The sequence below is a fragment of the Equus caballus genome, chromosome 21 (genome assembly GCF_041296265.1).
Source record: "Equus caballus isolate H_3958 breed thoroughbred chromosome 21, TB-T2T, whole genome shotgun sequence".
In the NCBI taxonomy this organism is placed as follows: Eukaryota; Metazoa; Chordata; class Mammalia; order Perissodactyla; family Equidae; genus Equus; species Equus caballus.
The window spans coordinates 50,665,945-50,738,033 of NC_091704.1; positions in this window are offsets into that span (position 1 = coordinate 50,665,945).

A 72,089-nucleotide genomic window follows, 5' to 3' on the forward strand; every position below is an offset into this window, starting at 1 on the left:
GAAAACCCACTATGGATGTCCTGTGAGTAAGAAAGAAAGAAACTCCTATTGCATTAAACCAGTGGATCAGGGGGTTAATTTATAAAAACAGTGAGCACTTTCCTTATTAATATAAATGATACATTGTCATCCTATAGTTTTCACCTTCATAGAAGTACGTGCACTTTCAAACTTCCCCTTGTTACTTGGAACTCAGCAAACATGAGATAGAGATAAGCTAATCTAATCGGGACTCATTCGACAAGGACTCTAATAGGAAACCTAAGAAAAAACAAATCTAAAATAAATTTAAAATGCAATACTTAAAGTGAGGCTATTTTATAAAGCTTTAAAATATAAGATATTTATAGTCTAGCCCCAGACTCCTTAGCTGGTATGATTTACCAGCCATGTGGATAACTTTATGTAACATGGATGGATAAGTCTACAAAACAATGTCACGCAATCATTCTTTATTTTTTTTGAGGAAGATTATCCCTGAGCTAACTGTTGTCAATCCTCCTCTTTTTGCTGAGGAAGATTGGCCCTGAGCTAACATCCATGCCCTTCTTCCTCTACTTTATATGTGGGATGCCTACAGCATGGCGTGCCAAGCAGTGCCATGTCCACACCCGGAATCTGAACCCGTGAACCACCAAAGTGGAACGTGCACACTTAACCACTGCACCACCGGGCCAGTCCCCAATGCAATCATTCTTAAATTAAAGTAGGCATATTTTTTTATTTAGTAGAATTATTAGTTCTCCAAAAACGTAGTTTCTTGTCTCCTCTTTGACCATGGGGACTTTACTAATTTCTTCTCTGGCTCATGACTGAGCTGTGTTTCTGCTCAACCACTGACATTTATTATTCATTATTTTCTGACCTTCTTCACAATTGATTCTGACTATGGTCATACTATATTCTTAAATGGCCTTGAGATTCTTCCCTGATATTTTTAAATGTGGCCTGGACATTATAATTGAAGTAATTACAGTATTTTTATAAAAGGCAGAAACCTTATATGCACAATGCAATTGCTCTGATAGGCACATTGTTTGTGATGGATAATTTTACATGTCAATTTGACTAGGCCACAGAGTGGCCAGATATTTGACCTAACATTATTCTAGGTGTTTCACTAAGGGTATTTTGGATGAGATTAACATTTGAATTGGTACAGCAAGAAGATTGGTCTCCATAATGCAGATGGGCCTCATCTAATCAGTTGAAGGCCAGAATAGGAAAAGAAATGCTGACCTTCCCCCTAGTAAAGGATAATTCTTCTTGCCTGTTAACCTTCAAACTGGGTCATTGGCTTTTTTCCTGACTTCAGATTTGAATTGAAACATTGACTTTCTGTGTTTCAAGTCTACTGGACTTTGGACCGGAACTGTATCATTGGCATTCCTAGTTCTCAGGCCTTCAGGCTTGAACTGGAACTAAACCATCAGCTTTTCTGGATTTGCAGCTTGCTAATTCACTTTACAGATCTCAGGACTTGGCAGCCTCCATACTCGTATGAGTCAATTTCTTATAATAAACCTCTTTATATATATACACACACATACACATACTTACATCCTATTGGCTCTTTTTCTCTGTAGAATCTTGACTAATACACTGTTATATAATGACATTCCTTGGAAGAATAACTAGAAAACATAAAATGAAATCAGCGAATAATTTTTTGTAAAGGTAGCTATTTATAGAATCAGAATTAGCATAGTAAGGAAGATAATAAAGTTCTCTTACCACTAAAATATTAAAACTGTTGTGAAGATTAAGGAGTTTTAGGCTAGTAGAGAAAAATCGGGTCCTTCACTAATTAGCTTCCATAAACAATGAAAACTATTAGCAGAAAAGAGAAACCCAAAGGAAATATAACATTTTTTTAAAACATCCTTGATTGTAATATACTGATTAATTTTTTATTTCAAAATGTCATCAAGTAAGACATGACACTCACCTGAGAATCCATCATTGCAAAAAATAAATCTGTTTTATTTTTATTCAACCATTTGACAAGTATTGAGTTGGTATCTACTAAATACTAGGTAATAAGATTGTAACAGTGTATAAGACACAGGACCTGGTTTCAAAGGCATTTAAAATTTGGTGAAGCAAAGTCGTATTAAAAAACATAATAGCAAAAGTAAAGGAAAAGTGTCTAGAAGGTATAATTTTAAAATATCATAGTGACATGAAAATAAAGAGGTAAACTCTACTAGTCTTGGAAAAGAGATCTAAGAGAGGTTAAGGAGGCAACGTTACTTGAGTGGGGTCTATTTGGTTAAATCAGCAGTGGTTTAGTAGCCCAAGTCTCAGAAAAACTAGCATAAGAAAATACAGAGACTTGAAACAGCACGTTACAGTTGGGAGATCGGAAGTGTAGACGTGAGAGAGATGTTAGCTGTGGGCGACAAGGTTGAAATGTAGGCATAAGTAAGTTTTTTGTATGCTACATGGAGGAAATACTTTTACTGTTTTCTACCTATCCATCCACTGTGTCCTTTTCTTTTTCCTGAACACAATATCATTCAGTCAACAAATTGTGAAATCATAGACTCCAGGAATGTCTGGTTTCCTCCTTATGTTTAAGAATGGATTCCATTTCCACTGGTTTAGGCATTGGCATGGATTATAACATTGGCCAGTCATGTTTGAAGATAAGTTAACTGAAGAAGTTCTAAGGGGTTTTCTTGCTCTTAACAAAAAGAAACTAAAATGATTAGCTAACCCAATATTGCCTGAATTTCTGGACTCTTTATTCCCTTTCAATTTTGCTTGAAATGAACCAATAATTTTTCTTAGTTCTTCTTTTTTGTGTTGTCTTAATAAAAGTTTACAGTGAAACTTGCTACTATGTTTGGTTTTCCAACCTATTCACTTAGAATCTAAAGTTTTCTTTTGTTTTGCTTTTTAAGAAAAGTCATCCATTCTGTTGTACTGTTTTGTCACTGTATAACAAGTAATGCCGTTTTTTCATTCTCTGAGATCAGTGTCCTCATTTTTGAAACTCACTTTCCAAGCCATCGACCCACATTTAGATATTTTGTAACAATAACACCCAGTTCCAGATACCAATATTCTGAGTGAGTAAGTGTAGACTAAATTATGCAGCAGCACAACATTCTCATTGAACTTATATAACAAAAGTTTATTTTTTTTATTCACACATCATGTCACAGGAAGATGGGCAGGGGACTCTGGCAAGTCCATCATTCTGGGACACTGGATGATGGGCAGTTTACTAGCTTTTATCCACCTCTTCCATCATAGAGGTGGAGAAATAATGGATTGGTTAATGATAAATAAAGATTTCCCTGACTCTTCTAGGAGTTGAAAAACATTATTTCTGCCTATATGTCATTAGCCAGAAACTTTATATGGCTCAATCTAACTGCAAAGGGCTAGGAAATTCAGAGCAGGAGAGTATATATTTCTGCTTTAACAGGAATCTTGTATATTTTATTGCTATTGAAATGATTTTATTGGTTTTTTTATATTTTAAAGATTAGCGGCTGAGCTAACATCTGTTGCCAATCATTTTTTTTCCTTCTTCTTCTCCCCAAAGCCCCCCAGTACATAGTTGTATATTCTAATTGTGAGTTCTTCTGGTTGTGCTATGTGGGACGCCACCTCAGCGTGGCCTGATGAGCGGTGTCATGTCTGCGCCTGGGATCTGAACTAGCGAAACCCTGGGCCGCAAAAGTGGAGTGTGCCAACTTCACCACTTGGCCATGGGGCTGGCCCCTGGTTTTATATATTTTGCTACTGAATTTAAATATCCTCATTTCTGCATGTCTAGGATTTTTTTTATTGATTCAATGTATTTTTTATAGTTCTTGCGGTGTGCTAAATGCATATTTCAGTATCTCCTAACTATAAATTTGTGTTTCCTTTCAAATTATTTTATGTTTTATTTTCTTTTTTTACAATTTAAGAGTACTCGTTAGGATTTAGAGAACAATAGTTGTAGTGGGAGTTCCTGCTTCCTTTTTGAAATTCCTTTTTGAAATTATGCGTTATTATACTATTCTATCCTCTGAACGTGTTGCCTTTTGGCTGCGTGTATCCACACAAAGTTATCTGATCCACCCTCCCACCTTGCTGCTTCCAGATTGTTGATTATTGTATCCCCAATTCATGCCTAATTAAAATTCAGGAATATAGACCACAGGGATCCAGCAAAGACAGGGATCAGCACAGAACCCAGGGGAAATGACACTTTCAATGCTACTTATATCTCTGGATATTTTCTTTATGGTACTTTCTGGCATTATAGGGTAGCCTTGTTTATTTTAATATTATTTCTTATTACTGGTGTTTACTTTTTAAAAAAATCTGAATATAATCCATAGACAGGAATCAATTTTCAAATATGCTGTCCCATTCTACCACTCTTTTCATTTTCTTACTAGTATTTTTTGAAGCACAAACTATTTTAACACTGATGAAGTCTAATTTGTTATGATTTTTTAAAATTGTGTTTTCATTGTCAGATCTAAATATTTTCAACTAACCTCAAGGCACAAATGTTTTGTCCCGTATTTGGTCTAGAAAATTTATGGTTTTAGGTTTTACATTTAGAACAATGATCTATTTTTAGTTAACTTTTTGTATAAATTATGTGTATGTGTGTTTGCATTTGAATATTCAGAATATTCCAGCACCATTTGTTGAAAAACTGTATTTTTTTCTACAGAATTGAATTCCATTGAATGTCAATCAATTGACAAATATGTGCAGTACTACTTCGGGGCCCTGTGTTCTCTTTTATTGATCTATATGTCTATACTTTCTCCAACTTTAAGGAAACTTTACTGTAGATCTGAGTGTCAGATAATTACAATGTGAAACTTCCAACTCTGTTCTTTCTAAATATTGCTTTGACTATAGTAATTCATTATCAATTCCAGAAATTTTAGCTTATTGTTCTGGAGGAGAGATAGGGAGAAGAATCGGGGTGGGTTCATTCTTTTACCACAGGGGTCCCTGCTCACCCTGCCCCCCAAGGTCTGCACTAAGAGTGATGCTTTCTCAGGATTCTCACAAGCCTTCTGTGAATTGATACTGTCCTTGGAGAAAAGCCTGAGAGAGGTTGGAAATTTCTCCAGTGTGTACGGCATCCAAGGGTCCTATAATATTCCCTAGCCACTCTTACTGGTTAGCATTTTTCCAGAATTCTTCTTACTGGTGTCCAACAACCTATGTTCCAGATGAGCTAGAACTTACATCACTTCTCTATTTGAAGATGTCTGTCTTTTCTTGGGTTTCTAATTAGCCGATCATTCTGTGACCTTAGTTCTTTGATAGATACAAGAAAATTTGAATTTTCAGATTGTCCAGTGTTTTTGTGTGTTGCTTTGCTTTTGTTTCTAAAAGAGTGGGATTGATGCTATTTCAAGCTTTTTGTGTCCTACATGGAAGCCAAAAGTCACACACACAGGTCTTTAACCTTATTTTGGAGATTTTAAGGATAGCAGGCACATGTTTCCAAAATTCAGCTCTTCTCTTCTTCTTCTGTTTTAGCTGAATGGTATAAGTCTCCACTCAACACATATCTTCTTCTTATTTGAGCTGCTTTTTTCCCCAAGACTCTTTATAAGACCAATAACAGCAATGCCTTTGAGAGGCATAGGACTAGAGGTAAATTAAGTTTGAAATGAGCCCAGATAAGAAAAAGTTCATAATCTTAATGAAGAGTGTGGTAATATGGATGGAAAATAAATGGTGGGTTCGAGAAGCAGAAGGGAATTAATGATTTATTTATTTCTGAGATATTTAAGAGGTAGACAATAAGAAAGATATATTTTTTAGTTTGTGTGACTGTGAAAGTCTTTGTAAAGCAAGTTATACATTTGTGAAAATAAGTTTTGGAAAAAAAACAATTAATAGACGCTATTTGAGCTATTTCTTGTGTGTATGCACCAAGCTATTGTCTATCAACTATGTTATTTTATTTAATCTTCACAATTACCTTTTAAGATATATATTATTTTGATCACACTTTCACAGATGAGAAAACAGTCTTAATGAATTAAGTAGCATGGGTACTATGTGGCAGGGCAGAGAACATACGATAACCCAGGGTTTCTAAATCTTGACACTAATGAGATTGTAGGGCCAGATAATTCTCATGGGGAGCTGTCCCATGCATTTTAGGATCTCTGGCCTCTACTCACTGGATCAAGGAGCAACTACCCCTCCTGCTCAGTTGTGAGAACCAATAGTATCTCTAGATATTGCCAAAAGTCTCCCAGGGAAGGAGAGATTTGCCCCATTTTGAGAACTATCGATCTCGTCTTCCTTTCTTCAAATCTTGTGCTATTAACTAGTATTATATGTTGCCTCCTGGAGTTCAATATGTATATGATTTTGACCTTACTAGATATGAGTATTATAACTGCTCCAACTCTAGATAGAGGCAATGGTGTAAAATAGCTTATAAGTATTCAGAAATTTGGGGAAATAAGTGAAATTTTCTTGGTCTGATGGTAATTTTAATATCCCTAACATATGCCTAATTAGTGATACTAAAGAATTTCACCTAACCCATTTTGTTTCATATTAGATTTTATTAGCACAATTAAGCTGCTCTTTAAAATCCATAAAAGTCCATCTGTCTCTAGTCTTGAGGCAGGCACGTCTTTTTCAAGGTCATTTAATGAATTGATAATTAACCTTCTAAAGATAAGTATTTCATACTAAAGGTCTTTCGTCATCTCTAATTAAAGCAAAACAGTTACGTTTATATCTCCCACAAGATATGTGACTTACATTTATATTAAAATTACGATTAAAATGATGTTTTCTTGGTTTTCCTCAAAATAAAATGGCAGATGGAAACACAACATCTGTTAAGATGCCAGCAGTATCCCTTGTATCTATATTTTTAATAAGCTTTTATTCAGCACCTGCTCTTAGTCTGAATCAGAGATCTGTAGGTTCAAAAAGAAATCACACAGAAAAGGATAAAATTGGGAAAGTAAAGTGAAACAAATGCTAAAAATTCAAACATGAGAGGAAAGTCCTGAGCCTATTGTTGTATGGAATCCCAACTGGTTTAAGATTGAGAAATTAGGACACAAATTAAATACTGTTGAGGAAAAAGCCAAACAGGCACATTTTAAAAGAATAATTGGGATGCCTACAAAAGTGAAGAAACTGAGCAACAGTGAAGTAGATTACCATAAATTACCATGCAAGGATTAAAACCAAAATATTAAATAATAAATGTATTTTTGTTTCGCTATTATGTAACAAAGCAAGGGTCTAGTTACTGGAGAATTGAAGGAATATAGTTAAAATATCATGGGGCACAATGTAAAGAATACACTTTAGGGGCCGGCCCCGTGGCCCAGTGGTTGAGTTTGCGCGCTCCGCTTCGGCAGCCCGGGGTTTCGCTGGTTTGGATCCTGGGCGTGGACATGGTACCGCTCTCAGGCCACATTGAGGCAGCATCCCACATGCCACAACCAGAAGAACCCACAACTGAAATACACAACTATGTACTGGGGGGATTCGGGGAGAAAAAGCAGAAAAAAAAAGAAGATTGGCAACAGTTGTTAGCTCAGGTGCCAATCTTTAAAAAAAAAAAATACACTTTATTCTTTTGAAGTTTTGAAGTTGAACTGCCTTTGTAGTCAAGTGTTTGTATATTCTAATTCAAGATCCAATACAAACTGATAACTGTAGGACCTTGAGGGGGCTCTAAACTACAGTTCTCTCATTGATAAATGGAGATGTCCATATCTACCTTGCAAGATTTCTATGAGGGTTAAGGATTTATCGTCTTTGCTTAAAACCAATTTTGGCCTTAGGTTTGGTGGGGGTGGAGAGTCGGGAAGAACAATAAGTAATGCATTATATTTTATCAACTACATCTTGGGGGTAGGATGGGTAAATATAAAGTATTAAGTATATGTTGACAAAGTAATTTATTTTATTTTATTTTATTTCTTTTTGCTGAGGAAGATTCACCCTGAGCTAACATGTGTGACAATCTTTCTCTATTTTGTATGTGGTTTGCTCCCACAGCATGGCTGCCGACAAGTGGGATAGGTCAATGCTTGGGAACCGAACCCTGGCAGCCAAAGCAGAGTGTGCTGAACTCAACCACCAGGCCATGGGGCTGACCCGTGTTGACAATGTAACTTATATGCCAAACTGGGAAATATTTCTAATTCTGTTTTTAAGAAAGAAATTTTAAGTAAATATGAGTAGAAAAGATATTGCAATCCACCATCAACAATTATTAGTGCATGTCCAGTCTTTTTTCATCTGTATCCCTACCCAATTCTCCTCCCCCACCATCAATTAATGTGAGTCATATACAAGTTATGGAATCAGTGTATTTTAAACATGCCAGTATATAGATATATATTTAGTTACTACTTTAAAAAAGATAAAATGTGGCCTCAATTAAATTTTCATATCAAAAAAATAAACACCTCTTCAATATTAGCAAATATAGAGTCATTGTTCATGTTACGTTGATTGTATTATAAATCTGTTTTTAATTTCTTTTTTTTTCTGAACAGTTTGAAGACAAATATAAGTGAGACCTGTGTGTATAATTGGATGATGGGACTCTTAAGTCTCTCTTTTTTTGGACATTTTCTTTTACTTTTTATTTTTTTTAATTTGAAGTATAATTTGCATGTAGTGAATTTCACAAGTCTTATGTGTACATTTGATCACAAGTCTTTATGTGTACATTAGATAGTTTTAAGTGGATTTTATTTTGCTTTTTGTTTGCTTGTTTATTTTTTTTAATTCAGATATAATTGACATGGAACAGTGTGCAAGTTTAGGGCATATGATTCGATGATTTGATGCACTTATATATCGCAATATGATTACCATCAAATCATAAACTAAAAAAACATTTCTTTATGAACCTTTCAGGGCAATTTTCTTCCAGAAGCAACCACAAACCTCATTTCTGATTTCTCTAAGCATGGAATAGTTTCACCACCCCAAAATTCTTTTACACGTTGCTTGTTCTTCCCTCCACTTGCTCAAACCCTGGCAGTCAGTGATACAGATGTCCCCAACTTACGATGGTTTGACTTCATGATTTTTCTCTGACTTTACAATGGATTTAAAAGCGATAGGCATTCAGCAGAAACCGTACTTTGAATTTTGCATTTTGATCTTTTCTGGGGCCAGCAATATGTGGTACATATGACACTCTCCTGATGCTGGGCAGTGGTGGTGAGCCACAGCTCCCAGTCAGCCATGTGATCACAAGAGTAAACAACTGATACACTTACAACCATCAAGTACCCAGACAGCCATTCTGTTTTTCGCTTTCAGTACAGCATTCAATAAATTACATGAGACATTCAACACTTTACTATCAATTAGGTTTTGTGTTAGATGATTTTGCCCAACCATGGGCTAATGTTCTGGGCTAATGTAAGTGTTCTGGGCACATTTAAGGTAGGCTAGGCTAAGCTATGGTGTTTGGTAGGTTAGGTGTAATAAATGCATTTTTGACATATTTTCAACTTATGATGGCTATATCAGGACGTAACCCCGTTGTAAGTCAAGGAAGATCTGTATTTTTGTCATCCTCATAGTTTTGCCTTTTCCGGAATGTTACATAGTTGAAATCACAGTGTGTAGCCTTTTTAGACTGGCATCTTTCACTAAGCATAATACACTCAAGGTACCTCCATGTCTTCTCATGGCTTGATAGTTCATCTCTTTTTATTGCTGAATAATATCCCATTGTATGGCTATGACAGTATTTTGTTTATCCATTCATCAATTGAGAGACATATTGGCTGCTTCCATTTTGGCAATGCATAAAACTGCTGTCAATATTCATATGCAGATTTTTGTATGAACGTTAGTTTTCAATTCATGTGAGTAAACACTGTGAAGCCTGATAGCTAGATCATATGGCAAGACTATGTTGAGCTTTGTAGCAAACTATTAAGCTTGTGTAAAATGGCTGTCCATTTTGCATTCCCACAAACAAAGAATAAGAGTTCCTGTCACTCCACATTCTTGCCAGAATTTGGTATTGTCAGGTTTTTTTATTTTAATAGGTGTGCAGTTGTATCTCATTATTGTTTAATTTCCAGTTTCTCTCAAGATTATCTTTTATCTTTGATCTCAGTTTGAATATGATATGCTTAGGTGTAGTTTTACTTTGGCCTTTTTCCTGCCCAGTGTTCTTGAGCTTCCTACGTCTATGGTTTAGTATCTGATATTAATTGGCAGAAATTTTCAGTCATTATTGCTTCAAATCTTGTTTCTATTCCTTTCTCTCTTTTTCCTTCTGGTGTCCCCATTCCATGTGTGTTACACCTTCTGTAGCCCCTCATTTGTTAGATATTCTGTTGCATTTCTTTCCGTCTCTCTCCTCTTGGTTCCCGTTAGGAGGTTTCTATGGAGATGTCTTCAAGGGCAGAGATTCTTTCCTCAGCTCCATTCAGTCTGCTAGTCAGCCCATCAAAGACATTTTCCATTTCTGTTCAGTGTTTTTGATCTCGAGAATTTCCTTTTGATTCTTAGAATTGCCATCTCTCTGTTTACATTATCCATTTGTTCTTGCTTGTTATCTACTTTTTTCCATTATAACCATTAGCATATTAATCATAATTTTAAATTCATAGCCTGATAATTCTAACATCCCAGCTATCTCTGAGTCTGGTCCTGATTCTTGCGTTGTCTCTTCAAACTGTGCTTTTCCCTTTTATCGGGCTTTGTAATATTTTGTTGAAAGCCAGACAAGTTGAGCTGGATAAAAGGAACTCGAGTAGTTAGGCTTTTAGTGATGTGGTGGTAAAGCGTAGGCAGTGGGGAAGCATTCTGCAGTCCTCTGGTTCAGTCCTAGTCTTTTTGTTAGCCTGTGCCCCTGGGCTGTGAACTTCACAAGCCTCTCAGTTTCCTCTCCCCATCCTCACCTTAGGTGAGACAGGACAGCTCAAGGGGACTGAAGTTGGTTATTTCCCTTGCTCCATTAGAAGGCTAAAGGGGGAGGGATTTGGCTATTTCCCTTCCCCTACATTAGTTAGGCTCTGCTAAAACTCCAACAGGCTCTGGTGAAATAGTTCTTCTTGAAGGTAGGCCTTGTTAAGAAGAATAGAATACTCCAGCATGTTTCAAAATATTTACTTTTCCCCCTTCCCTGCAGGAAGCCAAAGGGGATTTTTCTCCAATATTCACCTTGTGAAACTGGTATGGCTCCAGGAGAAAAAACTCTCTAAAGTGTAGGGCTCCCCCAAGAAGCTCTAAACTCACAGAGCCATGCTGATCCTCCAGCCGTTTGTCAATTACAGTTCAGATTTTCTTGTCCCAGTACCGGCTTCCATGCAGTGCTCTGCTCCTGGGTTTCTCGTCTGTATCCACCTATCTGCGTCTCCAGTGTTTAGGAAAGCAGTCTGCCCTGCAACCTCTGTAATGTTTAGGGAAGCAGTCTGCCCTGCGACCTCTGTAATGTTTAGGGAAGCAGTCTGCCCTGTGACTTCTATAGTATTAGCCCTGAGAGTTGGTTTTTCTTTTCTGGTGATGCAAGTACCTGACTTAAACTTTGATTGCCAAGAAATTTGCTTCAAAGAGACATCCAATTCAAAGATAGCTGTCTGGAATGATCACATTGCCAGCCAGGCCAACCCCTCCCCCTACCCACTGAGGTACTTTTGTGTTAGAGATCTTGGTTGATTTCGATAACTGACCATTTGGACCACTTATTGTTTCTCTTCCTATGCTTTAAATTCCCACTGTTATGTTTTATTATCTTTTATTTTTCTTTTTATTGAGGTTTATTTACACTGATTTATAACATTGTATAATCACCATACACAAAAATTAACTCAAAATCGATTAAAGACTTGAGCATAAGACCAGAAACCATAAAACTTCTAGAAGAAAACGCAGGCGTTACATTCTTTGACATCCGTCTTTGCAGTATCTTTTTGAATATATCTTCTCAAGCAAAGAAAACAAAAGTGAAATAAACAAATAGGATTAAGTCAAACTAAAAAGCTTTTGCACGGCACAGGAAACCATTAAGAAAATGAAAAGTCAACCTACCAATTGGGAGAAGATATTGTCAAATCATACATCCAATAAGGAGTTAATATCCAAAATATATAAAAAACTCACAACCTGCTGTTATGTTTTAAATTCACCAATAAAGAGTGAACCTTCAAAACTTTAGGCCCCCACCCATGACCCCAATAAAAGCAGAACCCCAAGCCTACACCCTCTTTCTCTATTTCGCCATCTGCAACCTCACTGTGTGGCCTCTGAGGTGCCATGTGCTTTCCGGAACCTGTGAGTAATAAACTGTTTTCCAACATTTCCTGATGTTTACTGCTGAGGTTGTCTTGCAATTATAATAAGAACCACAAGGGCCAGTCCAGCCACAAGATCGGTAATTTGAGATGGGCGCAAACACCTTAGTTATCTGATAGATCTAAGAAGAGCCAATTTTTCAGTTTGTTCAGCTTTTTACTAGTTATTAGGGCGAAGTGGAGACTTCCAAGCTCCTAACAGGCAGCACTGGGAACTGGAGGTCCCAATTTGCAGTTCCTTAATGACGTATGATGTTGACCACAACTTCATAAGCTTATTCGGCATCTATATGTCTTCTCTGGTGAGTTATCTGTTCAGATATTTTGCCCATTTCAAGTGGACTGTTTAGTTTCTTATTGTTTAGTTCTTAGTGTAAGTGTGGTTGGAAATGTTACATTTAAAATAATTACTTTCCCCTGAGAATTTTGAAAATAGTTACTTTTCCCCTTTCCCTGACTGAACCACTGGGGAGTAGGGGATGGAGAGTGGGGATGTTTTTCCAGTCTTTGCAATGAGAACATGGTGGTATTGCTGAAGGTAACATGAGTGAAACTATAGGTGCTGCCCTGAGATTGGGTCCATAGGAATTTAACTGTCCATCCAGTCCACACTCAGCCTACAGCAATTCACAGCAATTGTTTCAGGTTCCTACTCGTTACTGGCTCCGGAGCCTTCTGCTCCTGGTAAACTGTGATTCTCTGCATTTGCCTGGCTCCCAAGTTTTCTGAGAGACAGTTTCCCTTGTGACCTCAATTCTCTGAAACATCTAAGTAGAGTTGCTGATTTTCAGTTTTTTCAGATTTTTTTTTCTTGTTACAGGGGCAGAAGAGATGACTTCCAGGCTCTTTACATGTCAGGGCTAAAACCACTGTCATGCCACTTTAAATTATATTTAAACCATTGTATGTCACAATGGACTGGTGTAAAATATTGTCCTTTCTTGGATTTTCTATTCTGTTTTGTTGGATTGCATTTCTAAACATGTGACAATACTAAATTATTTAAATTATGGAGGCTTGCTAGTATATTTTATGTCTTAGAGAGTAATTCTCCCTCATTGTTCTTCTGTTGGCATGCTTGTTGTTCCAAATGAATTTTATAATTGATTTTAATAACTAGAGAAAAAGGAGAAATGATGGCACTTTATTTGGAATTGCATTACATTTATAAATTAACTTATAAAAATATATTTATCATGTTAATTATTCCTATCTAAACAGACTGTGCATTTTCCTCATTTTTTGATGTCTATTTTCTTGTGATTCAAGAGTTTTATAGATGTTTACATTTACTTTAAATTGATTTCTTTTTAGTTTTACTCCTAGTCATCTTTTTAAATTGCTGTTTTTTATTGTAAATGAGGACTTTCTGTATAATTTTATCTTTTAATAGGCTTTTGTTCACATTTACATAAACTAGTGGTTTTATTACATACATTTCATTACTGTTACTTTACTAGCTTTTCTATTTTTTATGGTAGGTTTTCATTGATTTATTGAGGCTATCATGATTTATACTTTTTTTCTCAATTCCTATGGTTTAATTTCTTTCTGTTGTCTAATTGCATTGACAAATGTCTCCCACATTATTCTAAATAGCAGTGAAAACAGGTGGCATTATATATTTGACTTCAGCAGAAAAGATCTTTACGTTTCTCCATTAAATTGATGGAGACCTTTAGAGGAAAATGTATCATTCTATCAATTATTATTTTAATTAATACTTTTTAATTTTAGTACCATAAATGGATATTTTTTCATTTTTATAATTTATGAACATTATCGTGTCATTCTTCTTATATTCTTATGTTTGGTTCCATTAAAACAGTTAAAGCTATTGAAACCCTTGGATTTCTTGGCGGTGGAAACTCCATTTAGTCATGATTTTTCATTTTCTTACCCTTTCGATATGCTATTAATTCTGTTTGCTATTTTATTTAATATGTCTGAATTTATATTCATAAATGAGCATAGTATATGGCTTTCTTTTCTGGAGTTGTTTTTGATAGCTTAGGGAAACTTTTATCATCTCATTATAAAACTAATTTAGAAGTGTCCCTTCTTTTTCTATGCTCTGGAATAGATATAGTAGCATTTGAATTAACTACTTTTTAAAAGTTTTGTAATATTGTAGAGAGCAAATTTGGGTACATTAATAATTATGCCAGTTCTGTAAAACAATAAGTAAGACATGATAAAGTTGATGATGTGAAAATATAAAATCTTATGATTCAATTTGTAATGAACTAATGTATATTTATATACATCCTTAAGTGTGATTTTCTTCAAAATGACCACTTTGGAAATATACAACTGTTGTTTCATAATTGCTTGTTAAAATATTATTTAAATCATGTTGGAATTGTGTGCAAAATAAGTTTGCATGTTAAGAATATGTTCATCTATTTATATGCATAATACCTTTGTTAACAGATTTCTCTAAGTTGGTTATTTATAATTAATTCCTTATTTCATTCATTTATTCATGGATGCATACGTTAATTATAGGCACTCTACTGGTGCTATGTTATGGTCATGTGATAAGCATAGTTAGTGTATTAAAACGAAACTTAAATTTCCCTTTTCTCACTTTGGAGAAACTAATGGTAGTATGATACAAACCCACAGCCAACTCTATAGCTCTTAACAGCGGGTGAGAAAGATAATGATATTATATTTCAAGAATCATATATTAGTGAAGTGCTCCTCAGAAATGTTAATAATTTAAGCAAGTTAGTCTTATGGGATGTTCTGCTGACGTCAAGTTCAAGACTTGGAGAAATCATAATGCTATATCTTTTAGATTTTTAGCATGAAATTGAATATGTATGAAACCTTACCTTATTGTTTTCAATAACGTATTGGAAGAATACTCTCAAGGTATTTAAATGTGATTGCAAACTCAGGAATGATATTACATGATGATGAATATCGTGATTTTTAAATTCAGTTGGCTTGGATTATAATAAAAGCTCCATCAATCTTAATTACTCTAAAGACTTTGGACAAAGTATTGAACCTCTCCAAACTTTTGATTTCCAATCAAGAAAAAGGTGACCCTGGTAAAAACTAGCTTACAGAGCTGATGTAAGGACTAAATATTCTTGTCCTTTAATAAACAGTCAAGTGTTTGCTATATTTTTTATTAAATAAAAAAAAGTCAAGAGGTCGACCCAGTGGCATAATAGTTAAGTTCACGTGGCGGCATCCCTCGTACAAAGTAGGAGAAGATTGGCAGAGATATTAGCTCAGGGACAATCTTCCCCACCAAAAAATAATAGGCAAATGACATAAAATTTAAGCTCCTGATTCTAAGACCTATCAAAACCCAAAGATTTCCTTTTTATCACGTTGCTCTTCAAATTCAATTGATGTTTACCAAATCGTCAACAACAAATTTGGTTACATTGGGCATATTTCCTAGTTCAGATGCCTCAGATGTCCCATTAGGAAGACTTCTCCTCTGAGGCAGATATCGCACTAGAAGATCTAGGAACACACGTTTCGAAAGTGAACAGCCCTAGTTAGATGTACTAAGTTTGTGGCTAATATCTGGAGTGGATACAAACCATATTTCTTTCTCTCCTTTCCTGATACTTCAGGTCCCTGAGGTGGGAATACTCCAGTTCCTGCCTCCTCACTCTCACCAGGGTGCTCCTCATTTATCTGCCCAGCATGGGGGCTTATTCTCCAGCTGTCCATCAGTATAAGAGATGGAGGAGAGAATAAGGATCATTTGAATTCACTATGGAGTCTTTTGTTTAATATGATTTTCATCTTTACATAAGAAACAAGTTCTCCTATCCAGCTATAGCAGAAATAAGATGACATTTTTATTCCCATTCGAAGAATATGTCTATTAAATGAAATTCTAATTAATTAGAATTCATTAGGGAAGTGTAATAATTAATTAGGTTCCCCTGGACCTCCTACAATGTAGAAATTAATTAAATAACAAATTAAAAAATGATTTTTCACATTTTCAAAGTGATATTGCCTCTTTGTAATTTTTCAGTAAATTACTTTCTAGGCTGTTGGTTCTCTACCATTGTACCTGTGGTAGATCTGAACACCTTAACACCCAATTTCCAAATACTTCTTAACTTAACCTTCATTACATACAAAAACACTTTTCTCCCAAAAAACTATGTATTACCTTTCCTCTCAAATTTATATCTTGGATATTTTTAATGATTTCTCTAACTTTCTTAAATCATCTATGTTTTTATTTTTTCCCATTTTAGAAGCTAATATTGAAAAGGTATGTCTTTAACTATTTTGCAAAGTAGCTAACAAAGGGCTATTATATAGTACACATATGGCTTTAACCGATGATGTATAATTATAGTGAGAGACTCATCATGTTTAAGAAAGAGAATATGAGCTAAGGAGTCAGAACGCACATTTCGATTCTGCTCTGTCACTGACTACACATATGCACAGACCAATCACCAAGTCGTTATACACCAACTTATACTTAGGTTACCTAGGGTTAATTATCAGTCTTAATGGTCTGCTGGCACCATGTGTATCTGTCTTGAAATAACATTGTATCCTGTCATATAATTCCAATATTGAAACTGTCAAAACTGCATATCTGCTTCTTTTAGATAGCAGAAATGAAAATCTATCATGCGAACACTTTCTAGTGGTATAATTGGGGACCATTTTACATCAACATGGTCAGCATTTTGTCTGTATGGCAATTAGTTTGTAATTGAATTTGAAAGAACCATTATTTTTCTCTACATAAATTACCTAAAGATACAAAATCTATAAATTATAGGAAAATAATATATTCAGGACAATATCTTCTCATAAGCTGGCACTTGCCATATGGAGGACCAGATTACAAGCGGAATTACTAGACAAAGCTTCTTGAAAGGAAACTAAACAGCCCTTCATTTTCCTCTGGCAGCTCATCCTTATCAAGAAATTATCTATCTACGGCTTCATTTAGTTTCTGAGAATATTTCTCAAGAACAAGATTACTTTCACGGTAAGTATGAAGTGATAAACTCACATACACACACAGGAATACATAGAAAGATTTAGTGATTGTGATTAGCTTCTGAGAAAACACGGAATTTTATATGTTTTGAGATATATTAGCCATTTATTGATATTCAAATTCATGTCATTTCCAAGTCTTGGCTGTTGTGAATAATGCTGCAATGAATATAGGGGTGCAAATATCTTTTTGAATTAGTGTTTTCATGTTCTTGGGATAAATAATCTCAGTGCCCATCAATAGATAAATGGATAAAGATGTGGTACACACACACACACACACACACACACACACACACACACAGTGGAATATTATTAACCCATGAAAAAGATGAAAACTTGTTATTTGCAACAAGATGGATAGACCTTGAGAGCATTAGGCTAAGTGAAATAAGTCAGACAGAGTAAGCCAAATACTGTATGATTCCATTCATATGTGGGACATAAAAACCACCACCACCAATAAACAAATGCATAGACACAGAGAATAGATTGGTGTTTACCACAGGGGAATTAGGGAGGGGAGAGAGTGAAAGGGGTAAACGGGCACATGTGTAAGGTGACAGATGTGTAAGGACTTTGGGTGGTGAACGCAAAGTGGTCTACACAGAAATCAAAATATAATGATTTACACCTGAAATTTACATAATGTAGAAATGGGAACCTCAGGCATTATTGGTAACGTATTGTAACACATCGATGCACATAAAGTTTCATATGTACGTGAGTAAATAAATCTTTGCACAGAAAAAAAGTCATATCATACATATTGGTTGCATAAAAATACAGACAAAAATAAAATTAGAAATCATAATAAACTGATTATACCAAGAAAAAATACACTGACATACCAAACGTAATACCATATGCACAAATGGTAATGTAATGAAAACTACTTTTTTTTAAATTGAGACATAATTGACATATATCATATTAGTTTCAGGTGTACAACATGATTCCATATTTGTATACATTGCAGAAAGATCTCCATAAATAAGTCTAGTTACCATTCATCACCATATGTAGTTACAAAACAATTTTCTTTTTCCCGTGATGAAGACTTTTAAGATCTACTCTCTTAGCAACTTTCAAATATGCAGTACAGTATGATTAACTATAGTCACCATGCTGTACTTTACATCTCTATGATTTATTTTATAACTAGAAATTTGTACCTTCACCCATTTTGCCCACCCCTGAACCCTACCCAACCTCTAGCAAATACATATCTGTTCTTTGTATATTTGAGCTTGTTTTTATTTGTTTGTTTGTTTCACTTTTTAGATTTCACGTGTAAGTGAGATCATATGATATTTGTCTTTCTCTGTCTGACGTATCTTACTTAGCATAATGCCCTCAAGGTCCATCCATGTTGGCATAAGTGGCAATATTTCACTTTTTTTGTGTGGCTGAATAGTATTCTTTTGTATATATATTCCACATTTTCTTTATCCATTCATTCATCAATGGACACTTGGTTCATTTCAATATCTTGGCTATTATAAATAATGCTGCAATGAACATGGGGATGCATATAACTTTCCGAATTAGTGTTTTCATTTTCTTTGGGTAAATAGTCAGACATGGAATTGCTAGATCATCTGGTAGCTTTGTTTTTAATTTTTTTGAGGAGCCTTCATACTGTTTTCCATAGTGGCTGGACCAAGTTACATTCCCAGCAACACTGCACAAGGCTTTCCTCTTCTCCACATGGTATCCAACACTTCTTATTTCCTGTCTTGTTGATAATAGCCATTCTAAGAGTTGTGAGGTGATATCTCATTGTGGTTTTGATTTGCATTTCCCTGAGAATTAGTGATGTTGAGCATCTTTTCATGAGTCTGTTGGCCATCTCTATGTCTTCTTTGGAGAAATGTCTACTCAGGTCCTTGCCCATTTTTCAACTGTATTGGTTTTTTTTGCTATTGAGTTGTATATGTTTTTTATATTTTTTTGGATATTAACCTCTTATCAGATATATGATTTGCAAACATCTCCATTCAGTAGGTTGGCTTTTCATTTTGTTGATGATTTGCTTTGCTCTGAAGAAGCTTTTGAGTTTGATGTAATTATTTTTGCTTTTGCTTTTGTTGCCTTTGCTTTTAGAGCCAAGTCCAAAAAATTATTGCCAAGACCAATGTCAAGGAGACTGATGTCAAGGAAATGGATGTCAAGACCAGTCAGGACCAATGCCTCAAGATAATGACCTTGAAGATATAATTATTAGATACCTGATGTTCTTTAAAAAATAATAAAATGAAAGTCATTGAAAAGCAAGACCTGTTCTTGAAAAATTGACCTTCAAAAAGAAGAAAAACTGAGGAAGAATCTCATGTTTTTAAGGGAGTAAGGCGACAGCAGGAATAAGGAAAGCTGTTTAAGAAGACTAATGCCTGTTATTATGAAGCGTATGAAGTGGGAAAATAGTGGCTTGTTTAAACAGCATTATAACAGCACACGGTGTGTTTGGAAGGGCTGGTGTGTTACATGGGAGTGGCAAGGTACATCTTTGGTTGAGATTATGCAATACTCTACATTATAATTATCAATGTATTATTTGCATAGTTGGGTACTTCAGACACTTTTAGGAGTAGTATGTGGAAGTATTCTAACGTTCAGAATTTAATTTAGGCTTTGCTAAGAGCCTACTCACTGGTGATACCGAGAAAGAAAGGAGGAAAATGCTCACCAGCTAGAAACTAAGTGACTCCCACACTTTATGTCCTAAATACAACAATTCAAAATGCAGGTTTCTTTTATACATTGATAAAAACAAAATTTATTTTTAAAATTGTCTTATGGTCTAGCAAGGAATTAGGGCTTCATGATACTCAAGTATGAGACAGCAGACGTTATATTCCGCAGGAGAGGGGAAGATGGACCTTCAAATCTTGATTATCAAATTCCAAAATGCCATTTGAAAGTCTTGCTAAAAACATATCAGTTATTCAAAATTATCAATTTGTCTACTAAACTATTAAGTATATATTCTATTTAGACTTGTATTTTTGTTTTTAATAAATAGAGGCATGCAGCATTGGAGGGGCTGAATTCTTGATTAGTAAACATTTACCATCTCTCTAGAGCGAGAATGTTATTCCAGATAAGCAAATTAAGCCATTATTTTGATTAATCAGTACAAACATGGATATAGTGGGCAATAAAATTCAAAATGTGCTTGAATTTCTAAAACCAATCAAGTAACTTCAAAGAATCTGAGTTTATGAAGCATTTATTTATGCTCCTTGGGAGTACAATTTCACTCTGCTCTGCCATTATCTGGAAATTAATATCTTAATTAATTCAATAAATATATACTGGGTGCATATAATTTGACACAATGAACATGATCTTGACTGTAGAACAGTAAACAAAAGATATGCTTTTGGTGCTCATGGTCCTTGCATTTTAGTGGAGACCAAGAATAATTCATCTATTATGCACATAAATATTTAAAAATAGTAAGCTTTAGGAAGGAAATGAACTTAGAGACTGTGATAGAAAATAAGGAGCGGGAGTGTAGTATTCTATGCAGATAAAATGAGTAGGTGAGATTTTATAGACTTCTTGATCAATCTTTACAATGTTGAGTCCTGTTCTTTTACAACTTCTCTTGCACATTGTTTTAGTTCCTTTTCGTATTTTACTTTCCTTGTCTGGAAAATCACTTTAGATGATTATCTTTTCCAGACACGTTTATGGCTCTAATGCTATCTGAACCTTTTCACATGCAAGAATGTCTTTCTATCCTCATTATAAGAACAACAAAGAACAGCTACTATAACAAAAACAATATTTACTGATTTCCTGGGAATAAAATTATTGAGTGATAACATTTTCCAAATAAAACATAGTGAAAACTCTTCTCATTCTTGTAGTATTTATTATTGTTTAGGAGTCTGAGGCAGACAAAGTTTGAATTGACAGAAGAAAATCTCCTCTTCAATGAAGACTTACAGGATATATTTGTCATTCTTACAGTTCAACCATTTTCCCTGATTATGTCCAAGACTGTATTAGACTACTTTTGGATACCAAAGGTATTAATTTACCACTTAAATCCTCTCAGGCCCATCAACCAATGTTGAATTGACTGGTTCAGATCAAATTTCACCTATTTCATAGGTTTACCCTGCCAGAGTCTGGCCTTAGTACCTCTTGCTTCCAGTCTTAGGGATTTTCCATGTGGCAAAACTGCCATTCACACATTAACCCTGTAAATGCCTTGCTTGACCAGTGAAGGATGCTGGGCAATGCACAAGGGTTCCTTTTTAAGAGCCCCACCCGTGTGCCCAGTTCTGAGATTCGTTTTGGAAGCCTCCACAGAATATCTCGCAGGATTAAACATCAGTTCTCAAATTGGAGACCAACTTCGTAAACCATCCTCCATAACGTATTGTTGAATTTATCTTTTTATTTTTGATCTCTCACTTCGGTATTCCTCATTTCTGCTCCCTAATACCACTTTGGAAATAAGCTAATCATGTGCAAGCCTTTTATTCAGGTTCTACCTGGGAGAAGGAGGGGCAGTCTTTGGCCAAAACAAGGTCTCACTTTAGAAAATTCCTTTCAATCCCAAAATACCAAAATTTTTCCACTCAGAAATATTTTGATCACTTATGTTTTATGATTGTTTCTTTTCAATTGTTTTGGAGACTCCTCTACCACCATCATTGATTTGTTTGCTTCATCTCAATAAATTTTACTCATTATTACATAAGTCAACATCCATATGGACCAATGATTAACCACAAACAAAACAATTACACTTTATTCTACTGGCTTGCTGGTTGAATAGTCTTTCCAATCTAAATGGGAGCACAAATTAATGTTTTTACTGGACAAATGTGAGTCCTCTTCCTGGTGAATTAATCAAACTATACCAAAGTAGTTGTCACACAAAGTAGAAATTTTATTTGCAACATGCAGCAAAGAAGATGGAGACCATAGAGAATAGTTTCACAAAGCTATGGCTCCCTGAGCATGGGGAGGTAGGTACCTTTATTTGGGATAGGGAATTAATATTCAAAGGGGATATTTCATCATCGCGTGAAGGGGTGAGCATAAGCTTGCACATGAGTTGTTTTAAATCATACTTTTACATGCATCACATGATCTAAAAATGGCTACTTCACCCCTCCTAGAGGAGGAGAATTTAGGATGTTAATGAAGTCTGGTTACCTTAGTACAACTCTCTGTCTGTTTGCACAGGTGTTATTCTTGTGCTTGTGGTCTGGGCTAGTCTTGTCCAGTTCAGAGCAGTTGGGTCCAGGGTGGTTATCACTTAGAGCTTCTTCCTGGAACATAGCTGAAACTGCATAATCTCGAGATCCCAAAGTTTTTAGAGGAAGGAATATCTGCACTTTTCAAGAAGACAAGAGAATTCGGTCAAACACAAAAGGTTAGAGTTTAGACAAGACAAGAGAAGCAGACTAGAGTCCACGGCTGGTGACAGTATGGACATCCTCTTCTTATTTCTCCTTTCTGGTAGTTCTTCTCCTTTGAAATTGTTCTGTCTTTAAGGTAATCCAACATTCCAGCCTTGTTACATTTCTCTGATACTCTGAACATTTTGGCTTATGAGAAGCCACAGTTTAGCTGATGTATTTAGCCATCTTTTTTTTGTTTCTAATAAGCTTAAAACTGCAAGATTTGTTCATGGAAAGTACACCTCCCATATTCTATTGTGCCTTTACTATCACTCTTCCTATTTTTACACCCAGCTATTTTTTTTGCATATCGAATTTCTCTGAGGTTGTTGAACGAGGTTGTGCTCACTTGGATCAAAGTATTATCAGAGAAAAAGGAATACAGACGTTCCTCTCTAATATCAATTTTAAAATGTTGACAATTTGCTCAAATTTTAAATAATTTAGACCAGTTCCCCATTTTAAAATTTCCATCTAAATGATACTGGATGCCTATAAATTCCTTCATACTTAATCCCAGCTGTTCCCTTATGTAGCTGTAGCATGTAGAATATTTCGTAGTACTAACTTTTTCCCCTCTTTCCCTCCTGCTTGTCTAAAAGCTCAGTGAGGTCAAGGAGATATTTAGACAGATAGAGATATACTCACAGCTTTAGATTCAGTGCATCGTCAACAGCCTAGAACAGTAGGTCCTAGATATATGACTCTTAAACCACAAGTAAAATACAAAAAATTGTATTCTAGCCCATTAATCCTAAATACTGTGTAAACTGATTATATAGAAAATGTTGGTAGAAGGGCTTGAGATGTAGTAAACCAAATGTTTTTTATGTGATAATTCTACCAAATATATTTTTTTCCACACAAAATGCAATAGTTCTACTAATATTCACAGCTGTCAAGGTGTAATTTACTATCATCTTTAGGCTAAGCAGTATAAAAGAATACAAAAGCTACTCACCTCCTTTCCCTCACCTTTAGATGAATGGATCATTTTTAATCTAGCTTAATTCTTTTGACCTAATTTTTGCAAGTGTTAAATTTATAGGTTCAATTACAACCCTGTTCTACATTACTGAAATATGGTATATATTGGGGAAAATCCAAAGGATCAGTAAAACAAAATTGTGAATTAAAAAAAAAAGCTGTTTTCTCATGATGTAAATTGCCTCTTCTACACACACCTAAGTATTTCCTCCTAACCAGATTCCAGCTTCTTGGTTTTCTTCGGTCAAACAGATATTTCGTTAGCTGCTATTGTGAAGAAGAAAATTCACTGTTTTATATGTGAAGTGTCATTGTATCTCCACTTCTATCTAAGGAATTGTTTATATCTTCAGCTTTATTCAGTAAAGGATTCTTTCTGGGGAAACATGTTGAGAATCTCTTTCTTTGCCCTCATACTATAGAGCACATAATGGTAGAGTTAAAGAAGTAGGCTCAGCCCAGATACAGGAAAACTTGTGAAATGAGTAAACAAACAACAGTAGGCACTTTTCAGAGCATATAGAAAAGAGGTCCACCTACCTCTATAGAAACCACTGGTAGGATTTTACAGGGATAATTTTGAGTAGTGACTTAGGATGATCTGATAACAATAATATATTTCCTGACTCAAGGGCATAACTGTCCCTGTACAAAATACACTGGAGTCAAGAATGTTCTATGACATCAAAATAGATGGTCAAATTTATTTGAGAGAAATCAGTGGAAGTCATCATGGGCTAAAATAGAAACTGCTTAGCCACATTGCTTAATTGTTTATTGTTTTCTTTATAGAAAATACAGATATTTACAAGTAAATTTCACCATATAATACCTATAATTATGTTATTTGTAGATAAATGTATAAAAATCATAAATATTTCTTATATCACTGAATAATTTCAAACATCTTCCGCATATTTTCTCTAAACTAGCAAGATACAGAATTCCAGTCCCAAGTAGACCTTAACTGATTGTTACCGTAAACAAGCTAGTCAAAAACTGAAAAATCAGGGGCTGGCCAGTGGCGTAGTGGTTAAGTTTCTGTTCTCTGCTTTCATGGTCCAAGGTTTGCAGGTTCGGATTCTGGGCAAAGACCTACATACCACTCATCAAGCCATACTGTGATGGTGTCCCATATACAAAATAGAGGAAGATTCATGCAGATGTTAGCTCAGGGACAATCTTCCTCAAGCAGAAAGAGGAGGACTGGCAACAGATGTTAGCTCGGGGCAGAATCTTCCTCAACAACAACAAAAAATAAAAATCATCAACTTTACAAAAATTTTCATTCATGAAGCTAATATACATTTATATAAGCTACATTCCACTAATTCATATAATTGGTGAATAAAGTGCTTTCTCTGCTTTCCAATGTCATTCTCTACCATTGAACACCTGGAGAAATCTGTAGTGCATATTTTTAAATAGTCATCAAAATATATACTATAAGCCATTATCTGTGCGTATAGAGATTCCCTCTTTTAAAAATATTTCAAGAAATTGGTCCTGTTCTGTTAAAACCAAGAGCTAGTTCACAACTCCTTCTCAAATGGAAAAAGTAAAATCATTCCATAGTTTAGAAAAGAAAAACATATTATTACATAAAATCATCCAGGGGATTTACCATGGGCAGCAACTCCTGTAATTACTTTTATGATTTTTGGATAGAAAACCATAGTTACCTTTGCTATTATTACAACTGTTTCCAGGCTATTTTTATAAAGTTCAAGACTTCTGGATTATATTTTATTGGAAAGGCAATATAGTTTCAAGAGCAATAACTGCTATTAATAATAATACTTTCTCTAGAGGTTGATATAGAAACATAATAGCAAAAGCAATACAACATATTTTGATGTATTTTTCCCATTAGAGTTTCTTGCACTAACTGTAAAAAGCTGATATGTAAGAATTTGGATTTATTTGCTTATTTTTGTATTCTATAATGAAACCACTTTCTTTGAATGCAATAGTTGCTCATTTATCCATTAAGATAAGAACAGATCTCTAGCAATGATAGATCTCTATCTTGACATAGCAGTGAATAAGCTGTCTTATTAGCATTATAAGGTTGGAATGTTTTCAAAGTCTGCTTTTTGTGTTTCAGAATTGAACATATTAAATTCTCTTTTAAGGCAGTTAGAAAAATATAACTGTGGTATTAAAATAACGTGGAACTATTTAAGGCAACAGTTTTAACATGCTTTACGTTAAAAAATTAATTGTATAGGGGAGAAATAGGGCCAATGAATTTCACCTCAACGTATTTATTCAAGTTACATGTTAGCTTCACCTCAATGCAAAAATCTGCTTCTTCAAACTTGATCATCTGAATATGACCTGTCCTCCTACTACAACATGCTTCCCATTTGAGAAATGCTGTTTTAGACAAGCCCACAGGATTTTTCAAATGGATATCGAGTAAAGAGTAAGATACATGTGTGATATTATCATCTCTTTTGTTCTACAATATTTAATTATTCCAGTTCATGCAAATTGACAAAATGGAAGCATTTTAAATGTTTTGAAGTCGATGGGAATATAACGAAGAATTTAATTAAATACATTGCAAATAACAATCATCAATCTAATAATTTCATTCAACCAGTGGAGTGTCATGTAGTCATTTCAAAACTTCAGTCTTCTGTAATCTTTGATAAGATTTGTCAACTTTGTCTCACTCTAAGAAGTGACCTTAACTTGCACTTTTCAGAGAAAATAAGACACTAGATAAGAGTGGAACTATTTTCTTTCCACCAGGCTTATACATTTTCCTGAAGCCCTGCTGTCTCTCCTAGATCCTAAACCTAACCCATCCATCTGGATTATGATTCTCAAATATTCCTGCCTTCTCAGGTGTGGGATGTCCCTTTTTTCATGATAACTTTCTTCTATGACTCTTTCCTAATTAGATCCGTCCCATAAAGAGTTAATAATACATGAGTCTTTTTATCTTCAAAAGATACTTTGTAGATAAAATCTCCTCTCTCTACTACTGTTTTTTTCTTTTCCCCTTTATCGGTAGACCTATTGAAAAAAAGTCTTTATCCTATTGTTTCCTAATCCCATTCAGCCTTAAACTCTGCATTTTTAGCGTCTGCCCCTAGATTGAAATAAAACTGTCTTGCGAATCACCTTCGTGAAGAATTTAATGAACTCTATCTAAATGGGCACTCTGCATTATTTGAATCTCTTGGCCACATCCTCCTACTTCAAGCATTCTCTCTCTTGCATTTCATGATATCAAACTCCCTGAGTTTTATCCAAACTACTCTCCTTTGCAGTCTCTACTTTTTCTTTGTTTTACATTTAAATGTCTTAGGAATCTTATTTTCTTTCTCCCCTATACTCTCTCTAAGTGAGCTCAGTCAACAGCAAGTTTCCAGTTATCAGCCATAAGAGAAGATGACTGACGTCACTAAATCTCCAATTTAGATTGCTCTCCTGAGCTTCATTTCCTCATATATTCCTGTTATCTGTACATTTTCATTTATATGTCCAAGAAAAAACTAAAATTGTGCTGTTCACATTTTTCTATTAAAATTTGCTTGTTTTTTGTGTTTATTTTCTCATAAAAAATGACACAACTTATCTTGTTTTCCAAGGCAGAAAATTAGGTATCTTCCATAACTCTCTTATTTATGCCTCACTGAAGTCCCATTAATTACATGTCTATAATACCTCCTCAAACCATGTATTTTACCATCATGCTCCATTTTCCTAGACTTTGCCATCATTATCTTCTCCTCGCTAAATGGGATTTCTTTGTCTCCTCTTTACTTTTTTGGTTTTCAAGCCAACATTCTCCAATTTATTTACATAAGACAGCCAGCTAAGATTACATCTCTCCATTTTTTATTTGGCTTTCCTGTAGTCATTCATTTCAACAAATATTTATTGAGTACCTACTATGAGCCAGTCATAATCCTATGTGCTGATCATCTAGTGATGATCAAAATAAGTAAGGTAAATTACACCAGGCTTCCAGGTAAGACCTTATTGAAAGTAAAATATTGAAGCTGAGAATGAAAGGATTAAGAGGTGTCAATGAAAAGAAGAGGATATAAGAGAGGAGTTGGGATAGAGGAAAAGTAAATTTGAAGTCACATAAAAAAGAGCTAACATGTTGATTTGAGAAATTGAAAGATGACTGTGGCTGAAATACAATAAGTAAAGCAGTGAAAAGAGATGAAGTTTGCATGGGAGACAGGGTCTAAACAGCCTTTTGTATCGATAAAAATGTAAGGTATTGGATGGCTTTAAGAAGCTAACTATCAGCGTATCATATATTTTATATTTTTTTTAAAAGCTCATACCTTCTGCTGTGTAGGGGAAAGCACAGAAGTCAGGAACCCAGGTAGGAAGCTCCTGCAGCAGACCAGAGAAGAGATTATGTGTCATGGACTACAATAGTGGAAGATTTATTTTACATGTATTTTTAATAAGACAGCCTGATCTCTTGCCATCTATCTCCTCACTCTCTCCCTAGCCAAACAATTTATCCTGCAGTCATTTAATACTTTGTTCGAGTCCTAAAAAGTGCTCTTCTTCACTTTTCACGTTCCCTCTCTATGTGGACACTTAAAGCTGTCCACTTAGATCATACTTCTGGGAAGTGCCCTCTGTATCTGTAATGTCTCGTACTTACTATAAGATAGAGCTAGTCGCACTTCATTGAAATTGCCTGTAGACCCCTCCACTTTATAGCAAGCTCTATATAGATGGACCAGTGGCCATGCTTAACTTTTAATATATCTCTAGCATTTAATATCTCTAACATTCAATAGATTTCTTAGCATGTGGTAGATATTCAATAAGTATTTGTTAAGTGGTATTAAAAGATAATGGTCTCCTTTACTCTTCTACCTTTAGTAAACATGTCAACTTACCTGTTTGATTTAATAGAATTTAATTTTCGTCATTTAAAGTCAAAATATTGTCTGGAATTGAAGATCATTTTTTTCTCCTTTTAGTAATACTTTCAAGACTTAAAGTGCAACAGATATTTTAATGGTAGAAGCTTTCTTCAATCTGGCTCCTGAGGTAGATGGAATTAATTTACACCAAAGGTAAATTAGAGATAATGATTTGCCTTTAAAAAGAAGTATTTTTAAATGGATCAATCAAGTAATAAATGCCCGCTATGTATCAAAACTTTGCTATTTACTATGAAAAAATGAAGAAGAATACATCACAACCTTTGCTCTCAATTAGTTTGAAATCTAGTTGGAGAATCAAAATTAAGGACAGAATTGTAAAGAAGAGATAAGTATTAAGCAGACCTTGTATTAAATACTACCCTAGTGAAAAATATGTAACCACCGGAATACATATAACGCTGGAAGAACTTTTCACAGTAGACAGAGAAAGCCTTATTTAAGTTTAGGTCTTGACCATGGCATTCAATATTGGAACAGAAGAGGAATGGAAGGTGGAACAGAGGTAAATTGTAGCTTGGGGACAAAAAAGAGTAATTAAATGAACATGATATCTGAAGCATTGTTTAAAAGCAATATTGACTGGAGTTAAATGACATTTTGAAATGAACCAAAATATGTTTTGACAAATGCGAAAGAGCAACATGATAGTGAGTCTTGCTGATGAAGAAGAGCACTTTAGATTCTATACTGGAGGCAATGAAGTGCCATTCAGTTTTATTAGGGACTTTTATTTTTTTCTCTATTGAAAGATGCTTAGATATTGGTTAGAGTAGGAAAGAAACGGTAAATACCCATCCCAGATTGTAGAAATGGAGAAGCAAAATAATAAAAGAAGATAATTTGTGATGAAATTATACAAAGCATTTAATCAAATTTAATGTATCTAAGTACATAGATTGAAATTATATTGAACATTTTGCTCTTACAGCCAAAGTTCCAGGAATTTAGCATATTTTTATCAGTAATTATTTTGAGAGGAGAGACAAAAACCCAAGTTGAGAAGTGATGAACAATGAACAAAAAAAGCAATATTTAAATATATGTTATTGTTATTGTTTTCTTGAGCATTGTTTTATTTTCATTGATGGTTATTGGTCTATTTTCAATGCTACCTATTGGGATAACTTATTTATGTTTTTCTAATGTTTACATAGTTTATTTTCTTAAATTACCTATACTTATCAGGGAGTTTTTTTTTTCTTTTTTTGAGGAAGATTAGCCCTGAGCTAACTACTGCCAGTCCTCCTCTTTTTTGCTGAGGAAGCCTAGCCCTGAGCTAACATCTGTGCCCATCTTCCTCTACTTTATATGTGGGACACCTACCACAGCATGGCGTGCCAAGTGGTGCCATGTCCACAGCTGGGATCCCAACTGGCGGACCCCAGGCCGCCCAAGTGGAATGTGCAAACTTAACTGCTGTACCACAGGGCTGGCCCCTATCAGGGAGATTTTAAACAATATGGCAAAGCATAAAGAAGAAGAAAAAGCACAAACAAACAAAAAATGTGAAAATAATATCTAAACTCATACTGTCCATATATAACTCATAAAATTAGATAACATTTTTCTAGACTTCTCTTGATGCGCATATACAGAGGAGTGGATGGATGGATAGACAGATGGATGGATGGATGCAAACAATCTTATTGAAAAAGGATTATGATATCCGTGTCATTACTTTAATCAATTGTTTTTATTTTTTTAATTGTGGTAAAATACATATAACCTAAAATGTATCCCTTAATCCTTTTAAGTGTACAGTTCAGTGGTATTAAGTGTATTCACATTGTTGTGCAACCATTACCACCATCCATCTCAGAAGTCTTTTCATCTTGCAAAACTGAAACTCATACACATTAAACAATAGCTCCCCATTTTCCCCTCTTCCCAGTTGCTGGCAGCCACTTTCTGTTTCTATGAATTTGACTACTGTAGGTATCTCATATAAATGGAATCATACATCATCTGTCCTTTTGTGACTAGTTTATTTGACTTAATATAATATCTTTAAGTTTCATCCATGTTGGAGCATGTATCGGAATTTCTTTCTTTCCTTTTTAAAGTTAAGTAATATTCCATTATGTGTGTATATATATATATATATATATATATATATACACCACATTTTGTTTATCTGTTCATCTCTAAATGAACACTTGGGTTGCTTTTGGCTATTGTGAATAATACTGTTATAAACCTGAGTGTACAAACAGCTTTTCAAGACCCTACTGTCAATTCTTTTGGGTATATACACAGAAGTGGAATGGTTGGATCATATGGTGGTTCTATTTTGATTTGGGGGAGAACCAACATTGTTTCTCACAGCAGCTGAACCATTTTAAATTGCCACCAGCAGTGCAGTAGGGTTCTGATTTCTTCACATCCTTGCCAACACTTTTTTTAAAATAATAATAGCCCTCTGTATGGGTGTGAAGTCATATTTCCTTTCTTTTATATCTCTCAGTTCTCTTGAGATTTTCAAATGTTTTCCATACAGATGAGCAATGAGAAAGAAGTTTGAACAACAGATATCGACATTGAAATTATAAGAACATGCTCACTTTGACTTTTGCAAATCTCATAGGCTATTTTCTTCATTAGATTTCCTCTAAGTGTTTTTGTGGTTATCTACGCTAGTTTTTATTTTGATAATTTCTTCTGTATTTCCTATTTTATTAATTTCTGCTTTTTATTTTTTTATTGTGGTAATCTATGCATAGCATAAAACTTTACCGTTTTAATCATTTTATATGCATACTTCAGTAGCGCTAAGTACATTCGCATTGCTCTGCAAGTGTTATTTTTAATATTATAAAAATGCCATGAGTACTTAAAAAGAAATAATGTAATTATGAAACGAGAAGGAACCATCCTACCACTTCTACTACTCCTTTCCCCTCACAATTCTTATCCCTACTCCCCATTTTCCACCGTATTTAAGAGTTTGTATTTTAATATCTTCTAGTGGTAGTTAACATTATATATATAAGCAAAACACTATATACACAAATTTCTATTACTTCTTTATTAAAATACAGAATTATAAGTAAACATGAAAATCTAACCAATTTCAGTTTTTCCCTAAAGGAAATTACTTTTAATGTTTCGAGACTTTCTTTGCTCCATTTATGTTTTGTTTGTATTTTTCATATGTATGGTATCCTACTCTTTTGTGTTGCCGGAACCAATTCCAGTGTGCGTATGTTTGGTGGGAGGAGGAGACCTGCACCAACAGGCAATTCTTGGACACCAGAAGGATGCTCACAAATGTAACTCAATTCTGACACTATCTACCCAGTGATAGAATCAGATTTCAAAGTTTAAGAGTTTGGGCCCACAAAAATGCCCCCTGCACCACTTCAGATGCCAGTCACAAGCCCAGGTTATTACTTGTACTTTTGACCAAGTAAGATACTTCTGGCTTTAAATAAGAGCTTCCCATGACCCCCTCCTCAGGTTTTGTTAATTTGCTAGGGTGCCTCAATTAACTCAGAGAAACATTTTACTTACTTGATTACCATTTTATTGTGAAAAGACATGACTCATGAACAGCCAGAGGGGACAGATGCATAGGGCAAGTGACCTGGGAAGGGGCACAGAGCTTCCATGCCTTCTCCAGTCAGGCCATTGTCCCTGCATTTCCACGTGTTTGCCAACCCCTAGCTCTCTGAACCTTGTCCTTTTGGATTTTTATGGAGGCTTTATTACATACTCATAATTGATTAAATCATTAGTCATTGGCAACCAATTCAACCTGCAAACGCTCTCCCCTCCCTGCAGGTCGGGGATGGGCTTAAAAGTTCCAACCCTCTAATCATGTGGTTGAATCTTCTGGCAACCAACCACCATCCTTCGGTGTGGTCCCGAAACCACCTCATTAACAACAAAAGACACCTATGCTCCTCTCCTCACGTATGAAATTCCATGGGCTTTAGGAGTTCTGTGCCAGAAATGGGGAATAAAACCAAATATGTATTTCTTATTATGTCACAATATCATGAATACTTTTTTGTCACTTGCCTTTCTTCTACTTAATTTTTAAAAATAACTTGTTTTCTAGAGTAAAATGAGCAATAATTAATTGTTTTCACATTAGTAGACACAACATTGTTTACAATTTTTCTTTTCTCTTTTTTTTTTTTTGGCTGAGGAAGATTCACCCTTAGCTAACACCTGTGCCAATCCTCCTCTATTTTTCATGTGTGGGACACTGTCACAGCATGGCTGATGAGTGGTGTAGGTCTGTGCCGGAGATCTGAACGTGCAAACCCAGGCCGCCAAAGTAGAGTGTGTGGAGCTTTAACCACTCGGCCATGAGGCAGCCCCTGCAATTTTTCATTACAAAATACAGCAAGGATAGTTTTGTTTACATACCATTTTGGGGGTGTCTATTTTTATGTTAAAGGGACAGTGTCATGAAATGGTGAAGAGGCTGGAATTAGGAACCTGGATGCCCTGAGTCAAATCTTCTATTTGCTAACTCTTGTTATTTTTTGCCAAGGTTATGAGAAAAAGTGAGATTTCGTTCTTGATTTGAGTTGCACCATTTGTTTACCAATGATGATGAGCATCTTTCATTTTTTACTGGCACTTCAAAGAGATTCTGTAGATTTCCTGCTTATAGACTTGGGGGAATTTTTTATTTGTTATTTTATCTATATCAAACAAGTTCATGGGAAATTTTATTAGTTCTGATTATCTCCACTTTTTCTTTTAAGTTCCTTGCAAACTTTTTTCTATTTTTTCATTTTTTGATTTAGTTTACTATGTCTTTTCTACATTTTCATTAGAATTTTCAACTTTGTGTCTCCCATAATAAGTTAGATCCCACTATTTTCAACTACCTTCTCTCTTTCTGCTTCTTATTTATTTTATTTGTTTTTAGGAAGATTAACCCTGAGCTAACATCTGCTGCCAGTCCTCCTCTTTTTGCTGAGGAAGCCTGGCCCTGAGCTAACATCCATGCCCATCCTCCTCTAATTTATATGTGGGATGCCTGCCTCAGCATGGCTTGCCAAGCAGGGAATAGGTCTGCACCCAGGATCTGAACTGGCAAACCCTGGGCCGCCAAAGCAGAACGTGTAAACTTAACCACTGCACCCCCTGGCCTGACCCTCTGCTCCCTATTTTAAAGACAATGAAGCCAGATGGCTTTAATTGCTTTTCTGGAGCTGTGAATAAGGATGTGATATCTGCTCCTGTAGCAGCTAACAACCATTTTGCAAGAGGCATGAAGAAAATGTCACAAAAACCAGAGATGTTTTGGTGGTTTCTGAAATAACTCTAATAACTGCTTCCTTCAGAGGCATCATTTTGTGATAAAAATTTATCACTGATTTCTGAAGAATTAAAGCTTATGTTTCTGTTTACTTGCATTTAAAAGTATTCTAAACAATCTAACAAAAATATTTCTCTTAATAATACTTTCTTTTTATTATAAAAAATTCTGCTAAAATTTCTTCTAATATTTAAAAGTTCTTTGAATGTGTGATAATTTGGTCATACTTCTCTTTTTAATTCAACTGGTAGTTATTAGTTCATGAGAGGAGAACCCAGCTATATTCTTTTTCTGAATGTAAAGACAACTTTCTAAGCAAAGTTTAATGCATAGCTCATTCTTTCAGTCTGCAAATTTGAGATGTCACCCTTGATGTATATTAAAATTCAATACATAGTAAACATGCCTTTTGTCTTTCAAAGCTGTTGCATGGTCTATAATTCTAGCCTTAAAAATCACAAGATTCAGGGGCTGGCCCCGTGGCCGAGTGGTTAAGTTCGCGCACTCCGCTGCAGGCGGCCCAGTGTTTCGTTGGTTCGAATCCTGGGTGCGGGCATGGCACTGCTCATCAGACCACGCTGAGGCAGCGTCCCACATGCCACAACTAGAAGGACCCACAACGAAGAATATACAACTATGTACTGGGGGGCTTTGGGGAGAAAAAGGAAAAATAAAATCTTTAAAAAAAACACAAGATTCAATTATACCTTCATAGCATTTCTTGTATCTAGTATGACAAGTTCTCTTTTATTTTCTCTTTTGTATTTGCCTTTGATATTCCTCCTGGACTCGAGTCAGAATGCTTAGTTAAGAATATTAGTGGGCAATAGTCACTAGTTTTTTGTTTTGGTGCCATTTAATACATATACATAATGAAAATGATACAATAATCATATACATATATACATCCATTCATTAACTCATACTTTTGTTAGTTAACAAGTAAGGAGATAATAATTCACAAATAGATATTTAGCATTTTTTTCTGTATGTTCTTTATAAATGCAGAGAATACTGAGATCATCAAGGCAAACAATTCCACTCTTTTTCAAGATATCCACTGTGGAATCAAATAAACTTTGAAGAAAAGCAGACACACACACACACACACTTATTTTATAGAGTGGTAGGTAAGATACTGGCTATAAAATAAGGATATGAGATATAATAGAGACTTGGAACAAGTGGCAATTTTTGATAGTAATGTCAGAGAATGTTTGTTTGAGGACATGATATTTGAGTTGAAACTTCATGGATGAAAAAAGAGTTGATCATGTAAAGATCTAAGTAAACTTTAATGGTCATTAGTCTAAAAAAATTATTTAACTTCCACTTCCGGTTATGACAGATTAGCTTATATCAGAACAACTCTCCAAACTGATTATAGAAACAGGATAAAATGCGGGCAACAGCTGTTTGAAGTCATGGAAGAGCATGGAGGAAGCAAGAATTTAGCATGTGATCCAAGAGAGAAGGGAAAAGAGTCTATGTGATCACTTTTCCCCCTTGTTGCATTAGCTGATTCATAGACATATGAGGCTCAGAAGCTGGGAACAAAGCAGCAGTTCAGAGCCATCTGTGACCTCATGAGTAAGGGAAGAGGGAAACTGCACTTCAGTTCTCTGATGACAGCCAATAAAATGATCCAATCCGAAAAAAGACATTGGCAGAAATGTGAGCCAAACATTCTTTGCTGCTTTTCCACTTAAAGCATTTTCCAGATCTTATTCTGTGCAGGACAAAAGACAAATAAGCCAATTAGAAAATGGTATGCAGAGTAAAAAATGAACACAAATCTTGAACAGTCTAATTGTACTGGGAAACAAAAACTGGAATTCAAGAACAAACAGTGAAGAGGGACCATGGTATGTACTCCAGACTTGTGGTTGAGATGCCTGAAAGGATAAAACCTAAAACTAAGGACACATTAGACTTAGAACAACCTCCGTGAAGCTTGAAACCCATCTCTAAGACATCCCAAACCATGATTAGACTAAAGTGAACTGCATTATTCTATTATACCGTAAGCTACTGCCAGTGTTAAAGAAAACATTATTCAGAGACTTGTTAAAGAATGGTATAGCCAAATAGCAGAGTGAGGAGAGGATCACTGGATGGAAAATTCCTCAGAGAGAATATCAGGCATAAGGGATGATTCTAGCTAAACTGACTTGACAGGATTGTCGCTGAAGGGAGGCCAGGATGACTAGATATTGTCTGGGGTGTGGTGAAAGATGAGGAACTTGATCAGATATTGAGGGTGATCAGATACTGAGGGTGAGGGATTCTGATCAACCTACCTGACAGGATTCTTTCTAAAACTGGACTTTGCAAGAACAGAGAGGAAGGCCAAGGTTGGCACTAGTCGAGCAAAGTGCTCAGAGAGACCTGGTCAAGGAGAGAATGTTTGTCAACAGAAAATGGTAGTGACTTTTTTCTAGAAAGAGATAAACCCACATGGAGCTTCTACAATGTTTTTCTACATAACACAAAATTTAACAAAAATGCTGGGAAATAAAACTAAATGAGAAAAATTAAAAAGACAAAGACAAAAAGTAGAAAGCAAACACAGAATCACTCTATTTCAGATATTGATGTCGTAAACTTTGAATTACAGTGATCCATATGCTCAAAAAACATATGATAAAAAGGAAATTATCAATAAACTATCAAAATATATAACTGAAATTATGAAATGGAAATTTTAGATTTGAAATTTATAATGATTAAAATTAAGAATTCAGTATACTGAATAAAATACAGCCAAAGACATTAGTCACCTGGATGGTATATTAGTAGAAAACATCCACACTGAAACATAGACAGCCAGAAAAGGATAGGAAATACAGAAAAGAAAGTGAGAGACATATGGAATATTGTGAAAATTTTGATCTATACGTTATTGCCATCTCCAAAGGACAAGAGAGAGAGAATGAAGATAAAGCAGTAATTGAAAAAATACTGGCTGAAACATTTCAAAAGGGATGAATCAAATTACTTCTCAGATTTAAGAAGCGCTACCTGCTGGTCAGAAGATGGAGTCCAAAGAAATCTTAACTAGAAATATTATTTCTGTAGAATACCAAAGACAAAAGTAAATCTCAAAAGCAGTTAGTGAAAACCACAACGGATTGCTTTTAAAGTCAATAATAAGACTGGCAAACGAATTAAAAAAAAAAAAATAGATGAGACTTAGAAGACTGAGAAATAGCTCTAAAGTGCTGAAAAAACAGTATAGCTAATTTAGATTTCTGTATTCAGTTGAAATGATATATAATGAAGGTAAAAAAATGTATTAATGCAAATAAAACCTGATAGACATTCAGACTAAAAGACTCATTCTAAGAACATACACACATGAACTAAAAAATATTCTGTTTTTATGTGCATTATTTGTAACCATCCAAATCTAGAATCAACCCATGTTTTCATCAACAGTGTAACAGCTAAGTACAGTCATGCGCCACATAATAACGTGTCAGTCAACAGTGAACCACATATCTGACGGTGGTCCCGTAAGATTAGTACTATGTAGCCTAGGTGTGTAATAGGCTATACCATGTAGGTTTGTGCAAGTACAGTTTATGATGGTCACACAATGACAAAATCACCTAACAATGCATTTCTCAGAATGTATCCCCATTGTTAAGCAAGGTATGACTGAAAATAGTTATATAATTATACAATATCAAAAGCTGTGCGTAGGCTGATCTAGGCCGAACTCAGCTGGAGTGGTTAATTTCTACTCCATATATTTCATATCTTTCTTCCCCCAGATAGCTTGCCCAGCCATGTTTTTCTCGTGTCAATGGCAGACTGCAAACAAGTGCAAGTGCTTTTCAAATCATTGATAATGTCATGGCCACTAACATGGCCAAAGTAAGTAATATAGCTGATTCAAAGCCTCTTTAGGAAGAGCAACTACAAAGACACCTACTGGAGACGATGATACAAACAGGGTTAAATAAGTTGCACTTGTAAAGCAATCTACTTCTACATAATTCATTTTCTCTTTATTTCTGGAAGATAATTTCCGAATTAGCTGTAGTGTAGAAGAATTACGATTATAACAAATGCAGATACATTCAAATCTATCTCCTTTTGTGAAGCATTACAAAATATTTTATGATCTCATCCATGATCTTCACGACTCTGTCCTCATTACTGAGCTCAGTCGCAGAGTATGACATGGAAATTCCATAAACATTTAACTCAAATCACAGATGTTTCAATATCACACCCACTATTTCCCCTTTTTTTCTGGACAACATGACATGTCATTAACTGCATCTACATCCAGTCTCAATTTATCTGCTTTGCATTTCCTTTTATCTACTCTTATAAATCAATTGATTATACATTCTTTTGTATATTAAAAAAATTTGCTTAACTCTTTACATCAATGTTGAGACATATCAAGTCTTTTCTGTCTTATTTGTGTATCTGTGTGCTTGTGTGAGTGTGAGGGTGCATTTGTTCATATATCTCCAGTCCAGAACTTTATTGACATTTACAGATATTAGATCCAATCACAATTAAAACTCTAGGTGAAGGTCCCAACAGCTTCTAAAGAACTATGTACGAAACTCAGTTCAGCATCTATTTTTTCATATTTGCTGTTGCTATTTTTTTAATCTTCTTAAACGACATCACAGCTCGTCAAATTTCCTAAGTTAGTGAACTTAAATTATCTAATGGCTCTTTATTCCCTTGATCTAATTAATTACTAAAATATATTCGTTTAATTTATAAGAGTTAAGAAAAAGTACTGATTCTCTCTGTTAACCCTTTGTTTAATTAATGATCATATCACCCAGTCCGCTACTGGAGTCCTATCTTCAACTTGCCACCTCTAACGTGTTCTTCAAATTCATCTCAACATGATTTTTCTAAGGCATTAATATTGTTATATTTTTGAAGTCTAAGTTCTATTCATATAAAGCAATTCATTATTTGGACTCTGCATCTTAACATCTTTGCTATCTCACCACCCCTAGTGAGATACTACTGGTCCCAAATTGTTTGATTGGGTGCCCTTCTTTGGAGTCACTTTACCTGTAAAATAATCCTTTCTGTAAAAATTTATAATTACTCATTTATTCCCCATTGGAAAGTAAGTAATTTTGTTGACGTGGGCCTATAGAGAGAGAGAGGGAAAGACAGAGAGAAAGAAAGAACTAGTGATAGAGGAAGAAGAAGAAGAAGAAAAGCTGGAGAAGGGGAAGGAGATGGAGGAGGAGGAGGAAGAAGGAAATACTCAGTGAAGAGGTAGTTTTGTCTTGATTGCTCTTAGGTTCGTAGCACCTTGCACAGGCCCTAAAGTATAACCATGCTTTGGATTGCCTGTTTTCTACTTGGCACTATCATTAGGTTTTTAAGTAATCTTTGCATTCCCAAGGAAGATATGGAAATTCCATTTTCCAGAATTTGTATGCCTCTCTTTCCAGGTTAGAGTTTGGCGATGAGAAGAGAAACTCATGGGGGATTAGGAAGGTAGACAAGGCAAAGCTGTTATTCTCAGAGGTAGCTGTTGCTAGATACGGGGGCATATTTAAGCTTCACAAACAAATCGCAGGGTATGTTTGAGCACCTCCCATTTTCCTTTTGGAGACTGAAACACTTGGTGGGAGCTTCTCAAAAATTCTTGAGAATTGTATCATTTTCTGAAAAGTGGTACTTCAAGCTGATGTTTTCAGAGTCTGGTTCTATGACCTGGCGGCTGCTGCGTCCTCAATTTTCCTTGATGCATGACTTGATACATTTCCTTCACACATGACTTCTCTAAACTATACTTCAATTCTTGCAACGTTTGCATTAACCACTACTCCCGTACTATAGAACAAGTAGTTTGAACAAGGGTTATTTCCTTATTGTGCGTAGACTGACCCGAATAGTTTCTTTGATAAATACTTTTACATTGAACTAAATTATCCTGACTTTATCAAATTTTTATACTTGGCATTAATGTATGATTAATCCAGAGATAGTAAAGATTTTAAAATATTTGTGCATGTATATGTAGATGGATAGAGTTCAGATAGATAGATAGATAGACAGACAGGTAGATACATAGACTGATCATCTTTTAAATTTTATTTCCTTACTGGACACCCAAAAACAATAATTAAAATTATTTTAGTCCATAGCTAAATTGAAACATTGATAAAATCACATAAGAAATTTCATCTAAAAATTTGTTGCCATTTCATGCTTAGACACTGCAATTCTATACTTTATAATGAGTCTAAAAATTGTACAAATCTTTTTTTAAGCATAAACTTATAGTAAGTAGTATATAACTAAGTGTAATAAAACTTGACATATTATTTTGGCACTCCATGAAGTTTTGTCACTAGTAAAACTGAATTGTTTATTGATTAATGATTATTTGGAGGACATATTTATTCACACTTACTCTGCTACCAATGATTCTCCTTCAGGCATAGCTGGGTTTGGTAGACAGAATAATGCCCTGCCCCCTTCACAATAAGCTCCATATCTTAATCTCTGGAACCAGTGAATGTGTTAGGTTACCAGACAAGAGAATTAAGGTTGCAGATGGAATTATGGTTGCTAATCACTGACCTTGAAATGATGGGATTATCCAGGATTATCTAAATGGTACAATGTAATATCAAGCATCCTTATGAGTGCAGAAGGGAGGCAGAAGAAAGAGAGTCAGAGAGACGGTAGCATGAGAAGGACTTGGTCTGACTTTGTTGGCTTTGAAGATGGAGGCATGGGACCACAACCCACAAAATGTCATTGGCCCCTAGTATCTGGAATATGAACAAAAAAGGTTTTCCCCTCGAGCCTTCAGAGGGAATGTGGCCCCCTCTAACCCTTGAATTTAGCCCAGTTAGATTTGTTTCAGACTTCTGACCTCCAGAGCGTTAAGATAACGAGTTTAGGTTGTTTTAAGCCACAAAGTTTGTTCTAACTTGTTACAGCAGCAGTAGGCAACTAATAAAATAGGATTTATTCAGAGTGCATAAAATTATATAGAGGAACCACCAATAATATTTAGGTGCTTTCTAAAACATAAGTATTCAAGACACATAAGATACAGGTTAATGAAGGTTAATGAAAGGCATGGTAAAGTGTAATATATGGCTCCTTATGTTAATAATTTCCCCAAATGTGCATAGATTGTTAAAATAATGTATGACTGGCTAATATTGCATGATGAAATTAGGTTTAGAGTGAGTGGAGAAAATATTTGATTTTAAAATTATACATTTTTACTTTAGTATATTTCTGAAAAAATGGATAATTAACATTCATTTCTTTGAAAGTCAGATATCTTTTTAAAAATAAATAAAAACATGGTTATTTAAAGGAATTAATTCTGTCTTTATTATGTACCCCAAATTAACACATCTTATTACTAAAACTGATATACATTTTGCTAAATTATTCAGCTACTATCATTAAATTTCCATTTTCATTGTGTGTATGTGTGTGTGCGCAGCCAAAATGAGACATATTTTTGGAAACTAATCCATGTCTGTTACCAAACTTTTAGGTACATAATCTAATTTGTAATTATCAAAAAAGTATATGAATGAAAGAAACAGTATACAATTATAGGTGCATTCAGCCTGGAAGCATGAAGTGTGGAAACAATACTATACATTTTCATGAAAATGGAGACTTTTGCCTCTGCTCATGGTATCCCGTTAGAGCAGTATAAATACGTTAGTACGTTAGAGGCATATTCAGTTCATTAGACCATGACAGTAATGATAAAAATAAAAATAGATAGCTAAATGGAAATAGTGCTCTATAACTTAAACAGACATTCTTTCACAAACATTATCCTTTATCTCATAAAATTCTCATTTAATCAGTTTACAGGATCTTTAAAAAAGATGTGCCCATGAACTTACGGAAAGCAAAAACTTGGTCTCTATATTAACCTTCAACATACCAGTTTTTATTACTATTGTTTTAAGTATTCTATCTATTGTTATTAAAGAACATCAGTTAAAAATACAGCTTCTTTGCCATATGTGATTTTGTAAGGCAAACCAAACAAAATTCATTAAAGCATAGTCTCAAAGTCCTAACATAACATATTTCCTAGTTAAATATTCAGAAACGTATCTTTTTTAGGTTTCATTTTGTTCTCTCATGTATTTCTTTTTTCCTTTTTTTTTTTTTTTTTTGAGGAAGATTAGCCCTGAGCTAACATCCACCGCCAGTGCTCCTCTTTGTGCCGAGGAAGACTGGCCCTGAGTTAACATCTGTGCCCCTCTTTCTCTACTTTATGTGTGGGATGCCTGCCACAGCAGGACTTGCCAAGCGGTGTGTAGGTCTGCACCTGAAATCTGAACTGGCGAACCCCAGGCTGCCGAAGTGGAATGTGTGAACTTAACCACTGTGCCACCAGGCCAGTCCCTCATGTATTTCTTAGACAAGTGATCACACGAAAAAATTTCATTTCACTACTCTTGAAACTCTTTTGAACAAAATGTAAACTCCATATAATTTTTTTTTGTTTTGGTGAGGTAGATTGGCCCTGAGCTAATATCTGTTGCCAATCTTCCTCTTTTTCACTTGAGGAGGATTGTCCCTGAGCTGTGCTAGTCTTCTCCATTTTGTATGTGAGATGTCAGCACAGCATGGCTTGTTGAGTGGTGTTTAGGTCCACATCTGGCATCCAAACTGGCAAAGCCCAGACCACTGAAGCGGAGCATGTAAACTTAACCACTTATGCCATTGGGCTGGCACCAAAACTCCCTAATTTAAGGCCTGTTTACGTCTTCATCTAAACTCTAACCTGTCTCCCTTTTCAACTCTGAACTTCAACCACATGAACCGCTGATAGGGTCCCCAGTGTATGATGTTCTCTTTCACCTCTCACTCTTACACATGTCATTACCATTGCTCTTAAACAATTAAACATCACTTACATATGTTTCTAATCTGAATTTGCTTAGATCAAATTTCTTACTGGCACAGTATTCATAATTCTATCCCCTATCTTTATGCTCAGTCACTATAAAATCTACTAATTCTAATTCTGTCTGATATCTGGTAAGAGATCTTACCCCTGATTTTGGGAATTCAATTCCTAATTTTAGTGTAGTCTTCCTGAAAATTTGATCAAGATTTAGGCATTACTTTAATTTACAGCTCTGAACATTTTGGGTTGAAAACAACATATAACAACAAATTTCTTTATAAAATTTGGTTTCACAAATGGGTTACGAGAGAGTGTTTGCAGATATGTCATTCATGTTTTGAATATGTAAAATTCTAATTGAAAGAAATTTTCAGAAATTTCTGCCTTACTCTGACAGGCAAATACATCAGACAAGTTTTTCCCTGCAAAGAAAGATATATTGGGATTGAGACCAGACCGTGTAAAATTTTCTAGGATATATATTTTATCTGACTACTTTGTGTAACTAAAGCAATATTATCTGTACTTACAACTTTCCTAATGTGTTTTACAGCACAAGAAAATTCTTGTGGGATCCTGGAGCACAAGACATGAGCTTAAAAGGTGAATAAAAGAATTGGGTGGATTTATCCTTACTAGACAAGATTGAAGGAAATTTAATGAGTAGCTGGGGAGGATCAGACCTAGTTCCGTTTTTAGTCCATCACGTATTTTTTTATACTGAAACTTGAAGACTGGTTCTATCCAGATTTTCCACCTTATGTTTATTTTAGCCCCTATCATCTCTTCATAATTAATATTAATACAACGTTTAAGTGAAACAAAAACAACAAACAGCAACAGCAGCAACAAAATCTAATGCTCAGAAAATGCCAAATGAATGCTACATTTACCTCAGGGACAAGAGGGGAGACAGGACACTAGGTGATACCGTTTTCTATCACTATTTATTAGGATTCTCCTAATCCCTTCTTTGTTTCATTACTATCTCCCTCTGTTCCTCCCTCCCTCCCTCCCTTCCTTCCTTCCTTCCTTCCATAAACACCTGCTAAATATTAAATGAGAATAAAAAATTAAAATATAAAATCAAACAGACTGTTAGGAGGCCAACAGGATCATAAAATATGGTACGAACAAGCAAGCAAGCAAACAAACCAGCAGAATTACACGGCAAGGAAGTCCCACCAGGACAGTTAACCCACAGGCACTACATAGTGAGACTGGTAGAGTAAAAGGGGAATTTGCACGAGACAAAAACTTCCTAAGAGTTTGTTTGGGAATAAGACAGTATTTACTTTGACATGGAAATTTAAATAGAGAACCTAAGATGGGAGGACAGAATCCATAATTGAAAAGCTTTTTTCCTTCTTAAAGCACTGTTTAATTTCATGGATGATTGAAATTTTCCATTTCAAAATATTTTCAATTCTCCAAGAAATATACTTGTCTATAAAATGTCCACTCCTGTCAACATGAAAAAAGGGAGATTCACAAAGGTTGGCTACATATACAATAATTAAAACACAGGTAATTTTAGTTTTCTTAAAGATGGATGATATCATTTTTGAGAATTTGAGTACGCTGGCAGTTGAGAAGGAAGTAATACAGAGCTTCCTCTACCTATGATGGGGTTACGTACTGATAAACCATCATACATTGAAAATATCATAGGTCAAAAATATGTTTAATATCCCCAATCTACCAAACATCATAGCTTAGCCTAGCCTACCTTAAAGGTACTCAGAACACTTACATTGCCCAACAGTTGGGCAAAATCATCTAGCCAAAGCCTATTTTATAATGAAGTGTTGACTATCTCATGTAATTTATGAATAGTGTACTGAAAGGGAAAAACCGAATGGTTGGATGGATACAGATGGTTGTAGGTGTATCAGTTGTTCACTTTCATGATCACGTGGCTGACTGGGAGCTGTGGCTGGATGCCCCTGTCCAGCATCAGGAAACAGGATCATATTGCCATCCTGGGAAAAGATCAAAATTCAAAATTGGAAGTACAGTTTCTACTGAAGGAGTATCATTTTTGCACCATTGTAAAGTTGAAAAATCATAAGTCAAACCATCATAAATCATGGACCATCTGTATTTATTTCTGACAAGTCTAAGGGCATTTTAATGAGTTGTTTCACGTCATTAACATTAGCTCTTTTTTTTTTTTGAGCAAGATTAGCCCTGAACTAACTACTGCCCACCCTCCTCTTTTTGCTGAGGAAGACTGGCCCCCAAGGTAACATCCATGACCATCTTCCTCTACTTTATATGTGAGACACCTACCACAGCAAGGCTTTTGCCATGCGGTGCCACATCCACACCCGAGATCCGAACCAGCGAACCCAGAAGTGGAAACTGCGAACTTAATTGCTGCGCCACTGGGCCAGCCCCCTACATTAGCTCTTTTATTTAAAGCTGAAATGGAATGAGTTCATAATATCTTTCTTTTCGTATATAGATATGATGTAATTAAACATACCTTCAACATATATGCCTAATTTTACTGAACTTATATTCTATTTCATTTTTAATTATGTAATGAGCATATCATAGAATTGAGAGTGATTAAAATTGTTATCATTAGGGGCTGGCCTGGTGGTGGACTTAAGTTCTCATGTTCCACTCTGGCTGCCTGGGGTTTGGGGGTTCAGGTCCCAGGTGTGGACATGGCATGGATTGGCAAGCCATGCTGAGGCAGGCATCCCACATATAAAGTAGAGGAGGATGGGCACAGATGTTAGCTCAGGGCCAGTCTTCCTCAGCAAAAAAGGAAGATTGGCAGCAGATGTTGGCTCAGGACTTGCCAAGCAGTGCTATGTCTGCACACGGGATCCAAACCAGCGAAACTCGGGCCGCTGAAGTGTGCACTTAACCACTGCGGCACCAGGCCGGCCCCTGAAATTCTTTTTCATTAGCTCATTTTTATTGCTGAGTATCAATTGTTTGGCTGTACAACAATTTATCTATAAATCTAATGATAAGAATTTAGTTTCTTCTAAGTTTTGTTTATTAAAAATAATAATGCCAGGGACATTAATATGTGTCTTTAAATATATATATATATACATAATTTCTGTTGAGTATATTTCTAAAAGTGAAACTGCTAGGCTTCCGAGTGTATTTGTGCTCAACTTTAATATATATGGCCAAAGACGTTTCTGAAGTGTCTTCACCAATGCAGGCTATCATCTCCTGTGTATAATACTTCCTGTTATTCTACTTCCTCAATAAAAATTCTGAATTTCCATCTTTTTAAATTTTAGCCATTCTGGTAGGAGTATTTCATTTTGGCTTTAATTTACTTCACCCTATATATAAATTAAGATGAGCGATTTACCATTTCCTTATTGATTATTTGAATATCATCGTGAGTGTTCATTCAAATCTTTCCTTTTTTTCCTCACATTTTCCTCTTGGCTTGTCGGTTGTGATTTGAAGAATTCCTGTGTATATTCAGCATATTAGCCCCTTGTCGGTTGCATGTATATCAAATATTTCCTTCAGCACTAATGTGTACATTTCCACTGTGCTGATGATTCCTTTAGATTAATAAACATTTTTAATTTCATGTGATCCAATCTGTCAGTCTTTTGTATTATAATTAAGGGCATTTTGTTTCCTCTTTTATAAAATGTAGACTTACCCAAAGTCATAGCAATATTTTTCTGTGTTAACTTGTGAAAGCTTTAGTGTCTCACTTTTCGATCTACAGTATATATTGAGTTCATTTTTATATATGTTTTGAGGTAGAGGTCAGTTTTCATCTTTTTTCCACTTATGTATTCAGTTGATTTCACATTATTTATTGAAAAAAGCTATCCTTCCCTGAATATATTTTGATGTTGCCTGTCCAAATTAAGTGAACACATGTGAATGAAATATTTCAGAATTCTCTGTTGTGTTTCATTGATTTTATCCTTGTGCCTAAATGATGTTGTCAAATTGATATTAGCTTCACAATAATTCTTGATATCTCGTCAGGCTATTCTTCTAAATTTGTTCTTTCTCAAGTGGTTTTTCTATTCTTAACTTTTTTTACATATATTATTTTAAAATCAGGCGATCAATTAAAATACACACACAAATCTGCTATGACAGTGATTGGATTTAATTTGTATCTAGCATGAATATAGCAACAATTAACATATGTTACATTATTCAATCTTACAATATATGAGCACAGTATATTCCTATATTTATACAGATCTTAAGTTTCTCAATAATTTATGTGTGTCTGTGTCGATGTCTTACAATGTTATATTTATTTAATTTTGTGTAAAACATTGTGAATGGTATCATTTTTAAATTTTTAATTTTCTGACTGTTGCTTTCATGTGGACAAACAACTGGTGTTTGTATATTGACTTTGTAGGATGCTGAATTCCTTCATCAATTGAAAGAGTTTATCTGAACATTTTTGGGTTTTCTCAGCACACAATCATATTCTCTGCAAATAATGACAATTTTATTTTTTAATCCATTTCTTAAAACTTATATTGTTATTTCTTTATTACCTTGAATAAGTTCTCCAGTATAATTGTGAAGAGACATGGCTATGCAGTAATAGAGAGTATCCTGGTCTCATTCTGGAATGAGAATGTGGTTCTGATGATTGTCGTGTATTTTCAGTATCACCAGATCCCTCAGTCTTCACCCTTTTACAAAGTGTAATATTAGGATAAAATTTCAAATTTAGATGGTAGAAAAAAAAGTAGGACATTGTTGTCGTATTGTATGTCTTAATATTTAACTTGCTCTGAAATATATTCCACACCATTATGCACATTCGCTGTGATAGAACAGAAGCTTAATCAGTCTTATGGAACAAGATCATTTCCTGAAATTCAGCATTTTCAGTACTCTAAAAGCCTGTCATAGGAGAAGAACAAAAAGTAACCAGAGATGACTCAGCTCCTCTTCCAAGATGGCTTCCTGAATTACTGTGCCAAGGAAATGGAGAAGTACTATTTGGAGAGTAACAACCTAAGGTTTTGCTTATTGTTGATCACACTCCTGGACATTCTCCTTTTATTGATGACCTTCATCCCAATATCAAAGTGGTATCTCTCCCTCCAAACATCACCTCTTTGATCCAACCAATGGACCAAGGAGTTACAGCAGCTTTTAATGCCCGCTACCTGCGGAGGACCCTTGCTCAGGCTACTGTTGCAACTGAAGACACTGATGCAATCTGGAAGGATTATAACATCTATGATTGCATCAAGAACCTTGTTTGGGCTTGGGGTGATGTCACCAAGGAGTGTATAAATGGCGTCTGGAAGAAGATAGTCAAGAGGTTTGTCCACGGCTTGAAAGGATTTGCCAAGAAAAGGGGGTTGCAAAAATCAACAAGGCTGTGGTGGAGATGGCAAAGAACTTTAGCCTGGCAGTCCCTGAGGAATTAGCTAATGAGGAGTTATCGGAACTGGAACAGGAATGCACAGCTGAAGAAGTGGCAAGAGAAAAGCAAACTGCAGGAGAAGATAAAGGAGAACCTCCAAGAAAGTTCACAGTGAAGAGTTTAGCAGAAGCCTCTGCAGACCTCAACAAACTTCCTAAAAAGTTTGAAAACGTAAACCCCAACACCAAAAGGTTTTCATTAATAGAGAGGAATGTTCATGGTGCATTATCTGCTTGTAAGCAAATCTATGATGAAAAAAAGAAACAAACCAAGCAAACCACCACGGACATATTTCTGAAAAGAGTGACATCTCCTCAAGAAGAGCCTCAGACAGGTCCTTCAGGAGGTGTTCCAGCAGAAGGCACTGTTATCATAGGAGATGACAGCTCCATGCATGTTAGTGCCCCTGAAGACCTTCCAGTGGGACAAGATGTAGAGGCAGAAAACAGTAGTATTGATGATCCTGACCCTGTGTAGACCTAGGCTAAAGTGTGTGTTTGTGTCTTAGTTTTCAACAAAAAAGTCTAAAAAGATAAAATAAATAAAAATTTTAAAAATAGAAAAAAAACTTGAATAAAGATATAAAGAAAGAAGATATTTTTGCACAGCTATACAATATGTTTGTATTTTAAGCTATGTTATTAAAAAGAGATAAAAATTTATAATTAAAAAAGTTACAGTCAGCTTTGGTTAATTTATTATTGAAGAAAGAAAAGTAATTTTTGATAAATTTAGTGTAACCTAAGTGTCTACAGTAGTGGACAGTAATGTCCTTTACATTCACTCACCACTCACTCACGGACTCACCCAGAGCCACTTCCATCCTGCAAACTCCATTCATGGAAAGTGCCCTATACACTTTCCATGTACATACTATAGGTACACCTATAGAGGTGTAGCATTTTTTATCTTTTATACTGTATTTTACTGTACCTTCTCTATGTTTAGATACACAAATACTGACCATTGTGTTACGACTGCCTACAGTATTCACTACTACAGTAACGTGATGTACAGGTTTGTAGCCTAGGAGCAATGGACTATACCATGTGGCCTGGGTGTGTAGTAGGCTATCCTATCCAGGTTTGTGTGAGTACACTCTATGGTGTTCGCACAAAGACAAAATTGCCTAACGATGTGTTTCTTAGAGCATATCCCACATTGGTAAGTGACACCTGACTGTACAAGTGAGTTTTCTATGGTTTAATAAAAATACATGACACACACAAAAATTTACTTCCTCTAGATAGTCAGGTTTGATTGTCTTCTCAGCACTAGTTATTAATGTGTTTATTTTCAAATTGTAAACCCAGGGTCAGCCCAGTGGTGCAGCGGTTAAGCTCGCACGCACATTCCGCTTCTTGGTGGCCGGGGGTTCACCGGTTTGGATCCTGGGTGCGGACATGGCACCTCTTGGCACACCATTCTGTGGTAGGCGTCCCATGTATAAAGTAGAGGAAGTTGGGCAAGGATGTTAGCTCAGGGCCAGGCTTCCTCAGCAAAAAAGAGGAGGACTGGCAGTAGTTAGCTCAGGGCTAATCTTCCTCAAAAAAAAAAAAAAAAAAAAATTGTAAACCCAACTTAATTTCCTGGAATAAATGTAAATTGTGTTTTTGGAGGTAAGGGTAGGGTGAAGCATATTTGGAGCATTGGGTTTGCCTGATAGGGTAATGTGACCCAGACTCCTTTCGGAGGAGTCTGGGATGAAGGGAGGGGCACCTGGGGCACCCAGGTGTTTTCATCCTAGGACTCCCTTGTCACCCACCCATGGAATTCCCAAGATCCCCAAGATGGGGCTTCCTCTGGGAAGGGTGGTCACCAATGCTGAATGGCAGGCCTAATTCTGCCATTCTCTGAGTGGCACCTGATGCTCAGCACATGCCAGCCTGTCCTCTTGCTGCCCCTCCATCAAGACCCTTTCTCTCAGGAGAAAGGCTTCCAAGTTTTACCATTATTTATGGTGTTTCCTCTAGGCTACTGGTAGGCAACCCTTTATCTGATTAGGACACTACTCCTTCTATTCCTTCTTTTTCCTATCCTTTCTTTACTGGAAAACTAAAAGTTTTCTTTAAGTCATGAATGGCTTTTAAGCTTTATCAAGTGATTTTTCTTCACCTGTTGATATGATCATTGTACGCCCTCACCCATGTTTTTGCTGTTATTGTTAATGTGGTGATTTTAAAACTAAACCCAACTTGATTTCTTGGAATAAATGTAAATTGGTCTTTCAGTATTATAATTTTTATGTATTATTTTATTTGAATTGCTGATATTTCTTGTACAAGTATTTTGCTTCAAATTTTATCTTCTTGTAATATCCTTGTAATTTTTAATATCAAAGTTATTTTAGCCTAAAATATAAGTTAGGAAGACGACTCTATTTTTCTATTCAATGGAAGTATTTATGTAAGATTAGTATAATTTATTCTTTAAATGTCTTGAAAATTCACTACTGCATCCATCAGGAGCTGGATTTTCTTTAAGAGAAAATTTTTAATATAAATACATGAGTATGCAGATTTTTCGTGTGTGTGGTAAACTATCCATAACATAAAACATACCATTTTAACCATTTTAAAGTGTATAATTCAGTGGCATGAAGTACATTCTTGATATTTTATAGCCATCAATACTATCTCACTTTAGAACTTTTTTATGTGTGTGAGGAAGATTGTCACTGAGCTAATATCTGTGCCAGTCTTCCTCTATTTTATGTGGGATGCCACCACAGCATGGCTTGACAACTAATGCTAGGTCCACGCCCAGAATCAGGGCCTGCAAACCCCAGGCCGCCAAAGCAGAGCCCTCGAACTTAATCACTATGCCACTAGGCCGGCCCCTCATCTTAGAACTTTTAATCACCCCTAAAGGAAACTCTATAATCTATTAAACAGTCTCTCCCCATTTGCTCCTCTTTAGCCTCTGGCAGCAGCTAATCTGCTTTCTGTCTCTATGGATTTACCTGTGAATATTGCATATAAAATGATTCAACATACAATATGTCAACTTTTGTGCCTAACATATTTCACTTACCGTAATTTCTTAAAGATCATCCATGCTGTAGCGTGTGTAAGTATTTAATTCCTTTTTCAGAGCGGAAAGATACTGGATCGTATAACTATAGCACATTTGGTTTATCTATTCATCAATTGATGGACATTTAGGTTGTTTCTACCTTTACGTATTGTGAATTGTGCTGCTATAAATATTCCTGTACACGTTTCTGTTTGACCAATCCTTTTGAGTGCATACCAAGAATGAAATTGCTATGCCATGTGGTAATTCTATATTAACTTTATTGAGGATCTGACAATCTATGGTTCACAGGGGCTCTGCTATATTTTTTTATATTCTTATTAGCAAAGTGAGAGGTTCCAACTTTTCATATTGTCAACATTTGCTATTTTCCTTTCTGTTTTTCAGTTTTTTCTATTATGATTATTCTAGTGGGTGGAAGGTATCTCATTGTGGCTTTGATTTGCATTTCCGTAAAGACTAATGATGTTGAGCATCTTTCATTGTGCATGTTGACCATTTATAGATCTTCTTTGAAGAATTATCTAATCTTTCACCAAGTTTTGTGAATTGGTGGTTTCTCCTTGTTTTTGAGTTGTAAGAGTTCATTGAGATTCTTGAATGTATAGATTGATACTTTTCATCAGACTTACGTGTGTTTTCCATTTCTTCCACTATCTTTTTTGGAATTTATCATTCTATTAATATTTTCAGAGACTTAAGTTTTCACTGGCTGAGACTTTGTGTGTTTTACAAACTTTAATGTGTGTATTTTTACTGCTACTTATTTAATATGTTTCATAAATGTCCTTGAGATTTTTTTCTTTAACCTAGTGTTTATTTAGAAACGTAGTGTTCATTGTCCATCATTGATTCTATCATGCGTCTTAATTCTGCTGTGATTAGAGATGATATTTTGTAAAGTTTTCAATCCTTTAAATAGTGTTTTAGTCTTGCTTATAGGAAGGCATATTTTCCAATTTTGGTAAATATTTAATCTGACCTCCAATATAACGTATATTCTGCAATGTCTGAGTATGCTATAAAATATATGTCAGTTATAAGACATGCTGTTTAAATATTGCCATAGACTGAATGTTTTTATCATTTCCACATAATGGTCAATTATGGCAATTAAATCTCCAGCTATTCCTTGACATAATATGCGCAATTTTTCACATTAGGTAAAAAAGTTTTATTATCAGAAAAAAGATTTTTCAATGCTAAGTGCTCTGTGGATACTTTTGTTTTATTTTATTTTATCGTTAATGGCTGAAGTAGCTATGTGATTATACTTAAAACATATCTAGTTAAAAGAGTTGTGAGTAGCCTCTACGTAAAAGAGTTTTGAGTACTCAGTTTCCCATCTTTCTGCACAACGTGGTGGATTAGAAGCTCTGTTCAGGAGATCCTTACCCTGCCTACAGGCACGAATTCAAGTACTGACTGAACCAGCATCAGATAGCCTTTCATTCAGGCGCACATCCTGGCTAGACTATTCAATTTCCACAAGAGAAGGTCAACTCTATTCCGAGCTTGACTGTCTGCTAGCACATATAGGTCAATATTTATCTGACAGCATAGAATTGCTTTATTCCAATTACTTGCGAGGGAATACAATCTCAAATTCCCTCCTGCCCCATATCTATCTATCAAAGGCCCTTCTGAGAGAAGCCTATTTGTAGAGCATTTCTTCAAGGCTGTTCTGCTTATCAGTTCTTCCACATAATCTGAAATCTACTGTTCAATAGTTCAGACATTCACGAAAGTAATTGCATCATGCCATATTTTTCCGATTCCTCCCCTAATAATCATAGCTATTGAATTATGCATTTGTGTAAATCCATTGTCGTTAAAAGAAACCACTAGTCATGTTATTTATAGTTAGGATGTAATAGGGGATATTTCCTTTGAAGAGACTTCTTTCTTGTTTTTTTTTTTTGTTACAATTGCTTGTATTTCTCCTGAGCAAATAGATTTGCTTTGATCTTATGGACTCCGTATATTGTTAGACAGACCAGGTTTCTCATTTCTGACTTGTTGCTAGAAAGCTGAGGATGGCATTAAAGCTCATCCTTAGCAAGTGTTTAACCCCCTTAAAGATGCAATTTATAACATTATTCTATTCTTCAAACCTTTTAATATGCTGCCTTGTTTTACTCTTCCTTTTTTGATTAATTCTAACATATTATGTATCACTAAATATTACATTAAATTGTTTCTGGAAGAAAAATGGAGCAGAAACAAATTCATAAATACATAGTGAAAGCAAATATTATAACAAATTCTATTTCACAGTTTTAGCTGGTAAATTTGACTTTAGAGATTTTTTTTTTGGTGCAATCAATTGTGTGGGTAATTTTTGCATAAAATTTTGTTCAAGGTTTGAGTCTTGAAAAGCTTTCCTTTTATATTGAAACTAAATTGTAACAAAAGAGAGTGATTCATAATGCTGTAAAGTTCTAGTTTCAAAACATATGTGGTTTTTCTTCTCACGATCCAATAATTTGACATACATTATCTGAGACAGAAAATTTAACCGTTTTTTTTTTTTTTTGCCAGATTCCACTAAGAAGGAGAGCACTACCCTGAAGAGCTTTCTTTTATAAATCCAGCATTTCATTACATATCTAAACATATCCTGAGTAGTGACTACTATTTGATAATAATTCCTTTTTGAAGTTGCTGTAGCACAATTCATTACATATGAATCTTAAATACCCTTATTATTTTAGTCGAGAGAATAATTTTTTATATAAGCTATAATGTCCTAATTTTGTCAGTTTGGTAAATGTGATAAATGAACCTTATAAAAGATGAGTACTGATACTCAACATGGAATTGTTTAATCATCTCCAAAATTAAGAATTTTATCTAAGAATTTTACCAAATTTCCTTACAACTCTTATCTAAATCTTAGCCACATCCTTATTAGCTGTATTTATATGTGACTTTCAATGTAAATTTTTAATTTAAATATATATACATGCATATACAAACACATACTCATGCATATATATATCTCCATAGCAACATGTTTGAAACTTTAGCAAAAGTCACATCAAATATATAGCTAAATGAATAAATGAATGAATTGAATGTACATAATACAAATAAGTTTACAGAGCTCATGATATGTATACTGTAAATAATTGCACTAAAGTTACTAAAACTTAAAAGTGAGGCTATATATATAATTGTCATATTACATGTGATGTTTTCATATAATGTTGAAGTTTGTTAAAACATTACATTTTGTTTTATGTTTCATAAAACTCAGTAGCAAATTTAGTAAAATGTTTATTAACTGGTGATAAACTTTTTTGAGGAAGATTAGCCCTGAGCTAACATTTGCTGCCATTCCTCCTCTTTTTGCTGAGGAAGACTGGTCCTGAGCTAACATCTGTGCCCATCTTCCTCTGCTTTATATGTGGGACACCTGCCACAGCATGGCTTGAAAAGCAGTATGTCCACAACCAGGGTCCGAACCAGCAAACCCCAGGCCACGGAAGTGGAACATGCAAACTTAACCACTGTGCCACCAGGCTAGCCTCTAATTGGTGATAAATTTTAAAACATTGTACTTATTTCCATGTTGATAATATAACTAATATAGAAATGTAGCTAATATAGAGTTATAAAATATGTGCAAAAAGAACAGGAATAGTGGGAGTCACATTCAAATACTAAAGGATGAACAGCATTGCCTTACCTTCACGATTCTTTTCAATAGTGACACTCTATGACTCTATTATAATTTTATAAGTGTATATGCATACATATTCTGCATAGTGCATTTATGTATATATATATATATCTACACACACACGTACTTCTAAAGTGTTTTAAATGCAAGTGGATTCTATTCAGCTTAACACACCAGCTTCTCTCATTTGTATTATAAAGTCTTATACTAGATGATCTTTGATTTCAATGTATTAATGTTCAAATCAATCTGGTCAGGCATAGCATGGCATTGTAATCTTCCTGTAACAGAAAAATGAAGACGAAATCATTGAATAATTTAGAGAGTTGTTTGGTGACCTTCCCTCTTTCTTTTATATATTGTACTTATATATATATATATATATATATATATATATATATATGTAGTGCTTATAGTGCATTTTATACCTGATTTTTCAACAAATGATTATACAATGTGTATTTTCTGGCATGATTTTAGAATTAACGATGGAGTAAGGTATAATCTGTCTAAATTTTGCTCTTTTTTTTATTTACAAACAACTCTTTGAGAAAAGAAATTTTAAAACTAATATTCTTTTCCAAGTAAAAGCTTAAGAGTCTTCCACAAATCCAGGAAATCTAAGATCTTTGTTTTTTTTTTTTTTTGAGAGAATGTCTGGTTTTGAAAACTTCCCCATTTCGGGTATATTATTAAATGTCAAGAAAAAGAAGAATGTTCAATAAAATTTATAGTCTGTAAAATATATTTTGGCTATTAATTTGGAAATATTATATGAGTATTTTATGAAACTATTCTGGTTCAGGGTAATCATTCAGTTATAACACATGAAGAGACAACACATAAGAATTACCACCCTCTTGATGAAAAGTCTATTATTTTGACGTTCAAAATAAGTGATGGCTCTGAAAACGTCTTCTCTACCAAGTAGAAAAATCCATTTGGAAAACAGTAACAGAGAAAACAGCTGCTCTTGTAGTATGGAATTGCCAATGTTTGCAATATTAAAACTGCAGGAAAACCCTCTCACAAAGTATAACACTTGGTGATGGCAAGAGGTCATCTAACTACTAAATTTTGTGCTTGGCCATTTTATTTCCAACTGAATGAGAGAGTTTTAAAACTTGCCGTCAATTCCTTTTTTTAAAAAAAAATGTAGATCTCAACAGTGGCACTACTCTGTGGGATGGGGAGAAAGCGCACAATCCTAAAACATCTCCTTCAAGTGGGAGGGAAGGAAACGGAACTTGTCCCCAGTGCCAGAGCGTTTCAGGGCACTGCCTCAGGGAAAAGAAGCAGGCAGCTCTCAGCTCTGGAACAAGACCATCAATTCCTCCTTGTTCTATGGTAGGCTTTTCAGTTTATTGCATTAAAAAAAATACAGGTGTGACTCCAATTAAGGGAAATATTAATAAACCAATATTCTAGACCTATACAAATCTCAGAAGGATAAGGAAGATATTTTGTTGTCATTTATTGTTACCAATTTATTTATAAAGTTATGATAAAAAGATGATAAATGCAAATTAGATAGGAATACACATACATAAATAGATTCATAATAATTCCTGTTCTTGAAGATTGGAAATCAAATAATTACTAAGAAATGAATGATTGAAAAATAAAATTAATTTATGGTATATCACTTGGGGGAGAAGAATTTGCTACCCTAAAATGTGTCTGTTTGTCTTGATTATTTTTATGGGGGAGGAGAATTTGCTACCCTAAAATGTTTCTCTTTGTCTTGATTATTTTTAAGAACAAAAGACTCAGACATAAACTTTAGAGCCTGGCCTAGTGGTGTCATGGTTAAGATCGCATGCTCGGCTTCAAGGGCCTGGGGTTAGCCGGTTCAGATGCCGGAAGTGGACCTATGCACTGCTTATCAAGCCATGCTATGGCAGGTGTCCCGCATATAAAGTAGAGGAAGATGGACACAAATGATAGGTCCGGGCCAGTCTTCCTCAGCAAAAAGAGGAGGATTGGCAGCGGATGTTAACTCAGGGCTAATCTTCCTCAAAAAAAAAAAAAAAGGAAGAAACTTTGACTTCCCCCTAACTGCCTAAAAGAATTTAAGATTGTAGGAAGGAGCCAATACCATAGATAACTATGGTATAATATGAGTTAGAAGTGGTAGACAAGAGGAACCTAGCAAAGCCCATTTGATCGAAGTCCTCTCCATATATCATTGTCTTTGCAAGACATGGCAAATATTTGCTTTTCCATCTCCATGTGAATTGCCTTCTTCCTCTTTGAAATCCCAAACCTCTACCTCCAATATTCTCCTTTGTCTTAGCTGAAGATGATATTTGAGGTGGTGGCATCAACCATTTTGGCAAGTTACTCAGTTTTCCAGGGTTCCTCCCATGTATTTTATGTTATTAAATTTGTTTGATTTCCTCCTGTTATTCCATCTCATGTCACTTTAATTCTTAGACCAGCCAGAAGAACCTAGAAAGCTAGAGGAATATTTCTTCCTCCCTACACTTGGTAAGCAATCTGTTCCAAGGTTTTATTCGTAAAAGAGACCAAGACATTCCTCAGAATAACTTTGTGGTCTTGGTTATTTATAAATTTACTTGTCCCATAAAGGAGTAGGGAAGTTTACAAAAATATGCACACAAGAATAAGTATGCTTTTCCCTAACATTTGTGGAGACTAGGACAAAAGAATAAATGTAAGCCAATATACTTATGCATTAATATTTAAAAGTTATAAACTAAACAAAGAACACATTCAATTAGCACGCTGGACTAATTGAGGTGGACTGCTCAGAATTCCACCTCTAAATATGGCAGCACTAAGGGAGTCAGATGCCAGACCCTTGGCCAACAAGTTTCTTTCTATTCCTACTCTTGTCTCCATTCTCATACATACCTGCGAGAACGTCCTCAACCTCATGTCCAGTTTGTGTCCATCCCTCTGCAAGGACCTGCTCCTTGTCAGCTCCTTGGGTCTCATGACACACACACTGTTTGCAAAATGTTCATTCCATAAGAGGGACTCAGGAAAAAGCTGCAGAGGCTCTGTAAATGGATTTAAGATTATTTGGGAAAGAAATCTCACAGTTCTGGGTACCTGGAATGTGGATTAAATGGGGAATTTGAACCATGGGTGTTCACATCCTCTACGTTCTGCACATCCTTCCTCCGGAACAGAGGAGTTGGTCCCAACGAGGCCCTTTAAGGTGCAGGACACGTGACCCTCTTGCCTGGGTCTAAAGCTGATCCTGAAAATAAGGCAAAGAAAAAAATGTGCCTGAACAAATTAAAAAAAACAGCATAAACAGCAATGAAAGGTAGAAAGCATGATGAATCTGGAGGCAATATTGGTAAACAAAAACAGAAATTTGGAGTTAAAGTTCTAAGAAGGAAAGAAAATATAATATATAAGTTATCCATTGTTAAATCGATATAAAAATTTTTGATAATGGGACAATAGGATAATAGGACTAAGATTCTGTTTTCTTGCTGCCTCATAAATGAGACACAATTAAATATAGAGAATAATGTAACAACATTCTTATAGTGAATACTACAATTATATTCACATCTTTTCTAATTCATACCTTACAGATTTGCTCATTGATTGTAAAAGTCCAGGATAACTCAATTCAGCTTCAAAGACTTCTGGTTATATCCTCTTCTCCAATTCTCCCTTAGCAAGCCAAGAACTACTGAATGCAGAACAGTGGAACTCCACTAGATTTCACGGACCCCAAAGGTCCCAGGGACTTGTGGTAGTGAGGATCAGATCCAAGCCCGGAATTTTGTCTTTTATATTTTTTCTTTTACCTAACCCTACCATTTATGTATGCATAGCCATATAAATTAATAAATTTCTTTCTAAATATTGTTTGCCACCAGCATCCATAAGGATTTTGGAGAACTAAAGAAAATTCTTCAGACAGATTGGTTATATGACAATAAATGTTATTTAGAGGTTTTAATTATGCCCAATACTTTTTTTTCCCCTAGAGGTAGAAAGAAATATTTAAAAAGTGTATTTAATGTTTATTTTGTTCTTCTAGGCCATAAAATCCAGTCAAAAAAATAAGATTTATGGCCCCGAAACAGTGAACATAAAAATGCTTCTAATACAGCATAGTGATTACTCTTATCTCAGACCTCGAATTAAATCCTGGTTCACTATTAATAACTGTCCAACTTTGGACAAGTTACTATCCCTCTCTGTTCTTGAACACTAATGTCTGGAACAAAGTCATTTAAAATAGTATCTACTTTATAAGGTTATATCTCTTAGCATAGTCCCAGTCATGCATTAAACACTATACGAGTAATGATTTCATATTATAGTCTTGTCTAATGACAAGGCAGTAATGAACAATGATAAAAACAGGAATATTAACCATACTAATAAAATAAGCCTTATGAAATTCTGGAAATGAATTCAAGATCATAAAGAGTAACAACAAAATCTGCTTTGATGTAGCTCTAAAATTATGCAGGCATTTCTCTGGGTATAAGGAATTTAGATATAAACGTTCAGTACTGTTTGTCCACCCCGAGAATTTATTTTGCTGTTTTTATTATAAAGACTGATTTTTCCCTGTGTGCTGCTATAGCGGTTCAATAGCGGCCCCATAACAATATACCCAAGTCCTAATGCTTGGTACCTGTATATGTGACCTTGTTTGAAAATAGGGCATTTGCAGATTTAATTATGTCAAGGATCTCTAGATCCTAAATCCAATGATAGTGTCCTTACAAAATACAGAAAAGAAGACACAAGGACATACGGAGAGAAAAGTCATGTGAAGACAGAGGAAGATTGGAGTGATATGTCTATAAGCCACCACATTCTGGCAGCCACCAGAAACTAGGAGTGAGGTATGGAACAGATTCTCTGGCAGAGCCTCTGGAAAGAACTTCACTGCAGCTTTCTGGCCTCCAGAATGGCGAAAAAACTAATTTCTGTTGTTTTAAGCCACTGAGTTTGCAAATAATTTGTTATGATAATCTTAGGAAACAAAGATAGCTGTTTCTCCTATATTTGATATTTTAATATCTCTTTTAAATTTAAAATATGAATATTTCACTATATATGTACATATATAGTTTTATATATACAATCAATATAAATTGTTTACATATGTTAATAACTCTTTCCACTATTATTTCAAGAGCGAGGTCGGTGTCTCTGATGCACTTTGATCAAATTATAGTAAACAAAATTGCTGAAAACTTTCCACTGTACAAATGACCATGCTTTTTCCTGAAATGTTTTTTATCACCTGTTGTGATTTGTGTCATAAAATAGTGTTATCAGTCATGACCCTTGTCATGAAATGTGTTAGCTCCATGTGGACCTTTATTTGATGGAAGCATGATAGAAATAAGCGGTTGATGTTAATGTCAGAGTATCCTAAAGTGAGGTAATGCTGATGCTATCTTCTTATCTTTCTACAGTCTATCTCTTTGACTCTAATTAGGTGAAGACACAAACAATTAACCACTTTAATTGGTTTCATGGGGGAAGAGAAATTACAAAGGAAATTCAAATTCTAATTTTCATCAAGTCAATTCCTCAGGTGGAATTCTAGTGACTGGTGATTACAATGATTTAAAAAATGAAAATTCAACAGTGGACTATTTTTAAGAAGGATTTTGCTTCAGTCTCATCTTTAACTGTGACTCTGTTACAATAAATAGAGTAATATGGATTTCCCAAAGGAGCACGTAATGGATTAGCTTTGGGTGAGTGTAGTACTATTGCATTGGGTTTTTTTTGGCAGGGGATGTAGATCTAAGAACCACCTCAGTATCATTTCTCATTAAAATAAATTACATGATTCAAATACCAAATCTATCACTAGAAACTTCACTTGATTGTGAAGTTTATCATAATTAAATATGTATATTCTAAAGGATTTTTCCTTTCTTGCTAAGCTTTCTTAAAGCAAATTATGCTTATGTTTATTTCCTAATTTGTTCTATTTTCCCACTGAAAGATGTGCAAAAGTGTGAATTTATTAATGATAGCTGTATGCAATTATTTGTGGACATACTGGGGTGGTTGACACAAAATACGTGTTATTGGAATGACCTGCATTATATCATTCAATGTGAGTCTTTTCCTTATAATGAGTAAAAAATATTGATAATACGTATAGCTTAGAAATATCATACACACATTAGGGCATATATCAATACTCTATTAGGCAAATGAAGCTATAAAGTATATCAATTTATCAGTGTAGCCGCTCTGCTTCCTCTCTTTCATTTTGCTGTTACATACCTCTGTTAGGCATGAGTCATGGGGGAGATATTTGGGATTTCAAGCAAGTAGATCATGAAATGAGATTCTGTCAATAGCCTCAACATATTTTATCTTCTATGATAAAAGTGATTCTTTAATCATATGCAGAACAATGCTTAAATATGACCAATTTGAGAATGCGAGCCATCTTAAGCATTGACAATACGGTATAAATAAAATAAAATAACTTTGCTTCTTTTGAGCCTTTGAAAGCTGGAAAGAAATGTGACCCAGATTTAGTGTAGACCAGTTTCCAAGAAATAAGTTCAAATAGAAGCTTTTAACTCATTATAATCCTATATCCACACTTTTAAAAGTCTTTGGGGATAACAGCAAACCACAGGAAGTGTGCTTCCACACAGCTGGCAAGGACAGGGCTGAAAGAACTCATGCTGTCCCCATCTCAGCCCACTAGATTACTGTTGCCAGCTTGGTATAAGTTCTCTGGTCGTTCAGCATTGATTTCACTCTGAGTTCTGTCATAGAGAAGCCAATCAAGAGTGATTGTTAAATTGCCTCACTTCTAAAGCAGATACTGAGCCTAAAATAGGTCCAGTATCCACTAAGTCTTTCACCTTGAAAGGATGGAAAGGGTTGTAGGAAGTAGCAAAGTTTTTTTAGTCAATTGGAGCAAATAGCCACATTTGAAATATCTGAAACCTTTCAGATTGGTTTATCAAGAAGAAAAAGATTAGCTTAAAATATTTTTGGTTAGAAGTGTCCCTGTTTAACCATTATTATATTTCGTCTTTCTTATACTATGTTAGTGGGTAAATCAAACACAGGAGAACGTCACCTGCTAATGTCAGGCTACACTATAAAAAAAACTTGTTTATGTGTGAATTGTTAATCTTGTATTCTTAGATAACTTTCTCTTCATGTAGTTTGTATCATGTCAAGATAATTCCAGTTTGTGCCTTACAAAAGTTTATTGTGTTCGTGCATTTTTACAAGGCAACTATTATTTTGCCTTTTATAATAAGTCCAGAAAAGTATGAACAATTTTTGTTGATATTTACTTTGGGTTCAGGTCGCATATGGACCCTATAGAAATAAACGTAAAAGTGATTTCTTTCATACACGAAAGTGAAAGTTATTTGGGAAGTTGTCACTATTCCAATAAATAATTTGAGTTGTGTTTCTTAAGAAACTTTTGTCAAGGCTTCATTGTGGAAGACGATGCCAATATTCTCCTTCTACTGATATCTTGTTGACATCTTTTACATCCAGAAACATCTCAGGAACCTAAGATACCTATGCTATAGACTGAATGTTCCCACCTCTCATCACCCCCCAAAATTTATTTGTTAAATTCTAATGCCCAATGTGGTGGTATTTGGAGGTGGGGCCTTTGGGATTTGGTCATGAGGATGGAGGCTTCATGAATGAGATTAGTGCCCTTATAAAAGAAACCCCAAAGAGTTCCCTTGCTCCTTTCACCACGTGAAGATACAGTGAAAAGACAGCCATCTTGGAACCAGGAACCAGGCCCTCACCATATACCAAATCTGCCTGTGCCTTGAGCTTGGACCACTCAGCCTTCAGAACTGTGAGAAATAAATTTCTGTGGTTTATAAGCCACCCAGTCTATGGTTTTTGTTTACAGCAGCACAAACAGACTAAGACAAATAGTTTCTCCCAGTCTCTGGCTTGTTTTTCATGTTCTTATTGGTGCCTGTTGAAAGTTTTGATCAAACCAATTTATTGTGCTCTTCTTTATGAATCATACTTTTGGTGTTGTATCTAAGAACTCTTTACTTATTCTAAGGTCGGGAATATCTATCTTAATTTTTCTTCTAAAAATCTTATATTTTTATCTTTATGATCCATTTTGAGTCAATATTTGTTATGATGAGATATGGGTGTAAGTTTTTGTATGTGGATACCTAATTGTCTCAGCACCATTTGTTGAAAATACTTTTCATTCTACATTAAATTGCTTCAGTCAACTGGTGAATTCTCCATGAGGTCAAAGGTGACCAATCTCATATATTCCAGTTCCATTTGATGATGGTATGCTGCAGAGGGTGCTCACATTATGGTTTGGTAGGTCAAACAACACACATTTTATGTGTGCAGCTCCAGTCACATGGTAAATTTTTGGCATATATTTAAGCATTCAGTCTCTACTACTGAAACTTGAGTCTCAAAGAGTAATTGCTCCAAAATCCTAAACGTTTTACTGTGATTCTTCATTAGAAGCCTGCCAAAGTCTCCATAAACATCCCTATTTGCCACAGACACATCAGGCACCAACTGATCTGCTGGGTCATACTGCCAAGTAGAAGAGCAGCTTGCACAGCAGCCTGGACCTGTGGATGGTTTCCTCCACGATATATCAAGGAAATTCTGATATTCCAACTTTGTTTAATTTAAGTTACTTTTTGGGTCCAAGCTTCAATCAACCAAGAAATCAAAATTTTAGAGCTACTTCCAGCCATCAAGTTAATAAAATGAACTCTGAATCTGATTAGTGAATCCATATCAATAAAGCTGGTCTCAAACAATGTCATATTCTTTCCATCATAATTCAAAGTCTTTAGACTCTTTTCCCATATATATTCTCTAGATTTTGGTCAATATAAATAGGCAAAATCTTGCAGTTTTTTCCCATGTGTAGCAACTCTTCACTAGTTATCCTTTGTACTTTACCATATGTGTCTAGCTGAGACCTAAATATTTTTATAGGTCCAGGAACAAAGACAGGTGGTAGGAGTAGGTCTTCAGAAGCATCAGCAGTTCTTTACAAGCAGATATCTTGGGGGAGCCTATTACAAATTCTTCAGGAAAGAGAAGATCAATGTCCTCAGATAGTAGGAAGTGCGGCTCTATTGACAAAGAAGGCTTTGGGGAATTTAGCAGTCCAAGGTTTAGGATTCATTAGAATCATCCTGTGTAGCCTGTCCATATGTGTAGCAGAACAGGAAGACATAAGGTGAAAGAGGAGAAATGTTCAGAACGACATTGGCATAGCGAGGAGAGTGCAATAATCCAGGGCAATAAGGAGATGCAAGGAGGAGAAAGCAAGTAACAAAGCTGCGCTGCTGCATAAGGGCAAGGAAGTTAAGAAGCCCCTGCTCAGGTTAACTCTTCTCCACTTTAAAGCTCACCAGTATTCCTGCCTTCCTGCTTGACCCAGTCGCTCTCCTCTAAATGCCTTCCAATTCTTTGTGAACTTCCTAAATCATGGCATGCAGAATTAAATGAAGCTTTATGGCATTATATGCAATATAAATTGCATGGGGGGAAGAAGATTATTAGCTGTGAGATCAAAGGGAAGAAGCATAAATTTACCGAGATGAGGTTCACTCGTCTTTAAAAGGGTGTTAATGATTTCTAAGAGTGTTTTGAGGAAGATTATTTCAAAAAAGAGAGAGAAAATTCAGTCTCTTAAAAATATAAACATTAAAATATAAATTGTTGGCATAATTAAAATACATTTTAGCTACTACTAAAAGAGATAGAAATTATATTTGTGTAGCCACAAATACTTAGCATAGTGTTTACTAAAACCTCTCAGTCTTTCTTAGCTCATTACTAAATCACAGATAATCTCTTCTCTACTTACAAAATTGTTTCTTTAAAAAACTGCAGACACTAAAATTTATTCCATATATCTGGCCATAAGATTTGGTATCAGAATCATGTTGTACAGATTATCTGTTTGCAGGTTTCATCATGTCATCAGTACCTATCAGTACATCTGATAAACTCATAGAATCAGTGGACCAAATTTAAGACAAAGGGCAATTACGCACTTTTAGAAATCACTTCCCCATATTAACACTAACGCTTCATCACTACTCACAGTGTGAAATCCATCAGTTATCATTATATTTGACTTTTCTATCATTCAACTATATTTCTGCATCATTTGTACAAGGAAGTAAAAGAATTTGTAAAATGCATTTAAGAAAACACATTATATGCAACTAATTGACTTACTCATTTGGTAATTTTTTTCTCATGTTGGAGAAAAGAAAGATTATACTACTTATTTGACTGTAAAAAAATGTTTGGCAGTAGAATTGAAATCCTTTGCATAAAAGTGCAATATGTTTTGATAATTGATTTCTTGCTGAAAAGAAACTATAAGAAATTAGTCCAAGTGCTAAGGTTATTTGTAAAATGTATAAGAGGATGACACAAGAACAGATGAAAGTAGTTGCAGTAAGTGGATACATTTCATAGGAAATAAAAAGAAATCGAGCTTACATCCTATTGATTTTCAAATTATACTAGAGTAGCAAGCTGGAAATATTTTAAAGAATGAAAAATAATTATATGTATTTGCATTAGCATATATATGTTACATGTGCATATAAATGTATATAACTATATGTATATACACATATATATACTTGCAATGATTTTTTATAATAAAGGATTGTGTGTGTGTGTTTTTAATAATAAGGGGTTTCTTTCTGCTGCTTGTAACTACTTCCTTTCCATTTAAGTTTTCTTTTGTTTGAATTTTGCCCTTGTATCAATCCTTGGTTTATCCCTTGCCAGTCTTAATTTATCATAATTGATTGATACTGACTACTTTAGGAGGAAATTATTTAACTGTGATTGACTGGGGACATTTAACTTTATTGAAAAGAAACAGCAGGGGGAAAATTGAAGAAACAGTAAATGTGCTCATTTGTACGAAAAAGACTGCAGACACAGTTTGTCTCCTTGAGCTGAATAAAGGCTTATTGAGATTAAGTTGATATAATTAATTGAATAGAAATTTTACATCCTTTCTTGTAAAATGGAATTGGAGATGAAGATCTTCTTTGAAATTTAATAAGACATGAGTGCGTTCAGAGGCTCTATAATGAAATACACACAAAGAATAAAAATCAGCAAGGTAATCATATTTTAAAATCATTTCAGAAATATTTATTTCTGAGACATATTGCTTTTGAAACAATCAACAAAGTGGATATTACATCCTATATATTGATGTATATTCATAGTCAGAGAAGATCTTATAACCATTCACATTTTACTGATAAGAAAGCTTAGGTTCAAGAGACAAAACCACATCAGCAAGTGGCTAGTCTGCCATTCAACCAAGTCTTCTCACTCTAGATCTTGTTTTGTTGTTATTGTTGTTTTTCCTCAACATTTCTTTTCCATTACTCTTCTTTTCTCTCCTCAAAATATAAGATGAAGTGCTTGCTGATGCTTCTGATAACAACACTAAGGAACTGGCTATTGAAAGTGTGGAGGAGGCAAAATAATTTTCCTTCTACCCTTCTAGGTTCTTGGCTGAGGTACTCCTCTAATAAAAGACAGATTGACGGGAGAAAACTAACACAAGTTTAATAGCATGTGTACTTCCTCCACCCATGAGAGACACCAAGGAGAACAGCAACTCCCTGAAATCGCCCAAGTCATCCCTTTAAATACCAACCCCAACTAAAGACAAAAGAAGATTCTAGGGGGCAGGAGTCCAGTTATGAGAGGTGACCAGGAAAAGCACAGTAAAAAGAGGTATGGTTGTTTTGCAGATTTAAGTCCTTGACTTCTCCATTGATAAGTGTTTCCAGAGTTTAGAATCACCCTTCTCTTCCTTGTTTAGAGAAGGAGAAGCCCTTAAAAATGGAGATTTTCCTTATTAATGCAAATGTCTCTTACAAAAAGTTAACTTCTACATGGTCTTCAGAGCTTCTCCTGTGTCTGCTAACTCTTAAAAATAACAGCTCAAGATAAGCCTTACGCCCAGAGGCATATTTTGGGGTGGCAAATTCTGCACCTCTTCAAAAGTCATGAGCCAACAGCTAAATTCCTGATGAAAAATGTGTATACAAAACTTAAAATAAAGCTACCTTTTCACAATCAAGATAAACAAATTTTATTTTTTTAAAAAGAGAGACATATTGAATGTATTTGTATTTTATGTCTGTTTGAATAGCTAATAGAAACAAATTTGAAAATATTCCCATTTAAACTCTCTAAGATATTAGTTTATAGTAATTTCTATCAAAGTTTGCTTAAAATATCAAATATTTAAAGGAAGCTAATGGTCTAAATGTGGTTGTAGATAAGGTCAATAATTACAATAAGTATGTTTGTAAAATTGTGAGAAAAAATTCTTATACGTTTGCATTATTTAAAATCCAAATCATACCTTGCTAAATTTTGATTACAGTGAGAAGCTGTGTAGCCACAAAAGAGGTGTGGGGGATCAGAATTTGCTACCCCAAAATGTGTCTCTTTGGATTGATATTTTTAAGAACAAAAGGCTCTGACAGAAACCTTGACCTTGCCCCTAACTTCCTAGAAGAGTTTAAGGGAGAAGGTCTGTTCAAGGAAGGAGCTATGACCGTAGATAACTACAGTATAATATGAAGTAGGTGTGGTAGACAGGGAAGAACCCAGCAAGGGCCTTTTAATCAAAGTCCTCTCCATCTATTATTGTCTTTGTGAGGCATGGTCAACATTTGTTTATCAAACATTTGCTTTTCCTTCTCCATGTAAGTTGCCTTCCTCCCTTTTGAAGTCCCAAATCACTACCCTCAACATCTTCCTTTGTCCTTAGCTGAAGATGGTATTCAAGGTAGTGACTTCTGCTGTTTTGGTGAGTTACTCGGGTTTCCTGGGTTTCTTCTATGTATAAATCTTATTAAATTTGTTTGATTTTGTCTTGTCACTCTGTCTCATGTCAATTTAATTCTTAGACCAGCTAGAAGAAACTAGAGAGCAGAGGAATAGCTCTTCCTCCCCTACAGAAGAAACATTCAACAGGTAGAGGTGGAAGGGCCAAAATGAAGATTGTTTCTAAACATCATTTAATCACTTCCTTATCTTTAAACACCATATTTATACTCTCACCAAAAAATACACCTTCTTTGTTCTTTCATATTTTAATCTTCTAAATATCTTCCTATAGTTTGAAGCACATGGAGATTGTCACCGTTATATTTTTCCTTAATTACTCTTTTTCCAGACCACTCATTCATTCCAGCATTTCTGCAAACAGTGCCATGTTACTCTCCTGGAAGTAGGGAAAATGCAACCGTATTGAGTGTTGTAGGGTTACCATTAGACAACTGAGTTCATAATACATGTGATATGGTTACATAAAAGTTATGAATACCATCATATACCACCATGGCAGGGTTATATATTGGTGTATATGATGAAAGAAATTATACAAACACCAATGTTAACATTAAATAAGGAAATAAATTAAGAGTAGAAGGTATAAGAACTGAAAGTACTGACAGTTTTGCATTCATGAGCAATCCTGGTTTGCTTTCTCAGTATCATCAGTCACCAGAGTCTGTAAGTGTGGCATTTTGATGAAGGTTGTCTTTATGTGATTGGTTGCTTTCATTTTTAAGATGTTAGAAACAGTTCAAGAAACAAAATAATATATCAAACAGTGCAAGACAAAATGAATTCAGGAACTTTATGCATAGGATTTTGAATGATGAAGGCAAACTTGCTAGAAAACAAAATTATGCTAGCTAATATATAGTCAGCTAATAAAAAAGAAATAATTCCCAAAATCAAAGTGATATTTAGAAACGTAACATAATATTAATATATGCATCTGAGAAGAAGCTGGTTTTGCCACCCTGAAATGTGCCACTTTGGCATGAGGATTATTTTGAGCTAAAGGCAATCAAAATCCCAGCAGATTCTGGAAAAGCTTTTTACCTCCCCCTCAACTGCTTAAATTTACATTGGAAAGAGGGCCTGTACCAGGAAGAGAGCTATTACTAGAGAGCACTTTTCATCTGAGAAACTTACCTGTGTGACAGGGCAACCCGTGTTTTCCAAACATCTTCTCTGCCTTCCTGTGAATGGCCTTCCTCCCCTTTCTATGCACAGACCCCTAACCCTTTCCTTTGCTCAGGGTGGTACCCAAGCTTCAATTGCTTGGCTGCTTTTTGAGTCTTCATCTCTTAACAGGGCTCCCCTATGTAATTTTGTTTTCCACTCCTGTTAGTCTGTTTTACATTGCCAACCTACAAAAATGGAAACCAGTTTAAGAGGCGAAGTGTTTATGTGGAGTCAAAGAATTGCAATTCAGGGGCACAGATTCAGGTGGAAACCCAAATAGTTTCCCAATTATGGGATAAAGCCTCAGGTTTTTCATGGGAAAAGGGGAGAAGGTGAGGTAAGTTGCATTAAAGAAGAGTTCATTGGTGCTAGATGAGGTAAGGCTAGGTTTGTGCTTAATGGATTGGCTTGAGATTTGGTCATCAAGTGAACGGCTAGCTTCGTACTTCAGACATTGGTAGTGATTTGGTCCTCATCAAAGTCCGGTATCATCAGTCCTTATAAACAGGATGTTCTTGTCCTTACTGACTTCTTGGAATGTTAGTGGTTTGGTCCAGTTTGGAAGATAAAGGAAACAAGATGTGTAAGGTGAGTCCTCTGAAATGCCTGCTCCAACTCTATTTTAGAATGACTCCCCTCATGTTATTTTTCACAGTATCAATTTAGTTGTTAGACCAGCGAAAGAACCCAGAAGGGATGAAGGTAAAATCTTTTCACCCTTAGGCATCCATTTGGTCAATGAACATTATTTGTTATTATCTTATCTGTTAAAATAGAATCTTAATTACCAAGGCACAGATCTTTCTCTCCATGCTATACTCACTTAGCAAAATCTTTGGTAAACAGAAAAGTGCTGGTGTAATTATTGAAATGGCCATTTGTTATTATCATGTGCACATATTTAATAATTCTTAGGATATGAACTGGGTTACATATTCTGATTCTTAATATAAATCAAATGATTAACACTGTTATTTGAATATGTCAGTCCTGAAATAGACTCCTAGAATTATTCTTCCAAACTTGTAATTTTGATGAAGTTATAAAAATTTCTGATTGTCAAATTCTTAGGAAAATTTTAAGATCAGGAAAGATCTTAGAGGTCATGTTGTAGCATCATTTTGTAAATGATGAAATAAGTGAGTACCAAAGAATTGGGTGAATTTCTTATTGTCTCATAGTTTGTAATACAAATATCTACTCAAACAAGGGGGAAAATTCTGTTTTGGCAGCTATCAAGACAAAACGTAAAAAGAAAAATTTCTCTTGAAAATCCTATTTACACAAAAGGATCCTTATTCTCTTTGTAGGCCTAAAGAGTGTTGAAATAGTGCAGTTAAAAAATGCACTGTGCTTACATCATCCTCAGGTAAAAAGTGATTTATACTATTTTATAATTTATGTCTAGAGGATATTAAATTCACCATAAAGTGAATAAAGTTAAGTATTATTTTTAAGAATCCTTAGTATACTTTGAAACAATTTGGCTTTATTACATTTAAGAGTATCAGTCAGGCCAAGGTATTTGAAGAGCTCTAGTTGTACAAATGAATTTGTGTGTTCTTGTATAGAGATATTGTATTAATTACCTTTAAATTTTTTCTAGACACAGTTTTCATTGAAGAATATCCATTAGGTGCTTATTTGTGTACATTTTTAACCTAATTGTGTATTTCTTTTTTTTTTAGGGCATGGTTTTTGGTGAGGAAGATTCACCCTGAGCTAACATCTCTTGTCAATCTTCCTCCTTTTTTCTCCTCCCCAAAGCCTCAATACATAGTTGTACATCCTAGTTGTAAATCATTCTAATTCTGCTATGTGGGAGGCTTCCATGGCATGGCTTGATGAGTGGTGTGTTGGTCCACACCCAGGATCTGAACCGGCAAACCCTGGGCTGCCAAAGTGGAGCATGTGAATTTAACCACTTGGTCATGAGGCTGGCCCCTGTATTTCTTAGCAGATAAGACACACTTATAAAATATTCGAAATACAAAATGGAAATTTTTAAGTGTGTAAACAGAAAATTAAATCTGTATCTTTTACTCTCACATACAGGTATCAACCAACAACAGAGAGAAAATGCTGGTTGTCAGGAGCTGAGGAGTGGGGAAATGGGGAGAGATTGGTCAAAGGGTACAAACTTCCGGTTGTAAGACGAGTAAGTTCTGGGGCTCTAATGGACAATGTGGTGATTATAGCTAACAATGTTATATTGTATACTTGCAATTTGCTAAGAGAGTAGATCTTAAGTGTTCTCATCACACACACACACACACACACACACAAGGTAACTATGTGAGGAGACGAATGTGTTAATAAACTTGACTGTCGTCATCATTTCACAGTGTATGCATATATTAATCATAATCATGTTGTATACCTTAAAAAAATCATGTTGTACAACCTAAATATATTTATCATTTTTATTTGTCAATCATACTTCAATAGAGCTAGGGGAAAAAAGTAAAAAAAATTGTTCTGAAAAATCAAGTACAATGAAATGTGAAAACAGTTGCTTTAGCATGTAAACATCTGCTGTGTTAGCTAAGGAAATCGGCATAATTTAAGCAAATCCTTTGCAAACCTCACATATGGTCCTATTTCACTCATCTTTCTTTAATATCAGGGTTATTTATTGTATATAAAGAGCTAAGAAGGAAAAGATGACAGAAGCACAATCCCCAGTTCTCTCTAATTTCTGAACTTGGGACCAAGGCAGAAGGTTTTACAGGTGTGTGCGTTTTCTCATGGGAATTGCATCGCCTACAACAGAGGTGATACAAGTGGTCACATCTGAGTGCAGTGGGCACCATGACTGTGTAACTGAGGAAATCAAAGGGACAAGTATTATACCAACAAACATGATGTGCGCTAGAGCAGTCCAAGCCCCAAGCTGAGTTTTATTCTCTTCTACTGGCCTGATGCATTTAAAGGAAATCTGCTTCTCACTGGCTGATACTTTAAAAAGGAGTCACTGGATTTTTATGACTTTCTCAAAAACTTTACAATTTGATTACTGGCATGACTGACTTTCTCATTAAAAAACAAA